Source organism: Scyliorhinus canicula, unplaced genomic scaffold, assembly GCF_902713615.1.
Source record: "Scyliorhinus canicula unplaced genomic scaffold, sScyCan1.1, whole genome shotgun sequence".
NCBI classification, from domain to species: Eukaryota; Metazoa; Chordata; class Chondrichthyes; order Carcharhiniformes; family Scyliorhinidae; genus Scyliorhinus; species Scyliorhinus canicula.
Window position 1 is genome coordinate 32696 of NW_024055450.1, and position 72089 is coordinate 104784.

The 72089-nt window shown below is 47.6% G+C and overlaps 3 protein-coding genes, 1 long non-coding RNA gene and 1 other non-coding gene across 5 annotated transcripts; 2 read left to right on the plus strand and 3 right to left on the minus strand.

Annotated features, from left to right (window-relative positions):
* Positions 1–6268: 6268 nt before the first annotated feature.
* Positions 6269–9917, minus strand: LOC119959510 (zinc finger protein 239-like). The gene is made up of 2 exons (XM_038787746.1): positions 8781–9917; positions 6269–6316 (listed from the first exon to the last, which is right to left on the minus strand). The coding sequence occupies exons 1-2, from the start codon at positions 9693–9695 to the stop codon at positions 6269–6271; spliced, it is 963 nt and encodes a 320-aa protein (XP_038643674.1). The 5' UTR covers positions 9696–9917.
* A 14-nt stretch (positions 9918–9931) lies between these two features.
* On the minus strand, positions 9932–13629 carry LOC119959508. The gene is made up of 3 exons (XR_005459219.1): positions 13554–13629; positions 11440–11610; positions 9932–10047 (listed from the first exon to the last, which is right to left on the minus strand). It is a non-coding gene; the product is annotated as an uncharacterized LOC119959508 (long non-coding RNA).
* A 23997-nt stretch (positions 13630–37626) lies between these two features.
* LOC119959506 (oocyte zinc finger protein XlCOF6-like) lies at positions 37627–38996 on the plus strand. Its single transcript, XM_038787744.1, has one exon. The coding sequence runs from the start codon at positions 37720–37722 to the stop codon at positions 38668–38670; it is 951 nt and encodes a 316-aa protein (XP_038643672.1). The 5' UTR covers positions 37627–37719; the 3' UTR covers positions 38671–38996.
* Positions 38997–60091: 21095 nt separating this feature from the next.
* Positions 60092–60931, minus strand: LOC119959509 (zinc finger protein 79-like; the record flags this gene model as incomplete). The annotated part of the gene is made up of 1 exon (XM_038787745.1): positions 60092–60931. A coding segment is annotated over one exon (729 nt), but the record flags the coding sequence as incomplete, so codon positions are not given.
* Positions 60932–63650: 2719 nt separating this feature from the next.
* On the plus strand, positions 63651–63723 carry trnak-cuu. The gene has a single exon. It is a non-coding gene; the product is annotated as a tRNA-Lys (tRNA).
* Positions 63724–72089: the final 8366 nt, after the last annotated feature.

A 72089-nucleotide genomic window follows, 5' to 3' on the forward strand; every position in this document is an offset into this window, starting at 1 on the left:
ACGTGGGAGAAAAAAGAATACTCCCTCATCCTTGGCCTGCCAAATCTCCAAGGGTCTACCCCCCCCATCTGCTCCATGAACCCCCTTAGCACCTCTGCCGCTGCCGGCCTCCTATTCGTCCTGGAACTCGATCTGTCCAGCCCAGGGTCGAGCACTGTATTGAAGTCCCCCCCCATGATCAGGCCCCCTGCCTCCAGACCCGGAATGAGGCCCAACAGGCGCCTCATAAAACCCGCGTCATCCCAATTCGGGGCATACACATTCACCAGCACCACATTCTCTCCCTGCAGCCTACCCTTCACCATCACGTACCTACCCTCCTTATCTGCTACCACCTGCGCCGCCACGAACGACACCCTCTTTCCCACCAAAATCGCCACCCCCCGGTTCTTTGCGTCCAAGCCTGAGTGGAACACCTGTCCCACCCACCCCCTTCTCAGGCGCACCTGGTCTACTACTCTCAAGTGAGTCTCCTGCAACATTGCCACATCCGCCTGCAGTCCCTTTAGGTGTGAAAAAAACCCTTGATCTCTTGACCGGCCCATTCAGCCCCCTCACGTTCCAAGTAATCAACCGGGTCGCGGAGCGACCCGTCCCTTTCCCCTGTCTATTAGCCATGTCCTGTCCCCTGTTCGCCCCGGGCCGACCCTCCCCTTCTGACCCGTTCCCCATGGCGATGGCCCCCCCCCCCCCTCTCCTCCCGTTCTTCCCTTCCCGTCCTCGGCCTTTCCAGCAGCAACCCGGTATCCCCCCCTAACCCCCCTTCCCCCCACCCCCCCCCTGGCTAGGACCCCTCCTAGCCGCGGTGTATCCACCATCGTACTCCCGAGAGTCAGCTGGTTTTCGCTGACCCGGCTGCCCCTGCCACACTCCGACTCCTCCCGATGTGGGGGGGGAGGGGCCTCCCCCCCCCCCTTGCCATCCCTCTCTGACCCCGCTTCAGCGCGGGAAAAGCCGCCATTGCTGGCCACACCCCACTCTTCTCTCCTCCCCCTTCCTCCGTCCCGCGCGCGGGAAACAGGGGAAAGCCCGCGCTTTCGCCCGGCCACACCCTACCCCGCCATCTTCAATTCCACCCCCGTCCCCATCCAAGCCCCTAAAAAAGCCCCCTTAAAACGAGAGGAAGAAAAAAGAGAAAAAGAAAACACGCATAACCAACTTGCACCCCCCCCCGTCCCGCCTCCCCAACTTAACAATATAACAATATAAATAACAAATCTCAAATAAATACATAAATACATAACTATGCCTGCATAACTAAATAACTACCCAATAATAACGTATTTAACCATCACCCTCCATCGAACAGAACAGTAACCATAACCCTTAAAGAACAGATCAAAAAACAGTAAAAAAGCCCCCCCTACAACAACAATAATTAAGGGAAGTTGGCAACGGGAAGAGACACACAAAAAGGAACAAAGAAACCCCCCATAACACAAGTTTCAAAGAAACCAAACGATCCATCAACTTTAACCAAGTTCCGACCTGGCCTAAGAAAGACATGGGCCACTTGATCAGTCAAGGGTACTCGGGCGGCCTCGACCGCCGGCGTTCCCAAGTTCTAGTTCAGGTCCAGCTTTTCCTCCCGAACAAAAGTCCATGCCTCCTCTGGGGTCTCAAAGTAATGGTGCTGGTCCTTGTAGGTGACCCACAAGCGCGCTGGCTGCAGCATTCCGAACTTGATCCTCTTTGCGTGCAGCACCGCCTTCGTCCGGTTAAACCGGGCCCGCCGCTTTGCCACCTCCGCACTCCAGTCCTGATATATCCGCACCGTCGAATTCTCCCATTTGCTGCTTTTCTCCCTCTTGGCCCACCTCAGCACTTTCTCCCGATCACAGAAACGCTGGAATCGCACCAGCACCGCCCTCGGGGGCTCGTTCGCCCTAGGCCGCCTAGCCATGACCCGATATGCTTCTTCCAGCTCCAGGGGCGATGGACCGGCCCCCTCTCCCATCAGGGAGCTCAGCATCTCCGCTACATATTTCGGGAGATCAGGCCCCTCCAGGCCTTCTGCTAGGCCCAGGATCCTCAAGTTCTTCCGCCTCATTCGAGTGTCCAGCTCCTCAAAGCGGCTCTGCCATTTCAGGTGGAGTGCCTCGTGCACCTCCACCTTTCCCACGAGGACCGTGGCCTCCTCCTCCCTTGCAGTCATCTCCTGCTGCAGCTCTCTTATCGACGCCTCTTGGGTCGCCTGGGCCCCCATCAGCCTTGTGGTCGTCGCGTTCATAGACTCTAAGAGTTCCACTTTCAGCTCCGTAAAACACCGGAGGAGAGCGGCCTGCTGCTCCTCCGCCCATTTTCTCCAATCTTCTAGTGCGCCACCAGCCGCCATTTTGGTCCTCTTCCCCCGCTTTTTCCGGGGAGCTGCTGCCGCTTTTTTTGTCGCCCCACTCCGAGTACCGACCATAAAGTTGGTCTCACTCTCCTCAGGGAGCCTTCCCCCACCGGGATTCGTCTTTTCAGTACCGTCGGGGCCCTCCAATCGGCCCTTAAACACCTTTGTCGCAGGAGCTGCCAAATGTGCGACTTAGCTGGTCATAGCCGCAACCGGAAGTCACAGACAAAACTTTTAACTGAGCCAAACGTTTCCTTTTTACGTAGCCATAGAAACTTTTGCAGTCCATTTTGATGTATTTTGCTCGTTCACATTCTATTCTATTCTCCCTTTGTCTCTCGGTGTCTTGGTCGAAGAACGGACATAAATCCTCAGGAATGAATCATCACCTTGGACAGGTTCTGAGACAATTAAGTTTCGACTTATAGGGCCGGGTAACTATAATCGTGGAGTGTGGTTTTAGATTGTGCAAACGGGCAACGTTCTAGTTTATAGTTTAATATGTAGGTTTCCGAGTTAAAGTAGCTTCTCGTTTGTTTGTTGCATTAAAATCATAAGACTTGAAGTCCCGCCGTGTGATCCTTTAATTTGTTGACTGGGAATTTGATTTTTTTGAAGACGTTGCTGACCTTTATGGAGATCCAAATCCACAAGTTTTGTTTTCCTATTTGAGCCTCGGGCACCTTTCTGTCTCTATTGCTCATGTCAATGACAGCCAGGTGATGGAGCTGAGGGCTGAATTTAGCTGAGAATAACGGGGCCTGTTCCCCAGTTGGGAAACTGCCATGGGCGTCGCTAATAGAGACAGGAAGGTGCTGGAGGACTGACTGGGAACTGGACATCCAACCGTTCGGGGTGAGGGGGGGGTGACCGGGGCGAGGGGGGGGGGTGACCGGGGCTGACGGTGATGTGACCCCCAGGGTTCAGTGCCCCCGTGTCCAAAGCGGGGAGTCACGGGGACAGGGTACAGAGGAGCTGAAGGGAAACCATTTGGGACCCAGAACATTGTGAACATCCTGTTACTCTGATTGTCTTTGATCCTCAAGTAATTTTCTGTTAGTTTTTTTTAACCATGTTCTGTTTTATCAATAAACTTTTAACAGTAAACTATTTGAATTTGTTGGACTTTTCCTGATTAAATTTGTTCACTTTCGGGAAAGTGGGTGACAGGGGTTGACAGGCTCTTTAACAGAAAGTGAGTCCGTCTGAGGTAATTGGCAAAGGAGCCAGAGGGGTAGAGGAAATCGGATTTTTCTTTTGACAGTGATTGAAAATGGGTTCATGAAATCAATCGTGATTGACTAATTTATCAAGGTTCTTTGAGGAGGTAACAAGGGATGTCAATAAAGGGGAACCTGTAGATGTGCTTTTATCATTTCCCAAGGTGTCACATCAAAAGTTATTACACAAAGTAAGAACTCATGGCGTGGGGTCAACATATCAGCAATGATAGAGGATTGGTGGGCGAACAGGAAGCAGCCAGTAGGTATAAATGGGTCATTTCTGGGTGGATAAAATTTGACAAGTGGAATGTCACCAGGTTCAGTGCTGGGCTCCCAACCATTTACAATCTGTATGAATGTGTTGGATGATGGGATTGAATGTCTGGCGGCTAAATTTTCTGATGCCTCAAAGACAGGTCGGACAGCAATTTGTGAAGTGGATTTAAGTACTCTGACTACAAATAGGTTATGAGGGTGGCAAAAACCTGGCAGATGGAGCATAACTTTGGAAAATGTGAATTGTCCACTTTGTCAGGAAGTATTAAATAAAACAATATTATTTAAATGGGGAGAGATTGCAGAACTCGGAGATACAGAGGGATCGGGTGTCCTGGAATCGCAAGTTAGTCTGCAGGTACACCAAGTGATTAGGAAGGTCAATGGAATATTGTAAATTGCAAAGGAAATGGAATATAAAAGTGGGGATGTTTTGCTGCAGTTGTACAGGGCCTTCGTGAGACCATATTTAGAGCACTGTGTACCGTTTGGGTCTCCTTATTTCAGAAATGAGATAAGTGCATTAGAAGCAGTAGAGAGAAGGTTGACTCTGGATTCCTGGAATGAGGGGGTTATCCTCTGAGGAAAGGTTTGACAGGTTGGGACTGTATCCATTGCAGTTTAGAAGAATGAGAGATGATCTTATTTAAACACAGGAGACGCTGAGTGGAATTGACAGAGAGAATGTTTCCCCTTGTGGCAGAGACTAGAACTAGGGGACACCATTTACAAATAAGGGGTCTCCCATTTAAGATGCTGATAATTGTGCCCCCTGATGACTGTGGGTCTATGAATCTTTCTTCCCGAGGGCTGGAGGTGGGGCCATTGAATCTGCTTTAAGGCTGAATTTGATCGATTCTTGATTGACAACAGAATGAAAGGATGGAGAAGGAAAGTGGAGTTGAGACCACAATCACATTAGCCCTGATTTCATTGAATGGAGGAGCAGGATCGAGGGGACGAATGGTCGACTCCTGCTCCTAATTTATATTGACCCCTAACACCCCCACTTCCCCAAACTCTGAAATGATTCACAGTGATAGCCCTTATTGGTGGCAGTGGTTAGATTTTATTCAGTATAAATAAGAGTTGACAGTCTAATGTCTGAGCAGTAATATCAAAGTGCAGCAGCATTACCATTACACTCTGGGGAGAAGCACCATTTCCATTGGTTGTTTTAAAGTCAGTTTCTCTCTGGAGTGTGTGTCAATGCTTTGATGCTGTCACAATATTGTCTCAATCCCTTGGTCACATTAACATAGAACATTACAGCGCAGTACAGGCCCTTCGGCCCTCGATGTTGCGCCGTCCTGTGAAACCCCTCTAAAGTCCCTCTACACTATTCCCTTATCGTCCATATGCCAATCCAATGACCATTTGAATGCGTTTAATGTTGGCGAGTCCACTACTGTTGCAGGCAGGGCATTCCACGCCCTTACTACTCTCTGAGTAAAGAACCTACCTCTGACATCTGTCCTATATCTATCTCCCCTCAATTTAAAGCTATGTCCCCTCGTGCTGGACATCACCATCCGAGGAAAAAGGCTCTCACTGTCCACCCTATCTAATCCTCTGATCATCTTGTATGCATCAATTAAGTCACCTCTTAACCTTCTTCTCTCTAACGAAAACAGCCTCAAGTCCTTCAGCCTTTCCTCATACGATCTTCCCTCCATACCAGGCAACATTCTTGTAAATCTCCTCTGTACCCTTTCCAATGCTTCTACATCCTTCCTATAATGTGGCGACCAGAACTGCACACAATACTCGAAATGCGGCCACACCAGAGTTTTGTGCAACTGCAACATGACCTCATGGTTCCGAAACACAATTCCTCTACCATTTCATCTCCTGCTGTGTCTCAAGTAGCTGTGTGTGTTTGGGACCCGCTCTTCAGCCCATTTCACCGTAAATTTACACTTGCTATTTTTCACATGTAACAAATGATATCTACACACTCACACCAGTGTACCAAAATCATGTCACACACTCTTAACTCAGATGTGTTGATGAAAAGACCAAAGTGAGTGTCCGTCTTTCTTATTTCCCTGTTACAGTGCTGATATTTAACATAGTGGCCGGGCTTTCAAATGTGGATTTCTTTAAAACAAAATTCATGGGCAAGGATGGAAATATTTCCAAGAGAAAGTGATCAACTCATTCATCCCATCGACGCATTCCAGACTTTCACTGGAAAGTAGGTGGATACCAGATTGAAACATTCCATTCAGACACACCCGTGGTAAAGTATTCCAATTCATTTATTGTCCAGGACAATATATTCACAATATCTTTAAAACAGAAAATAAACGTTCCTATGTGATTTCAGACATTAACATATTCGGTTTGTTCTTTATGGTCGATGTCAGGCTGGGGTTGTTCACCTTTTCGCAAAGGAGGTTGAGGGGAGAGTTGATAGAGGTGGACAAGATTATGACAGGTTTCGATAAGGTGGATAAAGAAAAGTTGTTCCCATTAGCTGAAGGGACAAGGACAAGGGGGTTCTAGATTTCAGGTTTTGGGTAAAAGATGCAGAGGGAATGTGAGGGAGAATATTTTGATGCAGGGAATGGTAATGACCTGGAACTCGCTGCCCGTGAGGAGGGTGGGAATGAAGACAATGGAAGATTTCAAATGGAAACCGAATGGGCATCTCGGGATCTAAACTTGCAGGGCTACAGGGATAGATGGGACTGACTAGTTTGCTCCAGGGAGCCAACAGGGAATCAATAGGCTGAATGGCCTCCTCGGATCTCATGACTGATCTGAAAACAATTGCAGCTGCTCCAGTCTCTCCCCCCTCATTGAAGTCCCTCATCCCTGGTACTATTCTCATAAATCTCCTCCGCACTCTCTCTGAGAACATCACATCTTTCCTAGTGTGGGGCCCATATATAGGGTTCCATTCCAGAGGGATCGAATTGAAGCAGGGAGTTATGTTCAACTTGTTTAGATCCAGGGCTAGACGACACTGGGAGCACCGTCAACATTGGTGATCTCCATTTAGAAAAAGGAAATAGAGACTCTGGAAAAGGAGCAACAAAGATTCCAAGAATATACGAGAACAGAGCATTTAATCTTAGGAAAGACTGGGACTGCTTTCCTCTAGAAAAGAGAAAACTGAAAAGTGACCTAATGGAAGATTATGAGGAGGTTCAATAATTCAATAGGAATTTCAGCAGAAACCTCTTTACCCAGTGAGTGGTGAGAATGTGGAACTCACCACCACAGAGTGTGGTTGAGGTGAACAGCATGAATACATTGAAGGGGAATCTGGATACAGACATGAGGGAGAAAGGAATAGAAGGAGATGCTGATGGGGGGGGGGGATGAAGAGGGGTGGGTGGAGGATCATGTGGAGCATAAATACTGACACAGACCAATGGAGCCAACTGGCTGCAAACTCAATGGAACATAGATAAATGTATTGATTTTAGATCCACCTGTACTGGTAGGGAACATCTCCATTCCTCCCACTGTGAAGGCCAACATACCATTCTATTGACATAGAAACATAGAAAATAGAAGCAGCAGGAGGCCCTATACAATTGCAGTAAAACAGGCCCTTTGAGCCTGCTCCACCATTCATTCTGTTCATAGCTGATCACCAAGTTCAATACCCTGGTCCCGCTTCCCACCCCCCCCCCCCCCCCCCCCCCCCCCCCCCAGATCCCTTTGTCCCTCAAGCCCCAAGAGCAATATCTAATTCCTTCTTGAAATTACACTATATTTTGGCCTCAACAATTTTTGTGGTAGCGAATTCCAGATTCCCCACTCTCTGGATGAAGAATTTTCTCTTCACCTCAGTCTGTAAATGTTTCCCCCTTATCCTCAAACTATGACCCCTAGTTCTGGACTCCCCACCATCGGGAACATTCTTTCTGAATCTCCCCTGTCTAATCCTTTTAGAATTTTGGAAGTTTCGATGAGATCCCCTCTCACTCTTCTAAACTCCAATAAATATAATCCTAACCGATTTAGTCTCTCCTCATGTGACAGTCCCACCATCCCAGGAATCAGCCTGGTAAACATTCACTGCACTCCCTCCATTGCAAGAACATCCTTCCTCAGATAAGGACACCAAACTGAACAAAATACTCCAGGTGTGGCCTCACCAATGCCCTATAAAATTGCAATAAAACATCTCTATTCCTCCCGTTATGAAGGCCATCATACCATTTGCCTTCTTTCCTGCCTGCTGTACCTGTGTGCTTACTTTCAGCGACTGATGCACGAGGACACAGGCCGCGCTGAGTATCCACCTCTCTCAAATTACACCCATTCAAATAATAATCTGCCTTCCTATTTTTGCTACTGAAGTGGACATCCACATTATACTGAATCTGCCATGCATGTGCCACTCACTCAGCCTGTCCAAATCCTGCTGAAGCATCTCTGCATCCTCCTCACAGCCATCTGGCCCATCGAGTCTGCATCGACCCTCTGAAAGAGCACTCCACCCAAGTCAACTCACCCATCCTATCCCAATAACCAAACCTACACATAGGCACAAATGGGCAATTTAGAATGGCCAATCACCTAACCTGCACATCCTTGGACACTTAAGAGGCAATTTGGCATGGTTGGTGGACCTCAAAAGAGTGGCCAATCCACCTAACCTGCACATCTGTGGACTGTGGGAAGAATCTGGATCACCGGGAGAAAACCCACGCTGACACGGGGAGAAGGTGCAAACTCCACACAGTCACCCAGAACTGAACCCTACACAGGATGAAATAAGTGCCTTCATCAGCTTTTGTGGATCATTTCAGTGGTAATGTGCTCTTAAGACTCAACATCAGCCCACTGGGAGCTACGTCGGGAGACCGGCCAGCCCAGCAGAAAGAAACCCTCCCACTTCACCAAATGTCAGAATGTCAAACCTGGATGTGATTAACAGCAGCGATAACAGCAGAATCCAGCCCCTATAATCGCTTGTGAACTCGCTGATGTGTTTGCAGGTTGGCTGACTGTGTGAATCCCTTCCTACAGACAGAACAGATGAATGGTCTCTCCCCAGTGTGAACTCTCTGATGTGTCAGCAGGCTAGATGACTGAGTGAATCCCTTCCCACATTGAGAGCAGAGGAATGGCCTCTCCCCAGTGTGAACACGCTGGTGTTTCAACAGGGTGGATGAATCTCGGAATCCCTTTCCACAGGCAGGGCAGGTGAATGGTCTCTCCCCGGTGTGAGTTCGCTGGTGAGAGAGCAGGGTGGAGGACTGAGTGAATCCCTTCCCACAGTCAGAACAAGTGAACGGCCTCTCCCCATTGTGAACTCGCTGGTGTATCAGCAGCTTGGATAACTGAACAAATCCCTTACCACATTCAGAGCAGGTGAACGGCCTCTCTCCAGTGTGAACCGGCTTGTGTGTCAGTAAGTGGGTTAACTGAGTGAATCCCTTCCCACACTGAGAGCAGGTGAATGGCCTCTCCCCCGTGTGAACCCGCTGGTGTTTCTGTAGATTGGATGAATTAGTAAATCCTTTGTCACACTGGGAGCAGGTGAAAGGCTTCTCCCCAGTGTGAACTCTCTGGTGTGACTGCAAATGGGATAACAGAGTGAACGCCTTCCCACATTCAGAGCAGGTGAATGGCCTCTCACCAGTGTGAACCCGCTGGTGTGACTGAAGGTTGGATGATCGACTGAATCCCTTCCCACAATCACAGCAGGTGTATGGCCTCACCCCGCTGTGAACTCGCTCGTGCATCAGCAGGTTGGATGAATCACTGAACCCCTTCCCACAGTCAGAGCAGGTGAACGGCCTCTCTCCAGTGTGACTGCGTCGATGTATTTCCAGCTCAGACGGAGCTTTGAATCCCTTCCCACAGTCCCCACATTTCCACGGTTTCTCCATAGTGCAAGTCAACTTGTAACTCTCCAGGTTCGATGATCAGTTGAAGCCTCGTCCACACACAAAACACGGGTACGGTCTTTACCCGCTGTAAATGGTATGATGTTTCTTCAGGCTGTGTAACAGGTTAAAACTCTTTCCACAGTCAGGAACACTCTCACTCGGGTGTGTGTTGTGGGTCTCGCTGCTTTTCCAGTCACACTGATGTTTGAAACCTTTAGAAGCTGACAATTCGGACAAACATTTCTTCTAGATTCAAAGGCCGATGATATTCAGGTTCCAGGGAATCGAGTGACTGTCAGATCGAGAGGTGACGTTTGAGACTTCTGTCTGTAATTCTTCCTCATCTAATATCCTGTAAAAACAATTTAGAAAATTCCTCGCTGTCAGTACAGAATAGAAACTCAGAACAGATAATTCTAGTTCGTATGGAACAACTTTTCCTCTCTCTTATTTTCCGAAAGCTGCAAATCTCCATCCCACACACTCCCTCCATTCTCACTCTGCTGGATCCCTGTGGTGTGCCGCTGGTCACTGGCTTCCAGTCACTAAAGCAGCCGTCTGTCATCACCCTCTGTCTCCCACAGCTAAGCCAATTCTGAATCTACCCCATCATGTTACCTCTATCCCATGTGCTTTTGCCTTCTTTATAATGTCTCTCGTTTGGGATCTTGTCAAAGGCTTTGCTGAAATCCAGCAAACTGCATCAACTGCACTACCCTCATCTGCACAGCCAGTCACATAAAAAAATCAATTCAAAATTTGTTAGGCATAACCTCCCTCTAACAAGCCACGCTGACTATTCCTGATCAAATCTTGCCCTCCAAGTGAAGATAAGTCTCTGTCCTTCTGAATTTTCTCCAATGTTTTCCCTACCACTGACGTGAGATTAACTAGTCTGTAGTTTCCTGGCTTATCTCGACAACCTTTCTTAAGGTAAGACCACATTAGCTGATCTCCAGTCCTCTGGCACCTCTCCGTGGCCAGAAAGGATCAAAAAATTTGGGGCAGAGCTCCTGCAGTCTCTTCCCTCATCTCTCAGAGCATCCAGGGACACAGTTCATCCACACTTGGAGATTTGTCCACTTTTAAGCCTGCCAACACCATGTCACTCCCCACGTCAATTTGCTCAGAAACCTCAGTCTCCTTGTCCGAGTTCCATATCTATCTCCTCATTCTCTTGTGTGAAGACAGATGTGAAGTTTTCCTTCAACAGCTGACCAATATCCTCTGGTTGCCCCTTTGTCCCTAATGGGAACACACTGTTCTTGATCTGATGAAAGATCATGCTGACCTGAAACATTAACTCTGTTTTCCTCCACAGACCAGCCTCCCGTACCAGCCTCGCCGGACAGGTGCCGGAATGTGGTGACTAGGGGCTTTTCACAGTAACTTCATTTGAAGCCTACTCGTGACAATAAGCGATTTTCATTTCATTTTCAGATGCTGCCCGTTATGCTGAAGATTTCCAGCATTTAAAAAAAAATGTCTAACCAGGATTTTATATATCTCAGTGCTTCTCCAGTCACACAGATTCTGGAAATCTTTACCGACAAACAGAACAGACCAGAAGCAATAGGGACAGGAGTCAGCCATTCAGCCTTTGAACTGCTCCACCATTTAATGAGATCACAGCTGATCTCACACTCACTAAGTCCACTTTCCTACCTTCTCTCTATTCCCCAACCGATTAAAAACGTATCAATCTCAGCCTTGCAACTGATGAAGGACTCGGCCTCCACGTTACCTGGGGTAAATAATTCCAAGATTCACCAGTTTGAGAGAATTCTTTCCTCATTTGGCAGACCCTCATCGTTCCTTGAAGAAGGTGATCAAGACTGTACAGTGTTCGAAATGTGACCTCACTGGCTGCTTGTGAAGCTGCAGCAACACCACTTTGCTATTAGACTCCACCCTCCTTGAAATAAACATAATAATCTTTATTAGTGGCACAAGTAGGCTTAACACTGCAATGAAGTTACTGTGAAAATCCCCTAATCGCCACGCTCCGGCATCTGTTCGGTTACACCGAGGGAGAATTCAGGATGTTCAATTCACTTAACAAGCACGTCTTTCGGGACTTGTGGGAGAAAACCGGAGCACTTTAAAGAAACACACGCAGACACGGGGAGAACATGCAGACTCCGCACAGACAGTGACCCAAGCTGGGAATCGAACCCAGGTCCCTGGCGCCGTGAAGCAACAGTGCTAACCATTGTGTTACTGTGCCACCCGATAACGCGGGTGATTATTTGATTATTCTGCCCGCTGTCCCAAGGCAGCAGGAGGTGTTATCAGAGTCAATGGATGGAAGGGGGTTGGGAAGTGGGTGAGAAGAATGGATGGGAGGACACCAAGATCCCACTGCACAAAAGCATTTATGAAGTTTCTCTTCATTTAGATAATAAGTTGCCTTTTTATTCAATTTTGGCCCACTCACCCAACCTATGCAAATCCATTAGTTTATTTCATATTTCCCCACTGCAACTTGTTTTCCCACCCATTTCAGTGTTATCTACAAATTTAGATATTGTATATTCTGACTGTCCCATAATCATTAATACAGGTTGTAAATAGATGGGGCCCGAGGGCCAAACCCTGAGGCACATCACTGGTTACAGCTTGCCGACCAGAAAAAGACAGATTAATCCTCACTCTACTGTCGGTTGGTTAGCCAATCCTTTATCCAAGCGATAGAATTTGGGAGAATTTGGTTCAAGCGCCTGACTAGTTAACAGGAGATCCTGGCTTCGAAATCCAGTGGTGCCTACTCTTTATTTTAAGGACGGCACAGTGGTTAGCACTGTTGCTTCTCAGTGCTGCGGACCCGGGTTCCATTCTCGGCTTGGGTCACTGTGCGGAGTCCGAACGTTCTCACCGTGTCTGTATGGGTTTCCTCCGGGCCCTCTGGCATTCTCCTACAAGTCCCAAAAGACGTGCTGTCGCCTTCATCGGACGGGGTATTGAATATAACAGTCGGCAGGTCATGTTACAGTTGTATCGGATTTTGGTTAGGCCACATTTGGAATACTGCATGCAGTTCTGGTCGTCACATTACCAGAAGGATGTGGATGCTTTAGAGAGGGTGTAGAGGAGGTTCACCAGGATGTTGCCTGGTATGGAGGGTGCTAGCTATGAAGAAAGGTTGAGTAGATAGGACTGTTTTCATTGGAAAGACGGAGGTTGAGGGGAGAACTAATTGAGGTCTACAAAATTATGAGAGGTATGGACAGGGTGGATAGCAACAAGCTTTTTCCAAGAGTGGGGGTGTCAATTACAAGGGGTCACGATTTTCAAGGTGAGAGGGAAAAAGTTTAAAGGAGATGTGCGGGGAAAGTTTTTTACACAGAGGGTGGTGGGTGCCTGGAATGCTTTGCCAGTGGAGCTGGTAGAGGCGGGTACGACAGCATCATTTAAGATGCATCTGGACAGATATATGATGGGGTGGGGAACAGAGAAAAGTAGACCGTGGAAAATAGGCAACAGGTTTAGATAAAGGATCTGGATCGGTGCAGGCTGGGAGAGCCGAAGGGCCTGTTCCGGTGCTGTAATTTTCTTTGTTTTTGAAACCTCACAATGCCCGGGGAATGATTGACGGCATCTCCGGACCAATGGAAGCAGAGGGGCGGGACCGGAGGCCTGTTCGGAAGCAGCTGGTCCTCCAACCAATCACAGTGAATGGGTGGGCGGGACTGGGCTGAGTGAAGCATGCGCAGTGTGATTAATGGCGACGTGAAGAAGGTTCTTTCTCCGATTCACAATCCGTAAATGTCGGAATGGCAGGTCAGTGGGATCAGCCCGGTCGTGAGGCACACTTCCTAAACATATGATAGAAACAGGAAACCGGGAAAAATAACCTACCGGTACCCGGTGACCTGAGCGGAGGCTGCAGCTTTCTCACAGACGGGACGAAGCAGCTGCCATCTTTGTTTCGCACTAGCAGGAATGCGCATGCGCACACATTTTTAATTGCGTACTCGCAGCAGTGCGCACGCGCACCCAGCATATCTTCATTGTAGCAGAGCGCATGCTCAGTCGCCATCATTGTTGGGGGCAACATTTTAAAAAATGTTTATGGTGCAGAACAATGATACATATCCAGAGCTGTGACAATAATTCGTATTTATATTGTGCCTTGAACAGAATAAAACATTAAGACTTTTCAGAGAAACGTTACAAAATAGGTGATATTGATGATGATGTGGATATATGTTTGGGAGCTCATCTGGGGGTGAAATATTTCACCATTGTTGCGAACAGTTTGCTTCAGCCTCAGACATTTTGCAGGGACAGGGATCGTGTTTGTCGAGGGAACGGAAGAGAATGGGTTTAATCTTCTCAATATTTAAATAGAGTAAATTTCTGCTCCTTCAGCACTTGATGTCACACAAGATCGGACATTGTGTGTCTTGGAAGGGAACTTACAGGTAGTGATGTTAACATACAGCTGCTGTCCTGGTCCATCCAGGTGGTGGAGGTGAAGGGTTGAGGAGATTCTGTCAAATTGTGATTCTGATGTAGGTATATATTCTCATTTCATTTTTTTCAAATGCCTCTCCATTGTTCCTATCACTCACACTCCCTTATAATTTCTGTCTTTCCTCTCTGTCTCTCCACCATGACTCACTCTCTTTTTCTCTCTGTCTGTCTTTCTTGTCACGTGGAATTCCCTAGCCCAGAGGGTTGTGGATGCTCCATTGTTGAATATATTTAAGGTTAAGATGGTGTGATTTTTGGTCTCTCAGGAAGTCAAGGAAATGGGGAGCTGGCAGGAAAGGAGACTGGAAGACCAAGATCAGCCACAATCGTGTTCAGTGGCAGACCAGGTTTGACAGGCCAAATGATCTACTTCTGCTTCTGTTTCTTGTATTCTTGCAGAGGCCCGAGTCTTGTGTGGGTTCCGGCCGGTTGGCAGGTTCCCTTCCCTGAAGGACATTAGTGAACCAGTTGGGTTTTTATGACAATCCAACAGTTTTAATGGTCACTTTATCCCAGTGTTGGCCCCACAAATGACCAGATTCATTCAGCTCAATTTCACAACCTGTCTTTGTGTTTTTGTGGGTTCTCTCTCATTCCCTTTTTTTTGTTTTAAATCAATTTAACAGAGTGTTACAAGGGGAAGATTTGCAGTCAGGAAACTCAAACCAAACATTACATCAGAATCTGAGGATCGCCCAATTTGTTGCAACCTGAATATCAGTGAATTTTGAACATGGAAGGAAAAAGCACCGTTCATAGTGAGGAGAAACCATGGGAATGTGAGGAGGGATTCAGATCCACATCGCAACTGGAAATTCATCATCCCAGACACTCTGGGGAGAGATCATTCACTTGCTCCGATTGTGGGAAGGGATTCTCTCGATCATCCAGCCTGCTGCAACACCAGCGAGTGCACACTGGGGAGAAACCATTCAACTGCTCCGTGTGTGGGAAGGGATTCGCTCAGTCGTCCAGCCTGCTGAGACACCAGCGAGTTCACACTGGGAAGAGACCATTCATCTGCTCAGAGTGTGGGAAAGGATTCATTCGGTCATCTGACTTAATGACGCACCAGCGGGTTCACACGGACGACAGACCATTTAAATGTCCAGATTGCGGGAAGTGCTATAAAGGTTCTCGGGCTCTGATACTCCATCAACGTGTTCACACTGATGAGAGACCTTTTCAATGCCCAGACTGTGGGAAATGCTTTAAAAGTTCCGGGGAACTTATGCGGCATCAACGTATTCATACTGATGAGAAACCGTTCAGGTGCTCTTACTGTGGGACTGGGTTCAAGACATCATCTGACCTCACTGTACACCAGCGAATTCACACTGGGGAGAGGCCATTCACCTGCTCCCAGTGTGGGAAGACATTCACTCAGTCATCCAGCCTGCTGACACACAAGCGGGTTCACACTGCGGAGAGGCCTTACATCTGTCCCAAGTGTGAGAAGGGATTCACACAGTCATCCAACCTGATGAGACACCAGCGAATTCACAAGTAATTACAGTGAGTGGATTTTGCTGTTAATCACATCCAGGTCTGATCCATCTTCATTGGGGTCTGTTTCTGCTGATGTTAATACATTTCAAACCAGTTACACAGGCTAATAGTCAAGATAACATTTAAATAAATCAGCTTAGGGTTAACATGCTATATTTAATCTTTTTTTAAAATTTAGAATGCCCGATTCATTTTTTTCCAATTAAGGGGCAATTTAGTGTGGCCAATCTACCTAACCGGCACATCTTTTTTGTTGTGGGGGCGAAACCCACGCAAACACGGGGAGAATGTGCAAACTCCACACGGACAGTGACCCAGAACTGGGATACCTGGGACCTCGGCGCCATGAGGCAGCAGTGCTATCCACTGCACCACCGTGCTGCCCCTATTTAATCTTTTTAACACCTCAAACATAAGTTAGTTCCTTTTGAAGGATCCTCCTTCTCCCCTGTCTTCTCCATTCTCATCTCCAAAAACAACTGCGAGGTGCTCGTGGAGATTCTTTGTCATGAAGATTGAGACAATCCGATCAGCTGCCTCTGCTGTTTTTCTCCCTTCCTCTAACCCACCAGACAAAACTGTCTCAAAAAAAATGTCCCTTGTCTGAGTCATGAACTCACATCTATCTCCAGTTTCTGTCCGGTCTCCTGTCATGTCCTGTTCAATCTCATCTTGTTTACAAAACCTGCCTTCTGCTCCATTGACCCTATTCTCACTAAACCGCTGACCATCCAACTTCCCCACATTAACTGATATTGTTAACAGTTCTCTCTCTCTTCTGGTGCTGCCCCTCAATTTAAATACACCATCCTCACCCATCCTGTGAAAACAACCCTTGACCCCCAACTCCTTTGCAAATGACCACCCCATCTCCAACCTCCCTTTCCTCTCCAATTTGGTGTCTCCCAAGAATCTATCCTTGGCCCCTCCTGTTTCTCATTTACATGATGGCACGAGAATCCATAGAATCACCACAGTGCAGAAGGAGGCCACTCGGCACTTCAAGTTTGCACTGACTGCCTGAAAGTGGACCCTAGCTAGGCCCACTCCCCCTTCCTCTCCCAATAACACCGCCTAACCTGCACATCTTTGGACTGTAAGAGGAAATCAGAGCACCTGGAGGAAACTCACAGATTTGAGGAGTATGCACAAACTACACACACTGTGTGATATTTGCACGTTCTCCCCGTGTCAGCGTGGGTTTCCTCCAGATGCTCTGGTTTCCTCCCACAGTCCAAAGATGTGCAGGTTAGGTGGATTGGCCATGCTAAGTTGCCCTTTAGTGTCCAATATTCGAGTGGGGTTACGGGGATAGATCGGGGGAGTGGGCCTAGGTGGGATGATCATTTAGAGGGTCAGTGCAGAATCAATGGGCTGAATGGCCTCCATCTGCACATTGGGGATTCTATTAAAGACAAATGTGGGTTCATTAGAGGACGAGACAGGATTTATTTATAATGGGGAAGAGGGAAATGGCAGAGAAGCTAAATAATTACTTTGTGTCTGTCTCCACGGAGGAACGTAGAAAAACCTCCCAGAAATAAGAGAGAAACTACAGTCTAATGGGAATGAGGAACTGAATGAGATGAGTGAAAAAGTAGCACTGGAGAAATTAATGGGATTGAAAGTTGATAAATACCTGGGACCCGATGATTTACATTGCAGAGTGTCAGAGGAGGTGGCTGTCGACACAGTGGATACGCTGCCGGTCATCTTTCAACATTCTATAGACTCTGCAGATTAGAGGTTGAAAATGTAATCCCACTTTTTCAGAAATGGGGAAATAAAAGGGGAATGACAGACTTGTTATCCTGACATCAGTAATGGGAAAAATACTAGAATCTTTTGCAAAGGATGTATTAACAGCAACATTTAGAAAATAATTAACTGATCTGGGAAATTCAGCATGAATTTCTGAAAGAGAAATGATATGTTCCATGGGGCAGCATGGTAGCACAGTGGGTAGCACAGTTGCTTCAAAGCTCCAGGGTCCCAGGTTCGATTATCGACATGGGTCACTGTCTATGTGGAGTCTGCATGTTTTCCCCGTGTCTGCGTGGGTTTCCTCCGGGGCTCCGGTTTCCTCCCACAGTCCAAAGATGTGCAAGTTAGGTCGATTGGCCATGATAAATTGCCCTTTGTGTCCAAAAAAGGTTCGGTGGGGTTACTGGGTTATGAGGAGAGGGGAGAAGTGTGGGCTTAAGTTGGGTGCTATTTCCAAGGGCCAGCACAGACTTGATGGGCCGAATGCCCTCCTTCTGCACTGTAAATTCTATGATTCCAAAGCTGTTGAAAGTTTTCTTTAAGAATATTACCACTGTGTCTGCGTGGGTTTCACCCCACAACCCAAAAATGTGCGGGTTAAGTGGATTGGCCATGCTAAATTGCCCCTTATTTGAAACAAAACATAACTGGGTACTCTACATTAATAAAAAAAAAGAATAATGCTGCAAAAGAGATAAGGGAACCAGTGGATGTGGTGCATTTGGATTTTCAGAAGACTTTTGATAAAGTCCAACAGAGGAGGTTCGGAAACATATGAATGGTGGGTGGGGATATACTGGCACAGATTGAGGAGTCACAGACAACAGCGAGCAGGAATAAATGGATCATTTTCAGCTGGGCAGACTATGACCAGTGAGGTATTACAAGGATCAGTATTTGGGCTCCAGTTATTCACAATCTGTGTCAATGATGTGGGTGTGGGGACCAAATGCAATATTTCCATGTTTGCTGATGACTCAAAACTAGGTGAGAATTTGCGTTCTGAGGAGGATGCAAAGAGGATTCAAGAGTATTTGGACAGGATAATGAATGGGCAAGAACATGGCAGATGGATGATAATATAGACAAAATATTGTCTATTATATTGTCTAAATATTGGAACGGTGATGTAGTATATTTCTTAAATGGTGAGAGATTGGGAAGTGCCGATATCCAGAGGGATCTGGGTGTCCTTGTTCATGAGTCACCAAAAGCAGGTGTAGCAAGTGATCAGGAAGGCAAATGGTGTGTTGAACATCATTGCAAGAGGATCTGAGTATCTGTTGGAATTTATTATCAAGTTAGCAATACTTTTTTCAAAGCGCTGGACAAACTCATCATGGCGTTCGTATGGGGGGGTAAAAATGCTAGGATCCCAAAGAAGGTCTTACAAAAAACAAAAACCAGGGGAGGGCTAGCCCTCCCGAATCTACAATTCTACAACTGGGCAGCAACAGCCGAGCGAGTAAGGGGATGGATCCAGGAGCCAGAGGCTGAGTGGGTGCGTGCGGAGGAGGCCTCCTGCATGGGAACCTCCCTCCGGGCCCTCGCCACGGCAGCACTCCCATCCCCACCCAAAAAACACTCCAGCAGCCCAGTGGTGACAGCCACCCTCCAATCCTGGAACCAACTGCGGCAGCAACTTGGCCTGACCAAAATGTCGAACAGGGCTCCCATCTGCAACAACCATAGGTTCACACCAGCACTGACTGACGCCACCTTCAAAAGGTGGAGGCAGGACGGGGGGACACTGACAGTCAGGGACCTATACACGGACGACAGGATCGCAACACTGGACGAACTGACAGAGAAATTTCAGCTAGCTGGGGGGAACGAGCTACGGTACCTGCAGCTCAAAAACTTCCTACGAAAGGAGACAAGGACGTACCCACAACCGCCACGACAGACACTACTGGAAGACCTACTGGACGCAAGTATCCTAGAGAAAGGGAACTGTAGTGACATGTATGACCGACTGGTAGATAGGGACGACACCGTACTGGACGCAACAAGAAGGAAATGGGAGGACGACCTGGGGATGGAGATAGGGTGGGGACTCTGGAGCGAAGCACTGCATAGGGTCAACTCCACCTCCACGTGCGCAAGGCTCAGCCTGACGCAACTAAAAGTGGTACATAGAGCCCACTTAACAAGAACCCGTATGAGTAGGTTCTTCCCGGAGGTGGAAGACAGATGTGAACGGTGCCAAAGAGGCCCGGCCAACCACGCCCACATGTTCTGGTCTTGCCCCAGACTCGTGGAGTACTGGACAGCCTTCTTCGAGGTTATGTCCAAAGTGGTGGGAGTGAGGGTGGAGCCATGCCCGATAGTGGCGGTCTTCGGGGTTTCAGAACAGCCAGATCTATTCCTGGGGAGGAGGGCGGACGCCCTTGCCTTTGCCTCCCTGATCGCCCGCCGTAGAATCCTGTTTGGCTGGCGGTCAGCAGCACCGCCCAGAGCTGCGGACTGGCTGTCCGACCTCTCGGAATCTCTCCAAATGGAGAAAATCAAATTTGCCATCCGAGGGTCGGACGACGGCTTCCACAGAACGTGGGAGCCATTCATGCAACTGTTCCGGGACCTATTTGTGGCCAATGTACAAGAGGAAGAATAGTCGGGGGAAGGTAGCGGGAGGGGGGGGGGGGCTACAGGTTCGGTACGGGGGTTCGATGGCTAGCTAAGGCCCAAAACCAAACTAAATAAACATGTTGGGGGGGGGGGGGGGGGGGCGGGCGCAGTTACTACTACGAAGATGCCTACCTGTAAATATGTATGTTAATTTTTGCGTGTTTGTTTGTTTTTTTTTGTTCTTTTTCTCTCCTAACAATTTGTAATTTGTTCAATATAAAATATGAAAACTGAATAAAAACATTTATAAAAAAAAAAAAGTTAGCAATACTTTACTAAAACCAAAACGGTTCAATATCTAAAATCCTGGGCCTTCTGACCTGATCTGGCTTCGAGCAGAGGAACCAGATTAGAACAATGTGCTGATTACACTCACAGCTCTTTTTAATGTGTCCTCCTTTGAGTATCCAATAATCTCATGGTCTCAATGTGCAGTCACTTATGTAATAGAAATAAACATTAAATCAACACGCCATTGGTTCCTACTTTCTGAGTGTGTTTAATGGAGTCTGGATGCAGAGAATTCTGTAAAAACCACAATGTATATTGAACCTGTTGGGAGGAAACAATCTGTTACAATTTGAAATGAAGTCCAGGATTTCTGTAAAGCTGTGGCTCCATTATCAGCAAAGCTCTTTTCATCCACGAAGCAGATAAATTACTGAGTGAATCTCTTCCCACACAACCACGACACCTAGAAGGACAAGAGCAGCAGATGTAGGGAACAACACCTCGTGGTAGTTTCCCTCCAAGCCACACGCCATTCTGACTTGGAAACATACCGCCGTTCCTTCACTGTTGCTGTATCGATATCCTGGAACTCTCTTCCTAACAGCGCTGTGGGTGTACCTACACCACATGGACTGAAGAGGTTCAAGAAGGTGGCCCACCTCTGCCTTCTGAGTAAATTTAATGCACCAGTTCTGAAGTGGGAGCCACTCGGGGCAGGTACAACACTTGTCAGGAACAGTGTAAGTCTCTCTCTACACTTTCCCAACAAACACTCCCAAGGTATGTACAGTCCATCTAAGGTACAGAACAAAGTTCTCTCCAAATCATCCCATCACAAACTCACGGGGCAAGTACAGCCCAGGATAGGTACAAAGGAAAACTCCCACTACACGTTACATCAAACAGTGCCAGAGAGTAGGTACAGCACAGCTTTGATAAGGGTAAAATTCCCGCTGCCCTGCCCCATCAAACACTCCCAGCCCCTAATGAACTGGATTCTGGGAGGGCATTTACCAGGTAATGGAATGATGTCATAAAGCATCACCATTCAATGGAGCTGGTTCTCTCCTTGTCCCTTTAAAGTGGAAAACGGGAACATCCTGTCTCCAAACACATCCCACCCTGTTCACACTGAGAACCCCAGGGTGGGGAACTGAGACATCCTGTCGCCAAACACATCCCACCCTGTTCACACTGAGAACCCCAAGGTGGGGAACTGGGACATCCTGTCTCCAAACACATCCCGACGTGTTCACACTGAGAATCCCAGGGTGGGGAACTGAGACATCCTGGGCGCGATTCTCCGCTGCCCACGACGGATCGGAGAATAGCGGGAGGGCGTACCCGACATTTTTCACGCCCACCCGCTATTCTCCCCCCCCCCCCCCCCCCACGGCCGCCCCACGACATGAATCGCTGCTCGCCGTTTTTTACGGCGCACAGCGATTCTCCCCAGGCCGATGGGCCAAGTGCCCAGGCCTTTACGACCGTTTTTACGGCAGCAAACACACCTGCTTGCTGCCGTCGTAAAAACGGGCGCAACATGCCCGTCCTGGGCATCCATGGACCCGCGATCGGTGCCCACCGATCGCAGGCAGTGCGTCCGTAACGGACGCACTCTTTCTCCCTCCGCCACCCTTCAGGATCAGTCCGCGGGGCGGCCGAGGGAGATGACGGCCCTGCGCATGCGCGGGTTGGAGCCGTCCAATCCGCGCATGCGCGGCTGACGTCATTGTGCGCGTCAGCCGGCGTGACACTTGGTGCGCAGACTTAGCGACGGTCGCTAAGCCCACAATGTCGTGCTTCACGGGGCCCGCTGCTAGCCCCGCCCGGGGGGGAGAATCGGGTCCCGGGAGGGGGCGCGGACGCTGCCGTGAAACACGGCCAGTTTCATGGCAGCCTTTATGACTCGCCGCATTTGCGGAGAATTGTGCCCCCTGTCTCCAAACACATCCCACCCTGTTCACACTGAGAACCCCAGGATGGGGAACTGGGACATCCTGTTTCCAAACACATCCCACCCTGTTCACACTGAGAACCACAGGGTGGGAACTGAGACATGCTGTCTCCAAATAAATCCCACCCTGTTGACACTGAGAATCCCAGGATGGAGAACTGGAACATCCTGTCTCCGAACACATCCCACCGTGTTCACATTGTTTGTTTAACTATCTTTCCCAAATAATTTACACAGCCTCTTATTATTTTTGATTTTGAGTCCCTGAACTCTGACAGTGATTGGTAAGTGGACCAGGTCTTTATTGGACATTCATTTCCCTCTTTCCGTGTTTATTGAAGCTACAGAGCTTCATATCCTCTTATTTTGTACCTATTGTGGACAATATTTCACTTTATTGCTCTTTGGGTAAATAACGTAAAATTTTGATGTCTTCAGGGTTTTTACAGTAAGAAGTCTTACAACACCAGGTTAAAGTCCAACATGTTTGTTTCAAACACGAGCTTTTGGATCACTGCTCCTTCCTCAGGTGTTGTAAGACTTCTTACTGTGTTCACCCCAGTCCAAAGCCGGCATCTCCACATCGTAAGAAATAGGAGTCAGCTACGACACCACTACCACTACCTCCTGTGAGATAGCAGTGATGTAGTGGTATTGTCACTGGACTACTAAACCAGAAATCCAGGGTAATGTTCTATCACCTGGGTTCAAATCCCGCCACTGCAGATGGTGACATTTTAATTAAATAAAAATCTGGAATTAAAAGTCTAATGATGACCATGAAATCATTGTCGATTGTCATTAAAACTCAACTGGTTCACTCATGTCCTTTAGGGAAGGAAATCTGCTGTCCTTACCTGATCTGGCCTCCATGTGACTCCAGACCCACAGCAATGTGGATGACTCTTAACTCCCTCCAGGGCAATTAGAGATGTTCAATAAATATGAACAAATTTTTTTTTAAAATCAGTCTATCGAGCCTGCTCCACCATTGAATAAGGTCACTTTACTGCCGACCCCCAAAAGAAGCCTCTCCAGTCCAGTCAGCATCCAGGGATAACTGAGTGAATCCCCTCCTACACTCGGAGCAGGTGAACGGCTTCTCTCCTGTGTGAACTCACAGCTGTAGTGAGGCAAGAAGATTGTCTGAACCCAGTTCTACAGCGTGAACATGTTAAGGGGGCATCAGTTATCCAGAATTGTTTTAAAACTCCTCACAGTCTGGATATTTAAATGGTCTCTCCCCAGTGTGAACTCACTGATGTCTCAGCAGATTGGAGGAATGAGCAAATCCCTTCTCACAGTGGAAGTAGGTGAACAGCCTCTCTCCAGTGAGAAATGTTGGTGCAGCTGCAAGTGGTGTGAGTGTGTCAGCCCTTTCCCACACTGGGAGCAGGTGAATAGTCTCTCCCCAGTGTGAGTGCACTGATGGATTTTCAACTTGGATGGGTAATCAAATCCCTTCTCACAGTCTCGACATTCCCATGGTTTCTCCCCGGTGTGACTGCATTTATATACTGGCAGGCCAGATGATTGGCTGAAGCCTCGTCCACACACAGGACACATGTGCAGTTTCTCTCCACTGTGAACGGTGTTTTTTCCTGCTATGTTCAAAATCTGATGATATTCAGTTTCGATAAATTCAGTGAGTGTTAGATGCTGATATGATGTTTGGTTTGTGTTTCCTAACTGCAAATCCTCTCTTTCAAAGACCAACTATATTAACACCTATAACTGAGCTGGAGGTATTTTTCAATTAAGCAGAAACAGACTCGGATGGACATGGTTCAGTCCTGAATATGATCACCAGCAAATTCCAATCACAACAGTTACTTATGAGTTCGCTGGTGTTTCAGCAGGTTGGATGACTGACTGAATCCCTTCCCACATACTGAGCAGGTGAATGGCCTCTCCCCAGTGTGAATATACCGATGTGCAAGTAGGTGGGATGATTGAGTGAATCCCTTCCCACACTGGGAGCGGGTGAACGGTCTCTCCCCAGTATGAACTCGTTGGTGTCTCAGCAGATTGGCTGACTGAGTGAATCCCTTCCCACACTGGGAGCAGGTGAATGGCCTCTCCAGAGTGTGAACTCGCTTGTGTGTCCGCAGGGTGTATGAGTGAGCAAATCTCTTCCCACACTGGGAGCAGATGAACGGCTTCTCCCCAGTGTGAACCCGTTGGTGTAATGCTAGGTTGGATGACCGATTGAATTCCAACCCACACTGAGAGCAGGTGAATGGCCTCTCCTGAGTGTGAAGTCGCTGGTGTCTCAGCAGAGTGGATATGTGAGTAAATCCCTTCCCACACTGAGAGCAGGTGAATGGCCTCTCCCCAGTGTGGCTGCGTCGATGAGTTTCTAGCTGGGATGGGTAATTGAATCCCTTCTCACAGTCCCCACATTTCCATGTCATCTCCCTGTCCTGACTGCAATTATGTTCCGAAAGGCCAGATGATTGGCTGAAATCTTGTCCACACACACAACACGTGAACGGTTTCCCCCAGCAGCGATTGGTGCTTTTTTCTTCCATGTTCAAATTACGATGATGTTTAGGTTACAATAAATTGGCCGACTCCATCAGATTCTGATATCATTTTCAGTTTCAGTTTCCTGACTGCAAATCCTCCTCTTCTAACACCCTGTGAAATTCATTTGAGAGCAGAAAAAAGGGAGTGAGAGAGAAACCACAAAAACACAAAGGCAGGTTGTGAAATTGAGCTGAATGAATCTGGTCATTTGTGAGGCCAGCACTAGGAAAAAGTGACCATGAAAACTGGTTCACGAATGTCCTTCAGGGAAGGGAATCTGCCAAAGTTGAGTCCCACTCACTTACCCATCACTCCTGTGCTCATTGACCTACATTGGGTACTGGTTAAGCAACATCTCAATGGAACATTCACATCCTTGTTTGCAAATCTTGCTCTATCCTATCTCAGCTGCACAGATGTTTAAATCTTCAACCACAGATCAAACAGAAACACTTACATTCAGATCCTGATGAACTGAATGACTGTCAGATTTTGAAGTGAATCTTGGTTGATTTTTCTGAGGGAGGGAGAGAGCGAGAGAGAGAGCGAGCGAGCGAGCGAGAGAAAGAATGAATTTTATATGTCGAAAGCTGGTAGCCCTCACCCTCCACGGGTGTTTTGCATTGTTTTTTGAGAGTCACACCAGCTCCAGAGACATGGAACCCCTCACAGGTAACAGAGCAGAGCACTAAAAGCTCAAAATTGTTGAGAAATGCTTAGAAATACTCAGCTGTGAAGCAATTTCATTGTTTTCAATATTAAAATGTCCCACTGTAGCCTAAAGCTGGAAAGATATCAGCAACTCTGGAGTCGGAGGAAAAGTTTCCTAGTTGAGGAAATATCCGGGGAACGGGGGGTGATGTCACCGTGCAAGTGTCGGTGCGTGATGACATCACAGACAGGAAGTCAGAACATCTGGATCTGTGCAAACCATATATTATGGAGGATGTGACGGTCCTTGAGAGAGTGCAGGGGAAACTTAACAGAATAGTTCCAGGAATGAGGGATTTTAGTTGCAATGTTAGGTTGGAGAAATTGCGGTTGTTCTCCTTGGAGGAACGGAGATTGATAGAGGTACAAGTTTCTGATTGGTCTCGGTAAAGTAGTTAAAGAAACGTTGCTCCTTCCAGCTAATTGCAAAAGGATTTCAGGACACAGATTTAAGATTTGGAGCAAGATCTACAGGCTGATATGAGGCAGAAATTTTACACTGAGTGGTAATGACTTGGAACTCAATGCTTACACTGAAAGTGCAATAATATCCTGGTCCTGATGAATTGAGTGATGCTGTAGGAGTTTGATGTCAGGGTTCGCTTGTGTTTCCTGCCTGTAAATCCTTTTCTAATACCCTGAAAATGAAAGTTGCAAAAGCCATCTTTGTCAGTCCAAACAAGAAATTCAGGAAAGAAAAGGGGCCTCACGGTAGCATGGTGGTTAGCATCAATGCTTCACAGCTCCAGGGTCCCAGGTTCGATTCCCGGCTGGGTCACTGTCTGTGTGGAGTCTGCACGTCCTCCCCGTGTGTGCATGGGTTTCCTCCGGGTGCTCCGGTTTCCTCCCACAGTCCAAAGATGTGCGGGTTAGGTGGATTGGCCATGCTAAATTGCCCGTAGTGTAAGGTTAATGGGGGGATTGTTGGGTTACGGGTATAGGGTGGATACGTGGGTTTAAGTAGGGTGATCATTGCTCGGCACAACATCGAGGGCCGAAGGGCCTGTTCTGTGCTGTACTGTTCTATGTTCTAAGTAAACCTATTCTTGGTTTGAGTTTGCTTTGCGTAAATCCTCGCTTTCTAACCCCCTGTAAAAGGATTTTCCAAAGTTAATCACCGTCAGTCCAGGATAGAAATTCACAGCATCGCTCCTCCTGCTCCAGGATGAATGCTCATACTCCCTGCTACACTTTGCCCCTCCATGTCATCAGCAGTCCCTCTATTCGAGGATGATGTTTACTCGGGGTAGGTTGAGAGATTTGACAGGTTCTTCATGTGACTGGACACAATCATAGATCTCTAGACACATGGAGGAGAATAGCCCAGGAGGTAGTGAGAACTGAAAAGCAGAACGTCTTTCTCTTCTCTTCCTGCTCTGCTTCAACAATAAGACGTTGGGACTCAAAGGCTAATGTAGATTGATGGTTGGCTTCATTCTGAACGTAGGGTAACAAATACCTCCTAAAACAATCACCTCCTTCAACACATCCCAAACGACATGCTGTTAGGAGAGTTGGACATTCTGAATTCTCCCTCTGTGTACCCGAACAGTGCAGAAGGAGGGCATTCGGCCCATTGAGTCTGCACCAACCCTTCGAATGAGCGCTCTACCCATTTACATTCCCTCGTCCACCCGCCTTATCCCCATGACCAAGAACCTAACCTGCACATCCCTGGATATTAAGGAGTAATTAAGCGTGGCCAATCTACGGTAGCACAGTGGTTAGCACTGTTGCTTCACAGCGTCAGGGTCCTAGCTTCGATTCTTGCCTAAGGTCACTGTCTGTGCAGAGTGTGAAGATGTGATGTTAGGTAATTTGGACATTCTGAATTCTCCCTCAGTGACCCGAACAGGCGCCGGAATGTGGCGATAGGGGATTTTCACAGTAACTTCATTGTGACGTTAAGGATTATTCTTTTTTTTAAAAACATTGCCTCCAACAAAGATGGCGGCTCCACATTCGCCCTGGTGAGCTTTCCCCCAATAAAGATGGTGGCCGTTCACCTGGGTCTAACATGAGAATCTGCAGCCCCGCTCGGTACAAATTGGATCCGGTAAGCTCTTTTCCCAGGTTTGCGGCTCACACAACATGTTTACGCCTGCCCACCACGTGCTTCTTCGCTCCCTCCTGACCGATTTTAGATCTCAACAAGGAGCCGCTGTCCATCGCCATGACCCATACTGTGCATGCTTCAATCAAGCCCAGTCCAACCCCTCATTCACTCCGATTGGTTGGAGGACCAGCCGCTCCCTGTCGGGCCTCCAGTCCCGCCCCTCCTCTTCCAATTGGTCGAAAGCTGCCGTCAATCACCCGGGCATTGTGACGGTGACAGATGGTGAGAGCGGCCACAGGCTGAGACAATCGTTGATTGTCCAATAATAACAGTGAGAGTCTCACTGGGACAATCAGACAATAATAGTGGAGATGGGGCCCAGAGGAGAAACAGCAAAGGATTCACTCACTTTGAGAGTAAGAAACACAGTTCATAACATTTATAAGCAGAATTAGGCCATTTGGCCCATTATTATTATAAGTGAGTCTGATCCGCCATTCTGGCTGATATATTCCTCATAAGAACATAAGAACATAAGAACATAAGAACTAGGAGCAGGAGTAGGCCATCTGGCCCCTCGAGCCTGCTCCGCCATTCAATGAGATCATGGCTGATCTTTTGTGGACTCAGCTCCACTTTCCGGCCCGAACACCATAACCCTTAATCCCTTTATTCTTCAAAAAACTATCTATCTTTACCTTAAAAACATGTAATGAAGGAGCCTCAACTGCTTCACTGGGCAAGGAATTCCATAGATTCACAACCCTTTGGGTGAAGAAGTTCCTCCTAAACTCAGTTCTAAATCTACTTCCCCTTATTTTGAGGCTATGCCCCCTAGTTCTGCTGTCACCCGCCAGTGGAAACAACCTGCCCGCATCTATCCTATCTATTCCCTTCATAATTTTAAATGTTTATATTAGATCCCCCCTCATCCTTCTAAATTCCAACGAGTACAGTCCCAGTCTACTCAACCTCTCCTCATAATCCAACCCCTTCAGCTCTGGGATTAACCTAGTGAATCTCCTCTGCACACCCTCCAGCGCCAGTACGTCCTTTCTCAAGTAAGGAGACCAAAACTGAACACAATACTCCAGGTGTGGCCGCACTAACACCTTATACAATTGCAACATAACCTCCCTAGTCTTAAACTCCATCCCTCTAGCAATGAAGGACAAAATTCCATTTGCCTTCTTAATCACCTGTTGCACTTGTAAACCAACCTTCTGTGACTCATGCACTAGCACACCCAAGTCTCTCTGAACAGCGGCATGCTTTAATATTTTATCGTTTAAATAATAATCCCGTTTGCTGTTATTCCTACCAAAATGGATAACCTCACATTTGTCAACATTGTATTCCATCTGCCAGACCCGAGCCCATTCACTTAACCTATCCAAATCCCTCTGCAGACTTCCAGTATCCTCTGCACTTTTCGCTTTACCACTCATCTTAGTGTCATCTGCAAACTTGGACACATTGCCCTTGGTCCCCAACTCCAAATCATCAATGTAAATTGTGAACAATTGTGGGCCCAACACGGATCCCTGAGGGACACCACTAGCTACTGATTGCCAACCAGAGAAACACCCATTTATCCCAACTCTTTGCTTTCTATTAATTAACCAATCCTCTATCCATGCTACTACTTTACCCTTAATGCCATGCATCTTTATCTTATGCAGCAACCTTTTGTGTGGCACCTTGTCAAAGGCTTTCTGGAAATCCAGATATACCTCATCTGTCACCTTTAATGCTACAGACTAAGAGTTGGATTGCAAAATCAGCTAGAGCATCTCCTCCATGGAACACATGACCCAGGAGATTGAATAGGCAATTCAGCCTCCCGAGCCTAAACACATCAATGTGATCATGGCTGATCCCATCATGACCTCAACTCCACTGTCCTGCCTTTTCTCCATAAACCTTCAAACCATTACCACTTAAAAAGCTGTCTAACTCCTCCTTAAATTTACTCACTGTCCCTGCAACTGGGATAGCAAATTCCACAGATTCACAACCCTTGGGAGAAGTAGTTTCTCCTCAAATCTGTTTTAAATTTTCCACTTCTTATTATATGGCCTTCTGAAAGCAAAAAGGGAGCATAAGAGAGAGGCCACAAAAACAAGGAGACAGGTTGTGAAATTGGGCAGAATCCATGGGACCAGCTGGAGAAAAGGAGACCATGAAACTGCTGGATTATTGTAAAAACCCAACTGTGTGTTAATATCCTTCCGGGAAAGGTACCTGCCATCAGCTCTGAACCTACACAAGAGTTTGCCAGGACATGAACAGAACCTGTCACTCCACCAGCAACAAAGACGAAGGCACCAGTGTGGACAGACACAATCACTTCCAGTCACATATCATTCTGAGTTGGACATATATACCTGTTCCTCCATTGTCAGTGAATGACAATCCTGTAATTCTACCAAAAAATATTCTGGAACACCTTGGTCGCTTGAAATACTCAACGGATATACTTGTTAATCAAACAATGCTGTATTCTATTGCAATGCTGGACCAACATCTGCTTAACAACTAATTTCTCCTGGAACATACCTCCCTGTTCTGTGCTGTACTGTTCTAATTCTAATTCTAATTTAGTGTCCCGCAATGGAAATGTCCGTACCCAAAAAGTCCACTGTAGTTTGGATCCATGGGAAAGACGAGAACGAGGTGACACACTTTAAGAATGAAACATGGGGGGGGGGGGGGGGGGGGCAGCATGGTGGCACAGTGGTTAGCATTGCTGCTTACAGCACTGAGGACCTGGGTTCGAATCCCGACCCTGGGTCACTGTCCGTGTGGAATTCGCATATTCTCCCCTTGTTTGCGTGGGTTTCACCCCCACAACCCAAAGATGTGCAAGTTAGGTGGATTGGCCATGCTGAATTGCCCCTTAATTGGAAGAAATAATTGGGTACTCGAAATTTATTTTAAAAAGAGAATGAGAGATGGGGAGAACATGAAGGCTAAAATGAGGATAATTTTTTCCCCCCGAAGTTAGTGGAATTCACTTCCCAGAGAACAGTGGAGGCTGGGGCATTGAATTTATTTAAGGCAGAGTTAGACAGATTTTTGATAGACAAGGGAGACAAGGGTTCTGGGTGCAGGGGTTGGTGGTGCAGACAGGCAAGGGGAACCGAGACCACAACCAATTCAGCCCTGATTTTATTGAATGGTGGAACAGTCTTGGAGGGCTGAATGGCCTGTTTCTGCTCCTAAATCATAGTCAAATGGGTTAAACCCAACAGTATCTCCTCCATCTCCACTTCAGCCCAAATTGCTTTGCATCCAATGCCCATTCTAACTGAACCCTGCTCTTATTTGGTCTGCCCAGCTTTTCTGTACCTGTGCATTCAGTCTTTTAGATTAAGAGAAGATGTATTCACACACACAACTGTTTTTTAGGTTGAACTGTGCTCCTTGGGAGAGGTGTACTTTCTCTCTCGCTCTCTTCCGCCGTGCCCCATATCGGTGTGTGCTTTACCAGTGGTCTGTGCTGCCCGTTTGGGAGCATTTCTGCTGATGTGGTGGTGGTGGTGGCTTGAAATCTGGTGGTATTGGTTTCTTGTTGATTATTCATTGGTTTCTATTTTATAACAATAACTTTTATTGTCACAAGTCGGCTTACATTAACTGCAATGAAGTTACTCTGAAAATCCCCAAGTCGCCATATTCCGGCGCCCGTTTGGTTTCACTGAGGGAGAATTCAGAATGTCCAGTTTTGGTATATTGTGGATATTTTTACTGTATTGCTGATTGTTTTGTATTCAGCTCTGTTCTTTTGTAATATGGAGTTGTTCATAAACTAAAATATCTGTATTCGCCCATGCTGGGAATTCTGGGTAGCATGGTCCACCATTTAAATGGAAGAAAGGAGAAAGATGATGTGTCAAAATCATAGAAAAGAAGAACGATATAAAACAACTAACATAATTCGCTTCCATTCCCCATCAGTATCAGCCAAAATTAATATATTCATTGCAATCAAGTACTTTGACTTAAATCCTTAAGTTTATCAATTGAATCATGATTCTTTAACTGTATTTCTGAATTCAGATTCATGTCCTCATTTCTTTCCTCCTCTGAGCCTCTGAACTCTATCAGACAGAGTAATGTGGGAGAGTGGACACTGATTGTCTTGGGAACAGCAGCAAGAGGAACTCACAGGCCAGAAGGGCAAGGGAGCAGTGAGGTCTGTCACCAGACTTGAGGGCTGGAATCTGAGTGAATGTAATTTTTTTAATAGTGTCACAAGTAGGCTTACACTGCAATAAAGTTACTGTTCGGGTACACTGAGGGAGAATTCAAAATGTCCAATTCACCTAACCTGTGGACTGTGGGAGGAAACCTGAGCACCTGGAGAAAACCCACACAGACACGTGGAGAACATGCAGATTCAGCACAGACAGTAACCCAAATGGGAATCAAACCGGGGTCCAACAATTTATATTTTAAAAATGTCTTCCAACAACTGAGCAGTTTGCTATTGGTTAGTATTTGATTTCCTGAAGCTCCTGTTTTGAGTTTTTGACAGTTCTATGCCAAGTGAGGTGTTTAAATGCCTTTCATCTGCCTCTCTGCATATCGATGTTCATTAAAGAACAAAGAAAATTACAGCACAGGAACAGGCCCTTCGGCCCTCCCAGCCTGCGCCGATCCAGATCCTTTATCTAAACCTGTCTCCTATTTTCCAAGGTCTACTTCCCTCTGTTCCCGCCCATTCATATACCTGTCTAGACGCTTCTTAAATTATGCTATCGTGCCCGCCTCTACCACCTCCGTTGGTAAAGTGTTCCAGGCACCCACCACCCTCTGCGTAGAAAACTTTCCACGCACATCTCCCTTAAACTTTCCCCCTCTCACCTTGAAATCGTGACCCCTTGTAACTGACACCCCGACTCTTGGGAAAAGCTTGTTGCTGTCCACCCTGTCCATACCTCTCATAATTTTGTAGACCTCAATCAGGTCCCCCCTCAACCTCCGTCTTTCCAACGAAAACAATCCTAATCTACTCAACCTTTCTTCATAGCTAGCACCCTCCATACCAAGCAACATCCTGGTGAACCTCCTCTGCAACCTCTCCAAGGCATCCACATCCTTCTGGTAATGTGGCGACCAGAACTGCACGCAGTATTCCAAATGTGGCCGAACTTAAGTCCTATACAACTGTAACATGAGCTGCCAACTCTTGTACTCAATATCCCGTCCGATGAAGGCAAGCATGCTGTATGCCTTCTTGACCACTCTATCAACCTGCGTTGCCACCTTCAGGGGACAATGGACCTGAACTCCCAGATCTCTCTGCACATCAATTTTCCCCAAGATCGTTCCATTGACCATATAGTCCGCTCTTGAATTTGATCTTCCAAAATGCATCACCTCGCATTTGCCTGGATTGAACTCCATCTGCCATTTCTCTGCCCAACTCTCCAATCTATCTATATTTTAGGATACATAAATTATTCTCCCCGTGTCTGTGGGTCTGATGCCACAACCCAAAGATGTGCAGGGTAGGTGGATTGGCTACACTTAAAAGTATACACAAATTGATTTCCCTCTCATTAGATATCTATTTTCCAATATTAGATGGATATGGTTTCCTACATCGATGCTACGACCAAGAAAGCATAACAGCGCCTATACTTTCTCAGGAAACTCTGGAAATTCAGCATGTCCATGTTGACTCTTACCGGTTTTTACAGATGCTGCATAGAAAACATCCTCCTGGCTGCGTCACAGCCTGCTGTGACAACTGCTCAGCACAAGACCATCAGAAACTACAGAGAGCCATGAACACAACCCAGTCAATCACGCAAACCCGCCTCCCATCCATTGATTCTGTCTACATCCCCCACTGTCTTGGGAAAGTGGGCAGCATAATCAAAGACTGCTCCCATCGGACAGGAGACACAAAGGTCTGAGATCACGCATTAACAGATCCAAAACAGCTTCTTGAACGCTGTTATCACACTCCTGAATGACCCTCTTATGGACTGATCTGATCTCTCCACGAACTTCTCGACTGAATAATGCTGCACTCCGTATGCTTCATCCGATGTTTGTGTCTATGTATTTACATTGTGTATCTGTTGTATATCCTCTGTTTTTCATCTAAGGAATGATCTGGCTGGATTGTACGCAGAACAAGGCGCTGGATTCTCCGATCCCCGACACGGAAATCGTGTTCGGTGACGGGGCGGAGAATCTGTTTTGACGCCGAAATCGGGATTGGCACCGGTATTCGGAAGCTCTGCCCCCTGAAAATCGGTGTATTCTAGGAGTACGCCGCACACGGCATGGCCTGAAGCCATTGCCGGAGGACCGCCCCGCAATGCTCCATCTCCGACCGGTCGAGTTCGCGACGACGTTGGATTCTCATGGTCCCAGCCGTTCAGCAACCTTGCATCATATTCAGTCGGGGAAGGGCCGATCCGCGAGCAGGGGGGGGGCTTCAATTGGGAGTACTGTAGTGGGGAGGTCGGGGGCATGCGAGCTGCCTAAGGGGATACTACTTTTGCGGTCCGGGTCCGTGGGCATAGTCTGCCTTGAAGCACAGCGAGGCCGCTGCTGGTCTCACCCTGTGCATGCGTGGCCACGGATCCGGCAATCCTCCAGGCTGTATCAGAAGCTAGAGATGGGAGCTATACGCTGCCTCCCTGCTAGTCCCCGACCCCCTCCCCCGGAGCAGGGAATCGGTGGCTGTTTTGTGCCAATTTTCCTCGCGTTAAACACCACCGCTTACATGCTGGCGTGGGAACTTGGTCCAGCCCAACACATTTCATTGTACCTCAATGAAAATTAATTTATATTCCCCTTCGTTCTGGTTTATAATTGAGGGCCTGCACACTTGGATTTATGTATAATTTTCATCCCATCCATCCAATCTTCAAATCATAGCAAACAAAAATCACTAATCACTAATTGGGATGATGTATGGCGTATTCATTACCCGGCATTCCGCGCGGTGGTGAATGTCCCCTATCGACACCGCAGGACAGCAGTGCGCAGGCGCATTGCCTGGGAGTAGTTAGAGCATGCTCGGTGTGTGATGGCGCCTGGGAAAGAGACGCTTCTTTCTCTCCTGGGCAGCGGGTAAGGATGTGGAAATCCGAACGAAGCAATCGAACCAGCTCTGGAGGGAGAGTTTTTAAACACCGCGTGAAGGCCCTAAACCAGGAACACGTACCTGTGGGTCCTGCGTTTGCAGCTTCGGGTCTTTTCCCCGATAACAGGCCTAGTTTTACGGCCGCCATCTTGATTCAGATGGAGCGGTGCGCATGCGGGGTTGCGGTGACGTCAATAATGGGCGGCGCTTCATAGTCTGTTCCAGGCCAGGTTCTAGTGCCCGAAAATGAAAAAGACCGATGCTGCAGTGTCCCTCATCTTGATTCATTTATTTGTCAAGTTAAAAGGGTGATCTCTTTCCCAATGTTCCCAATTAAAGGCCTGATTTCCCCAGGAGATGGTTGACATTTCAGGGAAAGTAAATTAACATTGGGCAGAGATATACCTAATGTAGCGGCATGGTTGCACAGTGGTTAGCACTGTTGCTTCACATCGCCAGGGATCTGGGTTCGATTCCCACTAGGGTCACTGTCTGTGCGGAGTCTGCACGTTCTCCCCGTGTCTGCATGGTTTCCTCCCGGTGCTCCGGTTCCTCACACAAGCCCTGAAAGACGTGCTGTTTGGTAATCTGGAGATTCAGAATTCTCCCTGTGTACCCAAATAGGCGCCGGAATGTGGCGACTAGGGGCTTTTCACGAACTTCATTGCAGTATTAATGTAAGCCTACTTGTGACAGTAAAAAAGAATATGATGTTCTGAAGGTTAGTCTTTGGCTTTCTCTACACAGGGAGCAGCAAGTAGAACAAAGAACATAGAACGATACAGCGCAGTACAGGCCCTTCGGCCCACGATGTTGCACCGACATGGGAAGTCAAAAACTAAAGGCCATCTAACCTACACTAAGCCATTATCATCCATATGCTTATCCAATAAACTTTTAAATGCCCTCAATGTTGGCGAGTTCACTACTGTTGCAGGTAGGGCATTCCACGGCCTCACCACTCTTTGCGTAAAAAACCTACCTCTGACCTCTGTCCTATATCTATTACCCCTCAATTTAAGGCTATGTCTCCTCGTGCTAGCCACCTCCATCCGCGAGAGAAGGCTTTCACTGTCCACCCTATCTAACCCTCTGATCATTTTGTATGCCTCTATTAAGTCACCTCTTAACCTCCTTCTCTCTAACGAAAACAACCTCAAGTCCATCAGTCTTTCCTCATAAGATTTTCCCTCCATACCAGGCAACATCCTGGTAAATCTCCTCTGCACCCGTTCCAAAGCTTCCACGTCCTTCCTATAATGAGGCAACCAGAACTGTACGCAATACTCCAAATGCGGCCGTACCAGAGTTTTGTACAGCTGCAACGTGACCTCATGGCTCCGGAACTCAATCCCTCCACCAATAAAGGCCAACACACCATAGGCCTTCTTCACAACCCTATCAACCTGGGTGGCAACTTTCAGGGATCTATGTACATGGACACCGAGATCCCTCTGCTCATCCACACTACCAAGAATCTTACCATTAGCGAAATATTCCGCATTCCTGTTATTCTTTCCAAAGTGAATCACCTCACACTTCTCTACATTAAACTCCATTTGCCCCCTCTCAGCCCAGCTCTGCAGCTTATCTATGTCCCTCTGTAACCTGCAACATCCTTCCACACTGTCTACAACTCCACCGACTTTAGTGTCGTCTGCAAATTTACTCACCCAACCTTCTGTGCCCTCCTCTAGGTCATTTATAAAAATGACAAACAGCAACGGCCCAGAACAGATCCTTGTGGTACGCCACTCGTAACCAAACTCTATTCTGAACATTTGCCATCAACTACCACCCTCTGTCTTCTTTCAACTAGCCAATTTCTGATCCACATCTCTAAATCACCCTCAATCCCCAGCCTCCGTATTTTCTGCAATAGCCGACCATGGGGTACCTTATCAAATGCTTTACTGAAATCCATATACACCACATTAACTGCTCTACCCTCGTCTACTTGTTCAGTCACCTTCTCAAAGAACTCGATAAGGTTTGTGAGGCATGACCTACCCTTCACAAAACCATGCTGACTATCCCTAATCATATTATTCCTATCTAGATGATTATAAATCGTATCTCTTATAATCCTCTCCAAGTCTGGGGGTCATTGATTATATTCAAACACGGGTTCGGCAGATATTTGATGGACAATGGAGTTAAGGGTAATGGGGTTCAGGCAGGAAAATAGAGAGAAAGCTGAGATGAGGAGGGATTTCTTCACTCAGGAAGTGGTGAAGCTTTGGAATTCTCTGTCCCAGAAGAATGTGGAGCCTCAGTCATCAAGTATGTTCAAGACAAATATTGATAGGTTTCTAGATGTTGAAGATATTGAGGGATATGGGGATTGTGTGGGAAAATAGTGTTGAGGTAGATCGGCCAAGGATCTCATTGAATGGTTGAGCAGAATCGGTGGGCTGAATGGCCTACTCCTGCTCCTATTCTAATCTCTGTGTCCTGGTCAGGAAGCAGTGAGCTGAGCTTGGATCTGTCAATCAACATGAATCAGCACCTTTAGGAGAATTGGGAAGGTGAATATTAAATACAGCAGAGTGAGAATGGAGGGAGATTGTGTGGGATGGATATTTACAGCTTTTGGAGAACGAGAGAGGAAATAATATTCCATAGGAACTAGAATTGTCTGTTCTGAATTTCTATCCTGTACGAACAATGATAACTTTTGTTAATTGTTTCTAAAGGATATTGGAAGAGCTGGAATTATAGACATAATCTCAAACATCATGTCGCGATGTGACAAACTAATTCGATTCCTTCTGATCTGAATATCATCGGCGAGAAGGAGAAATGTTTGTCCGATCTATCGGCTTCAGAAGATTTTAAATATGAGTGTGACTGGAAAAGCACCAAGACCCACACAACACTCACCCGAGTGAGAGAGTTCCAGTGAATTGATTGTGGAAAGAGCTTCAACCAGATACACAGTCTGAAAAAACATCACACCATTCACAGCGAGGAGAGACAGTGCACATGCTCTGTGTGTAGACAAGGCTTCCACTGATTGTCCAATCTGGAGAGACACGAGGAGACCTAAAACATGGAGAAACCGTGGAAATGTGGGGACTGTGGGAAGGGATTCAGAGTCCCGTCTAAGCTAGAGATTCATCAACGCATTCACACTGGGGAGAGGCCGTTCACATGCTTGAAATGTGGGAAAGGATTCACTCAGTTATCTAACCTTCAGGCACACCAGCGAGTTCACACTGGGGAGAAACCATTTACCTGCTCTCAGTGTGGGAAGGGATTCACACAGTTATCCAGTCTGCAGTCACACCAGCGAGTTCACACTGGGGAGAGGCCATTCACCTGTTCTCAGTGTGGGAAGGGATTCACACAATTATTCAATCTCCAGACACACCAGCGAATTCACACTGGGGAGAAGCCATTCACCTGCTCTCAGTGTGGGAAGGGATTCATTGATTCATCCAACCTGCGGACACACCAGCGAATTCACACTGGAGAGAGGCCATTCACCTGCTCTCAGTGTGGGAAGGGATTCAGTGACTTATCCAGTCTGCGGAGACATCAGCGAGTTCACACTGAGGAGAGGCCATTCACCTGCTCTCAGTGTGGGAAGGGATTCAATGATTTATCCAATCTGCTGAGACACCAGCGAGTTCACACTGGGGAGAGGCCATTCATCTGCTCTCAGTGTGGGCAGGGATTCACTTGGTTATCCAGTCTGCAGACACACCAGCGAGTCCACAGTGGAGAGAGGCCATTCACCTGCTCTCAGTGTGGGAAGGGGTTCAGTGATTTATCCAGTCTGCGGAGACATCAGCGAGTTCACACTGGCGAGAGGCCATTCACCTGCTCTCAGTGTGGGAAGGGGTTCACACAATTATTCAATCTGCAGACACACCAGCGAGTTCACACTGGGGAGAAGCCATTCACCTGCTCTCAGTGTGGACAGAGATTCCGTGCTTTATCCAGTTTGCAGAAACATCAGCGAGTTCACACTGGGGAGAGACCGTTCACCTGCTCTTAGGTGAGTGAAGGGATTACATAGAAAATAGGAGCAGGAAGAGACCATTTGGCCCTTCGCACCTGCTCTGACATTCATTATGATCATGGCTTATCATCCAACTCCATAGCCTAATCCCGCTTTCCCCTCCATATCCTTTGATCCCTTTCGCCCTCAGTGTTATATCTAACTGCTTCTTGAAAGCAAAGAACGTATTGGCCTCAACTATATCCTGTGATAAGAATTTCCACAGACTAACCACTATCTGGTTGAAGAAATTTCTCCTCATCTCATTTCATACCCAGAACAAAGAGGGTCAAATATAATAAACTTATCATTCTTTAATCTCCTACCTGTGAAGATATTTGATTGTGTTTAAAAACTGACATGGGCAATCTCAAATGAACTCAACAGAACTTATATTACCCAGTGACTCGATTTAATTTGTCAGTCATGTTTGCAATTAAATGTTGTATATTTCAGAGAGTCACATTTTAGGATGAGGACATAAATATCAAATAATATCACGTTTGGAGTAATGAGCAAAATTGTTTGATGTTTTTCAAAGGAACATAAGAATGATATTATTTCTGAATGAGAGGAAATCATTTTGCCCTTAGATATTTGCTGGGCGGTCATGTCTACATTTCATAGTTAATTTGAAATCTAATAAAGTAAACTACTTCAGCAAAGTCATCTCTAGAAGGCTTTGTTACACTTTACAAATCCCTCTCTAATAGACAGACTCTGTAAACAGGATGTAGATCAAATGTATTAAATTCTGTTATCAACTCAGAAATAATGACAAGATGCTTCAGCAGAAAAATACACTTTTGTAAATTCAATAGGAAACCAATTGCATGATTACATAATGTTTATATCATAAACTACACCATCTTCATGTCCAAATCTTCTGGTCATTGTACATGGGGAACATTGTCATTAAATCAAACTGAGCAAGGATTCTGCAGAAACTCCTTTTTCAAAAGCAAATTGGAAGAATAATTGGAATAGAGAATCCTCACGATCACAGAAAGAGAGAAAGACATTGAGACTAATCGATTTGCTCTTTTTCAATCTATATTTTGATTCGACTTTTATCACTTTTACAGATAACACAACATATTTTCCAAACACCAGTCCAATGGGCTCATTGCCAATCAGCTGTTTTTTCAGTGTACTGGTTATCACGTTCCCCTCACACACCAAATGTCCCATATTATTATTCGAAACATTATTGACGTTACACATTAAAATTTGCAGATAAGTTGTATCATTGTTATTTATTGTTCAATAGTTAAACAAATGCATTACCTTGCAAAATACTCTGTGATGGAGAATGGCAGGAATCGCTTTCAGAGTTCACAGGTATTAGTTGTGAATGGTTTTCTAATGTGCTGTGGCATTTTATGATTCTAATGTCAGATCAATTTCTCCGCCAGTTGCCTAATTTTCAGACAAATTGTACTCCCACAACAGCAGGTTCTTCAGGGCAATAAGGACGCATAGTTTACTATTCTCATTCAGTGCACTAAGCGATGTTTCCTGTTTCTGTAGTGTAGTGATTATCAAGTTTGCTCAAAGGCCCTTGGTTTAAACCCGCACAGAAACATTATCAAAGCCCATTCATTTCTGTGTGTGGAAAAGTTACATGATTGACATTTTCATTATTCATTTACACCCATCTCGAATTGCCCTTGAATTGGGTTGCTCAGTTGATCTGCCGTGTGGAACCCCGATCCCCAGAGCTTCAGCCTGGTTCTCTGCTTTACTGGTCTAGATGTGGAGATGCCGGCATTGGCCTGGGGTGGGCACAGAAGAAGTCTTATAACACCAGGTTCAAGTCCAATAGGTTTGTGTCACATCACTAGCTCTTGGAGCGCAACTCCTTCCTCAGGTGAATGAAGAGGGCAGCACGGTAGCATTGTGGATAGCACAATGGCTTCACAGCTCCAGGGTCCCAGGTTCGATTCCGGCTCGGGTCACTGTCTGTGGGAGTCTGCACATCCTCCCCGTGTCTGCGTGGATTTTCTCCGGGTGCTCCGGTTTCCTCCCACAGTCCAAAGATGTGCAGGTTAGGTGGATTGGCCATGATAAATTGCCCTTCGTGTCCAAAATTGCCCTTAGTGTTGGGTGGGGTTATTGGGATAGGAGGAGGTGTTGACCTTGGGTAGGGTGCTCTTTCCAAGAGCCGGTGCAGACTCGATGGGCCGAATGGTCTCTTTCTGCACTGTAAATTCTATGAAAAAAACATATATAGACAAATTCAATGATGCAAGATGATACTTTGAATGCGAGTTTTTGCAGGTAATTAAATCTTTACAGGTCCAGATGGTGCAATTGGAGAGAGGGATAATCACAGGTTAAAGAGATGTGAATTGCCTCAAGCCAGCACAGTTGGTAGGACTTTGTAAGCCCAGGCCAGATGTTGAGGGCATGAATGTAATGCAACATTAATCTAAGGTCCCGGTTGAGGCCATACCCATGCGTGTGGAACTTGGCCAATCCACCTAACCTGAACATCTTTGGACTTCTGTCTGTGCTATCACTAAGACTGCCTGTTTCCACTTACGTTACATTAGTAAGTCTCCTGGCCCTGATGGAATGCATCCCAGAGTGCTAAAAGGGATGGCTAGGGAAATTGCAAATGCACTAGTGATAATATACCAAAATTCACTAGACGCTGGGATAGTCCCTATGGATTGGAAATTAGCAAACGTGACACCACTGTTTAAAAAAGGAGGTAGGCAGAGAGCAGGAAATTATAGGCCAGTGAGCTTAACTTCAGTAGTAGGGAAAATGCTGGAATCTATCATCAAGGAAGAAATAGCGAGGCATCTGGATAGCAATTGTCCCATTGGGCAGACACAGCATGGGTTCATAAAGGGCAGGTCGTGCCTAACTAGTTTAGTGGAATTTTTTGAGGACATTACCAGTGCAGTAGATAACAGGGAGCCAATGGATGTGGTATATCTGGATTTCCAGAAAGCCTTTGACAAGGTGCCACACAGGGGCTGGTTTAGCTCACTGGAGGGGCTGGTTTAGCTCACTGCGTTAAATCGCTGGCCTTTAAAGCAGGCCAGCAGCACGGTTTGATTCCTGTACCAGCCTCCCCAGACAGGCGCCGGAATGTGGTGACTAGGGGCTTTTCACAGTAACTTCATTAAAGCCTACTCGTGACAATAAGCGATTTACATTTTCAAAAGGTTGCTGCACAAGATGAAGATGCAATTCATTAAGGGCAAAGTAGTAGCATGGATAGAGGATTGGTTAATTAATAGAAAGCAAAGAGTGGGGATTAATGGGTGTTTCTCTGGTTGGCAATCAGTAGCTTGTGGTGTCCCTCAGGGATCCTTGTTGGGCCCACAATTGTTCACAATTTACATAAATGATTTGGAGTTGGGGACCAAGGGCAATGTGTCCAAGTTTGCAGATGACACTAAGATGAGTGGTAAAGTGAAAAGTGCAGAGGATACTGGAAGGCTGCAGAGGGATTTGGATAGGTTAAGTGAATGGGCTCGGGTCTGGCAGATGGAATACAATGTTTTTTTAAAAATAAATTTAGAGTACCCAATTATTTTTTCCAATTAAGGGGCAATTTAGCATGGCCAATCCACCTACTCTGCACATTTTTGGGTTGTGGGAGCGAAACTCACGCAGACACGGGGAGAATGTGCAAACTCCACACAGACAGTGACCCAGAGCCGGGATCGAACCTGGGACCTCAGCGCCGTGAGGCGGTTATGCTAACCACTAGGCCACCGTGCTGCCCTAGATGGAATACAATGTTGACAAATGTGAGGTTATCCATTTTGGTAGGAACAACAGCAAACGGGATTATTATTTAAATGATAAAATATTAAAGCACGCTGCTGCGCAGAGAGACCTGGGTGTGCTAGTGCACGAGTCACAGAAAGTTGGTTTACAGGTGCAACAGGTGATTAAGAAGGCAAATGGAATTTTGTCCTTCATTGCTAGAGGGATGGAGTTTAAGACTAGGGAGGTTATGCTGCAATTGTATACGGTGTTAGTGAGGCCACACTGGAGAATTGTGTTCAGTTTTGGTCTCCTTACTTGAGAAATGACGTACTGGCACTGGAGGGTGTGCAGAGAAGATTCACTAGGTTAATCCCAGAGCTGAAGGGGTTGGATTACGAGGAGAGATTGAGTAGACTGGGACTGTACTCGTTGGAATTTAGAAGGATGAGGGGGGATCTTATAGAAACATATAGGGCAGCACGGTGGCCTAGTGGTTAGCACAACCGCCTCACGGCACTGAGGTCCCAGGTTCGATCCCGGCTCTGGGTCACTGTCCGTGTGGAGTTTGCATGTTCTCCCCATGTCTGCGTGGGTTTCGCCCCCACAACTCAAAAATGTGCAGAGTAGGTGGATTGGCCACGCTAAATTGCCCCTTAATTGGAAAAAATAATTGGCTAATCTAAATTTTAAAAAAATAGAAACATATAAAATTATGAAGGCAATAGATAGGATAGATGCGGGCAGGTTGTTTCCACCGGCGGGTGAAAGCAGAATTAGGGGGCAGAGCCTCAAAATAAGGGGCAGTAGAATTAGGACTGAGTTTAGGAGGAACTTCTTCACCCAAAGGGTTGTGAATCTATGGAATTTATTGCCCAGTGAAGCAGTTGAGGCTCCTTCATTAAATGTTTTTAAGGTAAAGATAGATAGTTTTTTTTAAGATTATAGGGATTAAGGTTTATGGTGTTCGGGCTGGAAAGTGGAGCTGAGTCCACAAAAGATCAGCCATGATCTCATTGAATGGTGGAGCAGGCTCGAGGGGCCAGATGGCCTACTCCTGCTCCCAGTTCTTATGCGGCCTCTCTCCTGTGTCTGTGTGCCTGGGGCTGAAACCTCAGTCATGGCTTTGTCACCTCCCGATTCGACAATTCCATTGCACACCTGGCTGCTCTCCCACAGACTACCTCTGTAAACTTAAGGCTATCCAAAAGTCTGCTACCCATGTCTTAATTCACAGCAAGTTCCTTTCCCCTACGATCCCTGTGCTCCGAGACTTACATCCGCTCCCAGTCAATTCTCACCCTTGTTTTCAAATCCCTCCATGGCCTCATCTCTCCCGATCTCTGCAATCTCCTTCAGCTCCATAACCCTCTTGAGAAATGTGCACAGCTCTGATCCTCGACTCGTGCACACTCCCGATTCTAATTACTCCGCCATGGTTTTAAGTTCCCTCGGCCCCACGCACTGAATTCCCTCCCTAAACCTCCCCGTCTCCACCTCACTTACCTCCTTTCAGACTCTTCAAAACTCACCTCTTTGACCAGGTTTTTGGTCACCTGCCCTAATATCTCCTTTTGTGTCTGAGTGTCTCACTTTGTTTTATAATGTTCCTGTGAAGTTGACTGGGATGATTTATGATGTTAAAGGTGTTATATAAATAGAAGTTGTTGTTGTTGACTGTAACCCTGACCTCCTGTTTTACAATATCCCATTGGTTTCACAACAAACTCTATCTCTGATGTTTTGCCCCCTGCGGGTTTGCAGCCTCTATAAAGACGGCGGCCGTTCACTCAGGCCTGTCACCGGGAGCAGACCGCAGCTCGATGCAAACCCGGGCCCGGAAACTTGTTATTGGAGTTTACCTCCCGGCCGAGCCCAGCATCGGCACTGCGCATGCTCCAGTTCACAATGCCTCCGGAGTGATTGATGGCAGGTCTGGACCAATAGGAAGAGAGGGTTGGACCAGGAGGACCGAGTTGTTCCAGCGGATCCTCCAACCAATCGGAGTGAACAAGGGGCGGGACTGAGCCCGGTCTCCCACGTGAGGTAGAGCATGCGCAGTGCTGATGATTGCTCAGGATTCCGGCGGCAGGGTGGAAACTACGCCGTCAGATGCCGCTCGGTGAGTCATGAGGGAGGGATGGAGCCGATGGATGGGTCGGGAGGCTTTATAAACATTCGGTGTAGGCTCCAAGCCCCGGATATGAAGCTCGGATACGAAGGTTGAACCGGCGAAAGCTGCTCGGGCTTTTCTCCTAGACAGGGCCGGGAGCAAGCGGAGGGAGCGAAGCCCCGGCTTTGCTCCGCCTCCCATTCACTCTGATTGGCTGGAGGACCAGCCGCTCTTGTTCGGTCCTCCAGCACCGCCCCCGCTTCCTATTGGTCCGAACCCGCCGTCAGTCAGTCCCCGGGCATTGTGAGCTGGAGCAAACCCTTCACCATCATTGTCAGCTCCCTGGTTTGCAGCTGCGGAGCTTCTCCCTCCCTCCCGGGAACAGGCCCAGGTTAACGGGCACCATCCTGCTTCACACACTGGAGGGTGGTTCACATCACAGGATGGGGGGATAATATATAAGAGCTGACACTTTGCACTCAAATCAATGAGGACTCTGATCTCTGCCAAGGAAGGAAACCCTGGCAGGTGGGCGGGGAGGATTCACAAACACCCGCTGGAAGTCCCAAACCCCCAATAAGACCCATTGATTTTATTGTCAGTCTGCAGACAGGAGCTGGAGAACTGAACCCAGGCAGAGGAGAGGGAGGGAGAAAACATGGAGGAAAGAGATGGTGAGATGGGTTTGGATTTCAGCCCAGGGAGGAGGGTGAGTGTGTGGGACGGGGATTTACAGATTTGGGGGAACAAGAGAGGAGAAAATGTTTCAGAGAAACTAGAATTGCCTATTCAGAATTTCTATCCTGGACTGACAGTGATGGCTTTTGTGAACTCCTTTTACAGGGGGTTAGAAGGAGAGAATTTACACTCAACAAACTCAATCCAACAGAAAGGTTTGTCCCGTTGCGATTTCTGTCCTCGAGTGACTGTGATAACCTTTGTAAAACGACAGATTACAGCTCTCAGGAAGGAATAAATGGGCATTTTTTCTATCGCAAACAAGGAATAAACATTGAGTCATAAATACAAGATAGTTACGAATAAATCAAAGGGGGCAATACTGACAAATGTATTCATCACAGATTTAGAATGTGTTATTCATTACATGGAAATGAGCTGAAGAAAGTGCTGAGATGTTTTCATAAGGAAACGGGACAAACGCGTGAGAGAAAATGGAATCGAAAATCAGCTGAAAGGCTGAGATAAGATCAGGGGACAGTTGGAGATGTGTGCTGAGTATTGACAGCAGCAGAATCTGTGACAGAATGGCCTGTTTATATATTCACAGTAATTCAATGTAACTCTTTTTACAGAATATTTGCAGATGCAAACATCATGTCAAGATCTGCCAGAGTCACTTGATTCATCAGGACCGGCCTTTCAACGTGGAAGGAGAAATATTTGTCTGTTTTGTCTTTGCGGAAAAGATTTCAAAAATCGCTGTGATTGGAAAAGCACCGAAACACAGACATCTAAGTAATTTTCCACAGTTAGCTGGAACTGAGCTTTAAGCAATCACACAGCATGAAATTAAATTGCAGCATTTACATCAGGGAGACACCGTACTCAGGCTTCAACTGATGATCCAAGTTGGAGAGACATAAGGACATTCGCACCATAAGAATCAAGAAGCAGCAATAGGACATTCAGCCCCGTGAGCCCGTTCCACCATTTAATAACATCACGGCTGACCTGACAGTGACGTCAAATCTGTATCCCACCTGTATCTGGTAACTTGTCGATAACTATGGAGAAACCGTGGAAATGTGGGGACTGTGAGATAAGATGTAATTACCCGTCTGAATTGGAAACTCATCGACGTATTCACACTGGGGAAAGGCCATTCACCTGCTTTGTGTGTGGGAAGGGATTTACTAAGCTATCCAATCTGATTACACACCAGCATGTTCATACTGATCAGAGACCGTTTAAATGTGCTGACTGTGAGAAGAGCTTTAAAAGCAGAAATGATTTACTGTTACATCAACGCACTCACACTGGGGAGAGGCCATTCACCTGCTCTGTATGTGGGAAAGGATTCACTCAGTCATCACACCTCCTGAAACACCAACTTGTTCATACTGATCAGAGACCTTTCAAATGTGCTGACTGTGAGAAGAGCTTTAAAAGCAGAATTAATTTACTGACACATCAGCGCACTCACACTGGGGAGAGGCCGTTCATCTGCTCCGTGTGTGGGAAGGGATTCACTCAGTCATCACAACTCCTGACACACCAACTTGTTCACACTGATCAGAGACCTTTTAAATGTGCTGACTGTGCGAAAGGCTTTAAAAGCAGAAAGGATTTACTGATACATCAACGCACTCACACTGGGGAGAGGCCGTACACCTGCTCCGTGTGTGGGAAGGGATTCACTTGTTCCTCCCACCTTCTGAAACACCAACTTGTTCACGCTGATCAGAGACCTTTTATATGTGCTGACTGTGAAAAGAGCTTTAAAAGCAGAATGGATTTACTGAGACATCAACGCACTCACACTGGGGAGAGGCCGTTCACCTGTCTGGAATGTGGGAAGGGATTTAATGCTTCATCAAATCTCCAGACTCACCATCAGGTCCACTCTGATCAGAGACCGTTTAAATGTGCTGACTGTGAGAAGAGCTTTAAAAGCAGAAATGATTTACTGACACATCAACGCACTCACACTGGGGAGAGGCCTTTTACCTGCTCCATGTGTGGGAAGGGATTCACTCAGTCATCTCATCTCATGACACACCAACTTGTTCACACTGATCAGAGACCTTTCAAATGTTCTGACTGTGAGAAGAGCTTTAAAAGTAAAAGCTGTTTGCTGTTACATCAACGCGCTCACACTGGGGAGAGGCCGTTCACCTGCTCTGTGTGTAGGAAGGGATTTACTCGGTCATCCCAGCTTCTGAAACACCAGCGAGTTCACACTGGGGAGAGACCGTACACTTGCCCCGTGTGTGATACGAAATTCACTCAGTCATCCCACCTGACTAGACACCAACTTGTTCACATTGATCAGAAACCTTTTAAATGTTCTGACTGTGAAAAGAGATTTAAAAGTAAACCAAATTTGCTGAAACACCAGCGAGTTCACACTGAAACAGTAACATAGAATTTACAGTTCAGAAGGAGGGCATTTGGCCCATCGAGTGCACCGGCCCTTGGACTTAAGCTCCCGACTTCAGCCCATACCTCCATCCTAACCCATAACCCCACCTCACCTTTTTGTACACTTAATTGCAATTTAGCATGGCCAATCCACCTAATCTACATATCTTTGGACTGTGGAAACCGGAGACCCGGAGTAAACCCACACAAACACTGGGACAACGTGCAGACTCCGCACAGACAGTGACCCAAACCGGGAATCAAACCTGGGCCCCTGGAGCTGTGAAGCAACAGTGCGAACCACTGTGCTACCGTGTGGCCCACACGTGGGAGTGGTACTGGGGAGAGGCTTTTTAACTGTTCCATGTGTGGGAGGAGATTCACTCAGTCAAACAACCTGCACAGACATCAGCAAGTTCACAGGCAACAGCAGGGTTTGGATTCAGCTGTTGTTGCTGCTGTTAGTCACATCCAGGACTGAATGATGCCTGGACGGCTGTTTCCAGTGGGGCTCCACAGATTTCCGGGATATATCCATGATTTAGAATGAAATGTATGCACCAGGATTATACAAAAGTTGCTGATGTGTTTTAGTGAATGAGGGAGAAAGCCATGGACTGGGTCAGATGGACAGAAAAATGGTGAATGGAATTCAGTCTGGGGCAGTGGAGATAATGAATTCAGGAGGGTAAAGAAGGCACGGGAATGACCAATAAATGGGATGATGCTGAGAAGTGTTGGGAAACAGAGAGACCTTGGAGAACATATCCACAGATCCCTGAAGGTGGCTGGACAGGTAGATCAGGTGGTCCAGAAGGCATTTGGGACACTTGCCTTTCTTGTCGCAGGACCAGAATATAAGAGCAGGGAGATAATGTTAAAACTTCATAAAATACTTGTTCGTGCACAGCTAGAGGACTGAGCACAGTTCTGGTTACTGCTGGAATCAACTATAAATGAAAACCAAATTTGTTAAATAGCTTAAAACTGAAATTAATCTTTTAATTACAGTCTGTGTTTAATAAATCAAATCTAGGGGTGAAGAGGAAGCTAAATAACAAGTGACTGAATAGTGACCTAGTCTGAATTTTTCAGTAAATAAAAATCTGAGGCATTTAGATAATGAGGTTTGGCAAACAGTTAACTTCCTATAAAAATACGGTGACTTCAGGATAATGGTTGGTGCGTATCTGCTGAATATTTGTTTTATTCTGAAGTTTATTTACTTCAGTCAGTTAATAATGAAATAAATAAAGACATGACAGCACATCCCAGCCCTGTGGAATACACATCCAGTTCCACGTGGGAAAACCAGGGCACTTCCATTATGCTGGAATGTCATCAGCTGGAGCAGCAGGAAGCAAAGGGGATTGGTCCAGAGGTATTTTTGTGATCAGAAGACTGTTTCAAACGGAGTTCTGGATTGTTCAGGACAAGGTTCCCTGCTTTGTGTGTTATATATGAATGATTTAGACTTTAACAAAGGGACATGGTTGAAACATTTGCAGTCTTGTGGTTGACAGTGAGGAATAAAGTTGTAGACTACAGGAAGATATCAGTAGACTGATCAGCTGGGCAGTAAAGAAGCAAATGGAGATCAATCTGGAGGAGTGTGAGGTAATAAATACACTTGTGGTCTGTGTACAAGGACACACAGAACTTTCTCTACTGTGGTATTCTGCAGTCTCTCGATTTAAATTATTATTCTTTCCAACACAGGGGACAACTTCACTTTTTCCCCAAATTATACTTTATCTGCCAAATATCTCCCGCTGACTTACCCTATGTATGATCTTTCTGCAGGCTGTTTCTGTAACTGGGTGAAGCTCTTTTCACAGTCAGTTCAGTGGAACACTCACTTGATTGTGTGTGTATCGGCACTTTTCCAGTCACAATAATACTTGAAATCTTTTCCCGTGGGCAGAATCGACTTTACATTCCTCCTTCCATATTCAACGTCTGTAACATTCTGATCCTAATGAATCGAATAACTGTTAGCCGTGAAGGTGGCATGGTAGCACAGTGGGTAGCACTGTTGCTTCACAGCGCCAGGATCCCGTGTTTGATTCCCGCTTGGGTCAACGTCTGTGCGGAGTCTGCATGTTCTCCCCGTGTCCGCGTAGGTTTCCTCTGGGCGCTCCAGTTTCCTCCCACAAGTCCCAAAAGACGTGCTTGTTAGGTTAATTGGCATTCTGAATTCTCCCTCTGTACCCGGAAAGGCACCGGAATGTGGTGAGGTGGAGCTTTTCACAGTAACTTCATTGCAGTGTTCATGTAAGCCTACTTGTAGCTCTAATAAAGATTATTATTGACTCATTGACCCATCTCCACCATTCTGTTCCTCCACTCCCAGTTTTCTCCCATCCTCTACTCTGGTTTGGTTCAATTCTAACCTTTGTACAGACAGAGTGAAGTTAACGACTCAATCATTTTCTCTCCTGGTCACTGAAGCCCCACCCACTTCCTGTTGCCTCACCATGATGGCCGTACATGAGCTCTGCTACTCCCTGAACCATGATGCGGAGATGCCGGCGTTGGACTGGGGTGAGCACAGTAAGAAGTCTGACTTTGAATGCGAGCCTTTGCAGATAATTACAGGATCTGTAAAGGCTTAATTACCTGCAAAGACTCACATTCAAAGTATCGCCTTGCATCTTTGACTTTGTATATATGTTTCAGGAACCTACCTCTTCATTCACCTGAGGAAGGAGCAGTGTTCCGAAAGTTAGTGATTCCAAACAAACCTGTTGGACTTTAACCTGGTGTAAGACTTCTCCCTGTACTCCTTGAATCAAGATGGCAGCCATTAGCCTGCGACTGTTCCCGGGAAAAGCCCCAGACCAGCAAATTTGGGATCCACCAACAAGCAGTAAACGGTAACAAATACAAAGTCAATCCCCTTAACATCAACAACGATCCCATCCTCCCACCACCCCAACCAACGGCCCACCTGTCAATATCTGCATCAAATAAAACAAACTCTCACGGTGGGAAAAAAAACAGGCGAGAAAGAGAAAGGAGTCCGGAATCTCCCATGGTCACCACTATAGAGCCCCCCCCCTCCCTCCAATGACACTCAATGCCATCCAACCTCCAAAAGAGTACCGTAAATGACACCCAAGAGTTGTAAACCCCCCCTCCCCCCACAACTCCGCCCCTCCACTTCCTCTTGTAAAAATCCTCCCCCCCACCTCGGTTCCTTCCCCCCCCCCAACTATCCACCCTGGCTAGACCACTCGGACCTTGTACTGCCAGGCTCCGATGGCCGCAGCCCCTCCCCCCACCTCACCCCCGTTCACTGGCCTGCTTAAACCGGCCAGCGTGGAGGCCCCCGCCCGGGTCTCTTTCCCCCTTGCCCAGCCCCAGGAAAAACCCAGAAATCCCCTTTAGCACACAAACCCCGCATACACACCCACACCCCAAAGAACCCACATTACGACTGGAAGTCCCATTTCTTCCCTTGTCCAAATATATACAACGTTGGCTCCTATAGCCCATACACCAGCACGCAGTGAAACAAAATAAAAGAAGAATACAGTCATGAGGCTACATCGGTACATGACCATTTCTCAATTCTGCCACAGTCCTTCTGCCTTCGCAAACTCCTCCGCTGCTTCCGCCGTCCCAAAATAAAAGTCCTTGAACTTGTAGGTCTCCCTCAGCTTCGCTGGATACACAAAGCCGCACTGCACCTTGCTAATGTACAGTGCCCTCTTCACCCGCTTGAAGGCAGCCCGTCTCCTCGCCAGCTCCGCTGTAAAGTCCTGGTATATGTGTATACCAGCTCCAGCCCACTGCACCATCTGCTTCTGCTTGGCCCAGCACAGGATCGTCTCCTTTACACTGTACCTACGGAAGCACAGAGTCAATACTCTTGGCGGCTCACTCGCCTTTGGTACAGGCCTGAATGACTGATGAGCCCGATCCAGCTCACATCGGGAGGGATCCTCCCCCTCACCAATAGCTTTGCCAACATCGTGGCAAAATACTCAGTCGGCCTCGGTCTTTCCACTCCTTCGGGCAGCCCCACAATCCTCAAATTCTGTCGCCTGGAACTGTTTTCCAGGTCTTCCATTTTGCCTCACAGATCCTTGTTGATTTCCGTCACCTTCCGCATCTCCTTCCCCATCGAGGTAAGTTGATCACCCTGCTGCAGTAATGTCTCTTACACTATCTTCAGCGCCTCGCCTTGCTCCCTCACCTCCGCCACTGCGCTCGCCACCGCCGTCCTCACCGGGGAAATCTACTCCACCAGCACTTTCAAAACCGCCCCCATCTCCTTCCTCGTTGCCTCCATGTGTTTTGTAAACTGCCTTTTGACTTCCACGGCCATCACCTTAGTTATTTCTTCAGCCGTAACCAATGCGGCCTCCCCTGGTACTCCAGCCTCCATTTTCTTTTATGACCCCGCGTTGACCTTTCCACTCCCTGACCGACTTTCAGCCGCTTTTTTCGCGGCTGTTATTTTGCTGACCTTTTGACATTTCCCCTTCCTGTGTTGTCTCCTGACTTTTGCTGCCTCCGCTTCCCTTAGGACCGGGCGTTACACCCCGACAATGCCGTACCCGAACGGGAGCCCTCCAACGTGCGGCTGCCTCCCGCCCGACGTCACCGGAAGTCCCTGTAGACATGCACTCTAATGCCGTTCTGTCCCTCTACACCTCACTGTCATACAATTCATATTCTTTCCCTTTGCCGTGTTTGCCCTCCCCAAATGTATTTATTATCCCGCGCTTCTCTGGATTGACCTCAGTTTGCTACTTTTCTGGCCCACTGATCAGTTTATTGATGTCTTCCTGCAGTCATTACAGCCTTGGTTCAAACATGGACAAAAGCGCTGAATGCCAGAGGTGAGGTGAGAGTGTCTGCCCTTGACATCAAGGCAGTACTTGACCGAGTATGGCATCAAGGAGCCCCAGCTAATCTGGACTCAATGGGAATCAGGGGGAACACTCTCCGCTGGTTGGAGTCGTACCTGGCACAAAGGACGATGGTTGTGGTGGTTGGAGGCCAACCATTTCAGCTCCAGGACATCACTGCAGGCATTCCTCAGGGTAGTGTCCTCAGCCCAACCATTTTCAGCTGCTTCATCAATGATCTGCCTTCATCAGAAGGTCAGAAGTGGGAATGTTTGTGGATGACTGCACAATGTTCAGCACCATTCGCAACTCCTCAAATAATGAAGCAGCCCTTGTCCATCTGTACTGAGTGGGTCTCAAACCAGTTTGTGTGTGGGTTCCACCTTTACCAAATGTTGCTGCTGCTGTGTCAGAAATTATTCAACTCAGCACCTTCCAAACTTCATCAATATCAATGTTGATAGTTGAAGCTTTTATTGATGTGTGTGAAAAATGTTACTGGTTTGTTTCCCATATCTCGATCATTTAATTTGATGACAGAAATGTGTGCAATGTGTAAGTCAGTGAGAACTGTCGGCATGAATTAATCAGCACTTTATAATTGGAGATGTTGGTCAGTGGAGCCTTTCAGATGTTGATTTGTAGATTTTACAAACATTTTGTAATCTGCTTTTCCTGGAGGTCAGTTAAGGTTGAAGTAAAAGTTTAGAATTTTATTATAAACAGGATCCTGTTGAGAGCTCTGATCGCTGATGGTGTTTTTAAAAAGAGACACTGCAAGGCTCGAAAACCAGTGACAACATCTCCAGTATATGAAACTCCAGCTTGTTTTAGGGTTGTTAACATCAGCAAAAACAAACACATTATTGTCAGACTATCAATCCTGGATGTGATTAACAGCAGAAATAACTGCAGAACCCAACCCCTGCAGTTGTTTATGAAGTTGCTGATGTGTCAGCAGGCTGGATAGCCAATGGAACCCTTTGCCACACACAGAGCAGGTGAACGGTCTCTCTCCAGTGTGAACCCGCTGGTGTGCTTTGAAGTTGCCCGAATGCCTGAACCTCTTTCCACAGGAAGACCAGGTGAACGGCCTCTCCTCAGTGTGAACTCGCTGGTGTGTCAGGCAGTGGGATGACTGAGCGAATCTCTTCCCGCACACAGAGCAAGTGAATGGTTTCTCCCCTGTGTGAACTCGCTGATGTTCAGTGAGTTCAGATGACGACCTTAACCTCTTTCCACAGGAAGTGCAGCTAAATGGCCTTTCCCCAGTATGAATTCGCTTGTGTACCACCAGGTTGGCTGACTGAGTGAATCCCTTCCCACATACTGAACAGGTGAACAGTCTCTCCCCTGTGTGAACACGTTGGTGTTTACTGAATGGGATGAATGCCTGAACCTCTTTCCACAGTCGGTGCAGCTGAAGGGCCTCTCCTCCGTGTGAAATCGCTGGTGTGACATGAGACAGGCTGACTGGGTAAATCCCTTCCCACACAGAGAACAGGTGAATGGCCTCTCCCCAGTATGACTGCGTTGATGGTTTGCCAGCTGGTATTGAGAATTGAATAGTTTACCACAATCCCCACAGTTCCACGGCTTCTCCCCAGTGTGAGAGCGTCGATGGTATTCCAGCCGGGATGGATAATTGTATCCCTTCCCATAGTCATCACATTTCCACAGTTTCTCCATGGTGCCTGTATCTTCCTGTCTTTGCAGGTTAGATGATCGATTGAAATCTTATCAACAGAGAACACATGTACAGTTTCTCCTCACTGTGAATGGTGTGATTTTTTAGAGACTGTGAACTGGTTAAAGCTCTTTCCACAGTCAGTTCACTGGAACACTGTCTCTCAGGTGTACGTGTGTCGGTTCTTTTCCAAACACACTGGTGTTTGAAATCTTCTCCCACGGACAGAACAACCAAACGTTTCTCCTTCCACATTCAAAGGCCAATGATATTCAGATCCTTCTTTCTTAAAAAAATATTCAGATCTGGATAAATCTTGTCAGATCTTGCAATGATGTTCCTTCCAGTCATCCTCCCCTTCCAATAGCCTGGAAATGCAGATTACAAAATTTTCCACAACAAGTGTGGAGCACAGAAACACAGAAAAGCCAAGTCTAGTTTCTATGGAATATTTTTCCTGTCTTTTTTCCCCAAAAGCTGTAAATCCCTATCCCGCACACATTCTCTCCTCCCTGGGCTGAATTCAAACCCATCTCACCCTTTATTTCATCAACTCCAAGATCCCCCACCCTACCCCCCACTTCCTCGCCTCTGCCTGGATGCAGTTCTGGGCAGAGCGAGAACAAAATCAGCGATACAATCATTTTCTCTCCTGGTCACTAGGACCCAGAAGCCCCGCCCACTCTCTGCGTCACCACCATGGCCCCTCAGACACCGTGTTCGCCACGGAATGAAGATGGTGGCCTTTAACCTGGGCCTATTTCCGGGGGAAAGTCTGGGAGCTGGAACCGCGGGACCTGCAGGTTGTTATTCGGGGTTTGTGGCCCACACTGAGTGTTAATGAACCCTCTCCACCCACCCGCCGCTTCCCCTCCGCCGCCTCTCACCGGCGGCCGAGCAACAAACCAACCTCTGTTCAGCGTCATCCCTCACTCTGTGCATGCTCCAAACTGTGTGAGACTGCGCACGCATCCCGGTCCCCTGTATTGTAGATAGGGGGCTTTCTCCACTGCCAGGAATGCTGGGTAAATGACCCACCATGGATATGTGCAATCAGTTAATATTTGCCCATTGGAACCCCGACAACCAATTGGAAAGCAATTGTGCATATGTACTTAACCCACATATGTACAACTATTCTTCAAGATTTTGTGGTCAGGGAGTTTAAATCTAACAAAAGCTCTGTGGTCTCACATACTGCATTGGAACGTGCATTTCCCTTGGGCGTTCCAATGCTAAAATGCAACATTTAACATGTCTGAATGTTGCCTGGAACACAGCAAGTGGTAATGTGATCGAAATTTCTCCGAAGCATTTCAGTGTGGCACTGTAACATACAGAAAGAAACATAATTCATCGACAGCGTGGGCTTAAGTGGGGTGCTCCTTACAAGGGCCAGTGAAGACTTGATGGGCCAAATGACCTCCTTCTGCACTGTAAATTCTGATTCTATGATTCTATGACAACAATTTTCCCAAATCCCAACTGTGATAGGGCTGAAATCTCAATGAGACTTTATTTGTGTCCAGCTCCTTAGGCTGGATATAGTGAGGTAAGCGTTTGTGGAGGGAGGTTTGTCACAGTCCATGGAGTTGAACGGGTAGATAATGAGGCTTTAATCTCAGGATCATCATTTTGAGTTGCGTGTTGGGTGATTAATTTGATGTTTCTGAAAAAAAAACCTTTTCGAAAACTTCCGGTGGCGGCTATGTGGGAGTAGGTCCCACATTTGGTGGCTCTCGCTCTGGCTAGACATTCGGACCTTCCCCCCCCCCAACTTTTTTTGCGTTTTTCAGTGCTGGACTTGAAGAAACAGCGAACAAGGGTCTGTTGTATCTATATTGGTTTCTGGAACAGAGAGCCCGAAGGGATTGAAAAGGAACAAACAAAAAGACAGGCTCGAGCTGGGTGTTGGCTGCAGCAGCGGACAAGATGGCCAGTTACGCATGAGGACCAACATCATTATAATCAGATTAGGGATGGGGTTAGGTTACAGAGTGTTGTTGCTGGGAGGGGGGTGGGGGTTGTTCGGCTGACAAGGGAGGGACTTGATTTCAGAAGCGGAGAAGAGGTCAGGGATGGGCGCTGCCAGGCGGCGGGGCTACAGAGGCACGGGACAGGGGCTGGGGGCAGGCCCAGGAAAGGGGATGGCTGACCGGCAAGGGGGGGGGGGGGGTGCCCCCCAAATAGGCTGGTCACGTGGGACGTTAGGGGGCTAAACGGGCCGGTGAAGAGGGCAAAGGTGTTTGCGCATCTTAGGGCTCTAAAGACGGATGTGATAATGTTGCAGGAGACGCACCTGAAGGCAGTGGACCAGCTTAGGTTGAGGAAGCGCTGGGTTAGTCAGGTATTCCACTCAGGGCTAGATACTAAGACCAGGGGGGGGGTCGCGATTCTGGTGAACAAGCGGGTGCAGTTTGAGGTGGGGAGTATTGTTTTCGGACGGGGGAGGTCGCTACATTATGGTTAGCGGTAAGCTGGAAGGGAGGAAGGTGGTCCTGGTCAACATATATGCGCCAAACTGGGATGATGTGGATTTCATAAAGAGGGTGCTGGGGAAGATACCCGACCTGGATTCCCACAAGCTGGTTATGGGAGGGAACTTCAATAAAGTTATGGACCCAGGCCTGGACCGGTCGTGCTCAAAAACAGGCAGAGTGTCAGCAATGGGAAAAGAGCTGAGGGAGTTCATGGAATAGATTGGGGGAGAGGGTGGGGGGGGGGGGGGGGGGGGGGGTGTGTGGGGTTCGGTCCGTGGAGGTTTGGAAGGCTGACAGGGAAGGAGTTCTCCTTTTCTCGCACGTCCATCGGGTATTCTCTCGGATCGATTTTTTAATACTGAGTAGGGATCTATTGACAGGGGTGGTGGATGCGCAGTATTCGGCAATCGCCATTTCCGACCATGCCCCACATTGGGTCGAGCTACAGGTGAGTGGAGAGAGGTTCCAGCGTCGCAGTGGAGGCTGGATGTGGGATTGCTGGCGAAGGGGTGTGCGAGAGGGTGAGGAAGTGTATACAAAACTACCTGCAGGTCAATGATACGGGGTAAGTCTCAGCAGCGGTGATGTGGGAGATGCTCAAGACAGTGGTGAGAGGGGAGCTGATTTCAATCCGGGCTCACAGGGACAAGATGGACAGGGCAGAGACGGACCGACTGTTAGCGGAGATCCTGCAGATTGACGGGAGGTATGCGGGGACCCCGAGTGCGGAGCTCTGGAGGGAACAGAGGAGGCTGCAGCCGGAGTTTGGGGTGGTGTCCACGGGTAAGGCAGGGGAGCAGCTCAGAAAGGCAAGGGGTGCAGTATATGAACATGGAGAGAAAGGCCAGCAGGATGCTGGCCCAGCAGCTCAGAAAGGTGAGGGGTACGGTATATGAACATGGAGAGAAAGCCAGCAGGATGCTGGCCTAGTAGCTCAGAAAGAGGGAGGCGGCTAGGGCAATAGGTAAAGTGGTGGATGGAGGCAGTAACTTGGTGGGGGATGCGGCGGGTGTGAACAGGGCTTTCAAGGACTTTTATAGCAAACTCTATAGCTCGGAGCCCCCCGCAGGGCCAAAGGGGATGAGACGCTTCTTAGATGGCCTGACATTCCCAAAAGTGGGTAAGGAGCTAGTAGAAGGGCTGGGCGCCCCGATCGGAGCTGAGGAGATATTTGAGGACTTAAAGGCCATACAGTCAGGTAAGGCCCCGGGGCCGGATGGGTACCCGGTAGAAATTTATAAAAGGTTCTCCAGGATATTGGGGCCGCTGCTGGTCAAGGTTTTTAATGAGGCAAGGGACAGAGGGGTGCTGCCCCAGACAATGTCGCAGGCCACCATCTCCTTGATTTTAAAACGGGACAAGAACCCAGAGTTGTGTGGGTCTTATAGGCCAATCTCCCTTCTTAACGTGGGCACTAAACTGCTGGCAAAGCTTTTGGCCACCAGGATTGAGGATTGTGTGCCAAGTGTTATTAGGGAGGATCAAACGGGTTTGTTAAAGGTAGGCAACTGGGGGCGAATATAAGAAGATTGCTCAATGTGATCGTGATGTCCCCAGTGGGAAAGGAGGTGGAGGTAGTGGTGGCAATGGATGCGGAGAAGGCATTTGACCGGTCAGAGTGGGACTATTTATGGGAGGTGCTGGGACGGTTTGGATTTGGGGTGGGTTTCATCGACTGGGTCAGGCTGCTATATCAGGCCCCAGAGGCGAGTGTGAGGACAAACAGGACGACTTGTGACTATTTAAAACTGCTGTTTGCGCTATAGAGCCGCTGGCAATTGCTCTGAGGGCTTCAGAGGGTTGGAAGGGGCTGGTTCGAGGGGGGGGGGGGGGGGGGAGGAGGAGCAGAGTTTCATTGTACGCGGATGACCTGCTCTTGTACGTTTCGGACCCGATGGTGGGGATGGACGGAATCAGGCGACCCTGGGGGAATTCAGCCGGTTTTCGGGGTACAAATTGAATATGACAAAAAGTGAAATATTTGTAGTTCAGCAGAGGGGCCAAGGGGACCGGCTGAGGGAGCTGCTGTTCCGGTTAGTTGGGAAAGTTTCAGGTACCTGGGAATACAAGTGGCGCGGGATTGGGGTCGACTGCACAAGCTGAACCTGTCCTGGCTGGTAGATCAAATGCGAGGGGAGTTCCGGAGGTGGGACGCGCTCCCGCTGTCGTTAGCTGGGAGAGTGCAGACAGTTAAAATGATGGTCCTCCCGAGGTTCTTATTCGTGTTCGTGTCTCCCCATTTTCATTCCACGTTCCTTTTTTAAGAGGGTAAGCAAGATCATTTTGGGCTTTGTGTGGGCGGGCAAGTCCCTGCGAGTGAAGAGGGTGATGCTCGAGCGGAACCAGAGGGAAGGGGGGCTTGCACTGCCGAATTTCAGCAACTATTATTGGGCGACTCACGTAGCCATGATAAGGAAGTGGGTGGTGGGAGGAGGGTCAGCTTGGGAGCGGGTGGAGGCAACCTCATGTAGGGCTAGGGGTACCAGTCTGGGGGCGCAGGCAGGTGCTATCTTTTCCACTTGTGCCACTGAGGGGGATCCAAGATAGAGTTGTGTCGAGAGGATGGTTGGGGGAGGGAAGTGTCTCGGATATTTACAAGAAGCTCATGGGGACAGAGGAGACGCAGACCGAGGAGCTGAGGCATAAATGGGAGGTGTTGGGAGGGGAAATTGAGGAAGGCCTGTGGGCCGACGCGCTGAGCAGGGTTAATTGGACTGCAACATGTGCCAGGCCTGGCCTGATTCAATTTAAGGTCATCCACCGGGCCCACATGATAGTGTCCCAGATGAGCAGATTCTTCGGCGTGGAGGACAGATATATAAAGTGTCTGAGAGGACCGGCAGACCATGTCCACATGTTTTGGGCATGTCCAAAACTGAGGAGATACTGGCAGGGATTCGAGGGCGTCATGTCCAGAGTATTGAACACGAGGGTGGCAATGAGTCCAGAGGTGGCGATTTTTGGGGTTTCAGTGGCCCTGGAAGTCCAGGGGGAGAAAGAGGCCCACGTTTTGGCCTTTGCTTCCCTGGTAGCCCGGAGACGGATACTTCTAGCTTGGAGGGACTCAAAGCCCCCGAAGTCGGAAGCCTGGCTGTCAGACATGGCGAGTTTCCTTGGCTTGGAGAAAGTCAAGTTCGCCTTGAGAGGGTCGTTGGTAGGGTTCACCCGGAGGTGGCAGCTGCTTATTGACTTCTTTGGGGTGATTTAATCGTCAGCGGGGGCGGGGGGGGCAGGGGAATGTGGTATCGGGGGTCATTTAGGCAGATCCGGGTGGGGTGGGCTACGGCAATTGCACTATGTACTTTGTTTACTGTACAGTCCTTTTGTTTTCATGTTCTGTAATTCTACTGTTTACAATGCCGGAAAATACCTCATTAAAATTGTTTGTTCAAAAACAAAGTTTCAACACACTGCGTATTTAACACAAATCTAATTTATTTGACTTTTAGCCAGAATATTAGTCCCTGTAAATGGGCTGGAATTGTTATCAGCAGAAAGAGACCTAAATGAACATGGTTCAGTCCTGAATGTGAGGAACAGCAAAACCCAATCATTATGGTTACTTGTGGCTTCGTTGGTGTCTCTGCAGGTGGGATGACTGAGTGAATCCCTTCCCACACTGAGAGCAGGCGAATGGCCTCTCTCCAGTGTGAATTCGCTGATGTACAATGAGCTGTGATGATTGTCTGAATCCAGTCCCACAGTGAGAGCACCTGAACGGTTTCTCATCAGTGTGAACACGTTGATGGTACATTAGATTCCCAGAACTTTTGTAGCACTTCCCACAGTCTGGACATTGAAACGGTCTCTCATCAGTGTGAACTCGCTGATGATTCAGCAGGTGGGATAACTGAGTGAATCTGTTTCCACACTTGGAGCAGGTGAATGGCCTCTCCCCAGTGTGAATTCGCTGATGTACAGTGAGGTGAGACGAGTGTCTGAACCCAGTCCCGCAGTGAGAGCACCTAAACGGTTTCACGTCAGTGTGAATACGTTGATGGTACATTAGATTCCCAGAACTTTTGTAGTACTTCCCGCAGTCTGGACATTGAAACGGTCTCTCCCCAGTGTGAACTCGCTGGTGTTTCAGCAGGCCAGATGACTTAGTAAATCCCTTACCACACTCGGAGCAGGTGAATGGTCTCTCCCCAGTGTGAACTCGCTGGTGATTCCGCAGGGCCGTTAACTGAGTAAATCCCTTCCCACACGTGGAGCAGGTGAACGGTCTCTCCCCAGTGTGACTGCGTCGATGAGTTTCCAGGCTGGATGGGTAAGTGAATCCTTTCCCACAGTCCGCACATTTCCACGGTTTCTCCTCAGTGCGGCTGCATTTCTGTCTCATGGGGCCTGATGACATGTACGGTTTCTCCCCACTGTGAACGATGCTTTTTCCTTCCATATTCAAAATCTGCTGATATTCAGGATATGATAAATTGAGGAATCTGTCAGATCCTGATGTGATGCTTGATTTGAGTTTTCGGACTTTGAAGCCTCCCCTTCGAACACCCTGTGAAACTGATTAAAAAGAAAAATTAGAGAGTGAGAGAGAACCCACAAAAACACAAAGGCAGGTTGTGAAATTGAGCTGAATGAATCTGGTCATTTGTGGGGCCGACACTGGGAAAAAGTGACCAAGAAAACTGCTGGATTGTCACAAAAACCCAACTGATCTCTTTGGGAGGAGAGAGAAAGAGGTGAAGAGGGATTTTGTATATCTACAAGACATATTAAGAGAGTAGTTCGCAAAGCAAATTCGATCTGAGCTTCATCAAGAGTAATATTGACAGGAAACTATGCCCCTGGTGGCACGGTGGTTAGCACTGCTGCTTCACAGTGCCAGGGACCGGGTTCAATTCCGGCCTTGGTGACTGTGTGGAGTTTGCATTTTCTCCCCGTGTCTGCGTGGGTTTACATCCGGTGCTCAGGTTTCCTCCAACATCCCAAAGAAGGGCAAGTTAGGTGGATTGGCCTTGATAAATTGCCCCTTAGTGTCCAGGGATGTGTAGGTTAGGTGGGGCTATGGGGTTACAGGGACAGGGTAGGGGTGTGGGCCTAGGCAGGGTGCCCTTTCAGAGAATCAGTGCAGACTCGATGGGCTGAATGGCCTCCTTCTGCACTATAGGAATTCTATGGTTCTAATTCTATCCTGTGAATCTTTATAAAGCTTGGGTGTAGAAGTCACCTATTTCCTAACACTCCTAATAGGTAAAAGATAGCTATTTAGGATAAATATTAAGCCCCAGTTTTACCCATTTTAAATGAAGGATTTCAACATTCTCATCACCTCAGGTCATCTCAAAACATACAGCTTACAAAACAGCATCCTTTTTACTGTCCTAATGATTTTCCAGAGACCTACAATTAATATTTTTACTGTCCTAATCATGTCCCAGAGTCACACAAATAATTTTTACTGTCCCAATGATTTTCTCGACACCCAGGTATGAATCTCACCAAGGCAGAAGGTAAAATTTGAATTCATTGAAAGTTTACTGATGACCATGAAACCATTGCTGATTGTTGCAAAGACCCATCTGGTTCACTCATGTCCTTCAGTGAAGGAAATATTTTATCCTTACCTGGTCTGGCCTACATGTGACTCCAGATCCACAGGGATGGGTAATAAATGTTGGCCCAGCCAGTGACACCCACAAATTATTCAAATAAAATCCTGGTTACTCCAGTCAGTCAATCCGGGAGAGTTGGCATCCGGTCCAGGCTCGCAATGCACAATAATAATAATAATCGCTTATTGTCACAAATAGGCTTTAATGAAGTTACTGTGAAAAGCCCCTAGTTGCCACATTCCGGCGCCTGTTCGAGGACCCCGCCCCTCATTCACTCCAATTGCTTGGAGGACCAGCAGCTCCAGGTCAGTCCTCCAGTCCCACCCCTCCTCTTCCTATTGGTCGTGAGCTGCCATCAATCACCTGGGCATTGTGACGGTACCAGATGGTGAGAGCGGTCACAGGCTCAGGCTGACTCGCTGATTGTCCAATAATAAGTGAGAGTCTCAGTGGGACAATCAGACAATAATAGTGGAGATGGGGCCCAGAGGGGAAACAGCAAAGGATTCACTCACTTTGAGAGTAACAAACAGTGTCTGTTCCCTTAATAAGAGTCAGGCTGCAGTGTGTGTGAGTGAACACATCATTGGATCAAATGTAGAATCATGGAATACCCTCAATGCAGAAGGAGGCCATTTAGCCCATCGAGTCTGCAACAACCCTCTGAAAGAGCATCCTACCTTGGCGAATTCCCCACCCTATCCCCACAACCCCTCCAGTGACAATTTAACACAGCCAATCCATCTAACCGGCACATCTGTGGACTGCAGGAGGAAACCAGTGCATCCGGAGGAAATCAATGTATAGACAGGAAGAATGTACAAACTCCAAAAGTGACCCTAGGTCGGAATTAGTCACAGAATCTGCAGTGCAGAAGGGGACCATTCAGCCCATCGAGTCGGCACCGGTATTACCTGATCTGGCCAACTCAACTGGTTAATTCTGAATTGCACTCTGAAATTGTCTAGCAAGCCACTCAATTTAAGGGCAATTAGGAATGGGCAACCAAGCTGGGCTGCCAGTGACACTCACATCCCATAAAGAAGAGAGAAAATCAAAGGGCTGTTTCCAGTGCCGGTTTCGAAGGAATCAGTACTGGGCCCTTCACTCCTGGTTACATCATTGATTTGAAAGTAAATGTAGGAACATGAATAACAAGTTTACATGTGACACAAAAATGATTAAACACTTGATAGTGAGGAAGAAAGCTGGAGGGGAAACAAGGCAAAGGATTACATGATAAATGGCAGGACAGGACTAGTTAGGCCAGAGCTAGATTCCTCTGCACAGGAAGACTGCACTAAAGAGAGTACAGAGGAGATTTAACAACATCAGCCAGAAATTGACAATGTTGCTCTGAGGAAAGTTTGGATAAACTGAGGCTGTTTTTTTTGGAACAGAAAAGACTGAGGGGAGACAAAAATGAAATTATGAAAAGCAGCCCGGCTAGCTCAGTCGGTAGAGCATGGGAGTCTTAATCCCAGGGCCGTGGGTGCAAGACCCACGTTGGGCGCTTCAGCTTATTTAATCTGAGAAGATTGAGCTGAACTGTTTTATGGGTGGCACAGTGGTTAGCACTGCTGCATCACAGCACCAGGGTCCCGGGTTCAATTCCTACTTGGGACACTATCTGCGCAGAGTCTTCACGTTCTCCCAGTGTCTGTATGGGTTTCCTCCCACAAGTCCCGAAAGACGTGCTTGTTAGGGGAATTGGACATTCTGAATTCTCCTTCTGTATACCTGAATAAGTGTTACTACCAGGGGATTTTCACAGTGACTCAATTGCAATGTTAAAGTAAGGTAAGCCTACTTGTGACAATAATGAAGATTATTCTAAATGTATAAAATTCTGGGGGATCATGGTGGTACAGTGGCTGTGTGCCTGTGTGATGGGGATCCGGGTTTCATCCTGGCCCCGGGTCACAGTCCACAAGGAGTTTGCACATTCTCCCATTGTCTGTGTGGGTTTCACCCCCTCACCCAAATACATGCAGGGTAGGTGGCTTGGCCAAATTAAATTGCCCCTTGATTGGAAAAAAAACATAAATTTATATATTTTTTAAATTCTGAGGAATTGAAATAGATTGGATAGGAAGGTCCTATTCTCTTTGATTGAGGGCTACATATAAAAGGGGGCAGAGATTAAGGGAAGGACTAGGATGTTTAGAGGGTGGTGAGGATCTGTGATATGCTGCCTGAAATTATGGCAGAAAGCCTCGTAATATTTAAAAAGTAATTTGGTAAGACATTTGAATTGATGTAACTTAAAAAGCTACAGACCATAATCTGGAATTTTATTTTTTTTAATATACATTCAGAGTACCCAATTTTTTTTCCAATTAAGTGTCAATTTAGTATGGCCAATCCACCCAGCCTGCACATCTTTGGGTGGTGGGGGAAAAGCCCACGCAAACATGGGTAGAATGTGCAAACTCCATACGAACAGTGAGCCAGAGCCAGGATCAAACCTGCGACTTCGGCACCGTGAGGCAGCAGGGCTAACCACTGTGCCATCATGCTGCCCTCACAATCTGGAAATTGAGATTAGGCTGAATACCTACTTTGTAGCCACAATGAGCGGAATGAAATGCAACAGGAACAATAAATTTTGATAAAATCCGGGATAGTAACTCTCACTACTAACAAGGTCAGCAGTTTGCCCAGTTTAGCTGCCAAGTCTGCTAATGTGGCAATTTTAAAATGTAGCTTCACACATAAGAGTACAACAGCAGATTATTTAACTTTCCCAATGTGATCGCTGTAATTAGTCTCAAATTTAACCTGGAATGGTCATTAAAAGTTTTCCAGTCACTCTGATATCTGAAATCTTTGTCCTCAGACAGAACAGACAAACCATTTTACCTCCCAATGATATTCAGGTCCTGATGAATCGAGTAACTCAATCAGATGATGATGATGTGATGTTTGGTTTGAAGTTCCCGTTGGCAAATCCTCCTGTTTCTAAAGGAATTTCACTCTCAGTCCAGGAGAGAAATTAACAAGATTCTCTCCTCCGGCTTCCGGTTTATGGATGCCCGCGCATGCGCCTTGCTGCACATTTCCGCTGAGAAAGATGGCGGCCGCGCAGGCGCCCTGCGGCATATCGCCCACGTTAACAGGGGCCGATCAGAGATAAAAACACCGATGCGGCTGGCACATGCGGTACAAACAACGAACGTAATCAAAAGTGCTGGAACCAATTTATCACCCTGAGGAACAAATTGGAATAATGGCGGATAATGCTACCCGGAATGCCGGCGTGATCGAATACACCCTATCTCCATCTCAGGAGTCAGAACGCGCAGGCGCCAGTTGCCCCGCCCCCGGAAGTCTCCTCTCTGTGCGGAGCATGCGCGGTGCAGCTCCGGCCTGAGCGCAGCCGCAGTGAGAGTGACTGCGGCTCCCAAAAGCTGAATGAGAGCCGCCGCGAGCGGGGACAATGGTGAGAACCCAAACCCCCCAATAAGACCCATTGGTTTTATTGTCAGTCTGCAGACAGGAGCTGGAGAACTGAACCCAGGCAGAGGAGAGGGAGGGAGAAAACTGGGAGTGGAGGAAAGAAATGATGCAGATAGTGAGATGGGTTTGGATTTCAGCCCAGGGAGGAGGGAGAGTGTGTGGGACGGGGATTTACAGCTTTGGAGGAACAAGAGAGGAAAAGATGTTCCAGAGAAAACTAGAATTGTCTGTTCAGAATTTCTATCCTGGACTGACAGTGATGACTTTTGTAAAGTCCTTTTACAGGATATTGGAAGTGGAGGATTGGCCGACAGAACCAAATATCACATCGATATCTGACAGCCACTCGATTAATCAGGAGCTGAATATCATCAGTCTTTGAAACTGGAAGGAAAAATATTTGTCTCTTCCGTTTAAGGAAAAAAATGTCAAAGATCAGTGTGACTGGAAAAGCACCGAGACACACACACACTCGAATGAGAGTGTTTCATTGCACTGACTGTGGAAAGAGCTTGAACTAGTTACACAGCCTAAAAGAAAATCACACCATTCACAGCAGGGAGAAACTATACTCCTGCTGCGTGTGTCGACAAGGCTTTAAGTGGGAGAGACATAAGGACACGCTCACCATGGAGAAACCTTGGAAATGTGCGGATTGTGGGAAGGGATTCAGTTACCCATCACAACTGGAAGTTCATCATCGCAGTCACACTGGTGAGAGACAGTTCATCTGCTCCATTTGTGGGAAGGGATTCACCCATTCATACAACCTTCTGACACACCAGCGAGTTCACACTGAGGAGAGACCATTCACCTGCCCTGTGTGTGGGAAGGGATTTACTCGGTCATCCCACAGTGTGACTCATCAGCTTGTTCACACTGATAAGAGACCATTTACATGTCCTGACTGTGAGAAGAGTTTTAAATGTAAAAAGGATCTGCTGACACATCAACGTATTCACACTGGAGAGAGGACCGTTCTCCTGCTTCGTGTGTGGGAAAGGATTCATTCAGTCATCCCACCTGCAGACACATCAACTTGTTCATTCTGATAATAAATTTTTTAACTGTCCTGACTGTGAGAAGAGCTTTAAAAACAAAAAGGATTTACTAACACACCAATATGCTCACACTGGGGAGAGGCCATTCACCTGCTCGGTGTGTGGGAAAGGATTCAGCCATCCATCTGCCCTACTGAACCACCAGAGAATTCACACTGGGGAGAGGCCATTCAGCTGCTCTGACTGTGGGAAAGGATTCATTAATTCATCCACCTTCTGATACACCAGCAACTTCATACAGGGGATAGACCGTTCACCTGTCCTGAATGTGGGAAGGGATTCACACGTTCATACAATCTTCTGACACATCAGCAGGTTCACAATGAGGGGAGGCCGTTCACTTGCTCAGTGTGTGGAAGGGATTCAGTCAGTCATCCAACCTGCTGACACACCAGTGAGTTCACAGTGGGGAGAGGCCGTTCACTTGCTCCAAATGTGGGAAGGAATTTTCTCATTTATCTTATCTTCTGAAACACCATCTCATTCACACTGGGGAGCGGCTATTCAACTGTAATGTCTGTGGGAAGGGATTTACTCAGTCATCCCACCTGCTAACACACCAGCGAGTTCACAAGAAACCACAAGGTTTAGATTATACCCTTATTGATGCTGTTACTCATGTACAGGACTGAGTAATGTTCACTCTGACAGTCTTAATCTGCTGATGAGGTTTATTATTCTGAATAAATGTGTTTGAAACGTTGTTGCAGATTTTTGTCTTTCCGAACTGAACATCACCTGTCTGGAGCTCAGAAAGGACAATCTGGGGGAGGATCACACGGCAGGAACAGAACTTCAGCCTGGACACAGTCCTTCAGGGTCACACTGAGAGGGACAAACAACACTTGGGTCTTTCTCATCTCTCTTCACTGACAGCAAAGTCCCCGTGTGGGTTAATCCTGAGGTGTGTAAGAAATGTGGTCCAGCCGCTCTCTTCCATATCTCAGAACCCCTAGACACGGAACAGAAGCTCCTTTACAACAAGTCTGCGTTAAAATAGCAGCTGTTAACTGCTGGGACAATTAGACAACAGTTTCATTCCTGGATAAAGAAGGAGCTGCAATCTGTGTCCAAGAATGCCCAGTTTTATTGATGTGTGCTTCCCACATTCTGTCCTTTTAAATAAACCTAACCCCTACGGGCCTTTAACAATCAGAAAAATAACAGAGAAAAGGGCGGAGCTGTGTCTGCCCCTTTAACTGGGAGCTGAGCAGTGTCAGAGCCCCGACTATTCCTTTAAGAATGAGTGATGTGCTCAGCTGAAGATTCCCATTGGCCGTTTTCTGGGTGATCTCCTTATTCTGATCATTCTCAGTGATCCTCGGGTATGTGAACCTGCTCTCCTGTCTCTCATTCACTAGGCATCTCCCTTCTCTCTCAGTTTCTCACTTCTCTCCACTCTCAACACTCACTCATTCCACATACCTCCCACCTCTCTCTATCTTTCTCTCTGACACTCTCTCCTTTAACCTTTCTATTTCACAGAGCGCCTAAATTCACTAAACTTTTCTCTCTCTCATTATCTCTCTCTGAAGAACACACTGAACCTCTGCGCTTTCTTTTTTTTCTTTTTTAAATTTTAGAGTACCCAATTAATTTTTTCCAATTAAGGGGCAATTTAGCGTGTTTCAATCCACCCACCTTGCACATCTTTTGGGTTGTGGGGGCAAACACCTATGCAAACACGGGGAGAATGTGCAAACTCCACACGAACAGTGACCCAGAGCCGGGATCGAACCTGGGACCTCAGCGCCGTGAGACTGCAGTGCTAACCCACTGAGCCACCGTGCTGCCCTCCTCTCTGCTTTCTGAGTGAACATCTCATTTCTGGAGACTCAATCCTTTCTCTCACTTTCTCTCTCTCCCTGATTGGCCCTGACTCACTTTTAATCTCCTATTTTCTAATAACCCTCTTTGAGGAAAATTTAAGTTTCTGTGATGTCCCCTCATTTCTCCCAGTGATATCCTCAGTCCATCTTCCAGTTCAGTGAAAGTGTTAAAAATCTAAATAACCTCATATTTTGATGTTTAAAATTGGAATGGAGGTGAATGTAATGCTGAGGCCGGCAGCAATCTGTGTGGGTGTTCTTGATGCTGTCAGAGTGAGTTCACCCTCACAGGCAGGAAGACTGTTCACGGTGATAACATGAAACTGACGCCTGCTGTTTCATTCTCAGGTAACACAACTTCCTGTTTCTCTGCTGCCGGTTCCAAACCGCACATCTCACTTCTGAGCAGAAAATAAATCCAGGGACCACAATCTGGTGAGAACATCTGTCAGTGCGGCCTATATCTGTCCACAGAGTCAGGGCAGAGTCACACAGATCACTTTGCGGTGACATTTACAAATGAACCGGTTATTTCTGTTCAGAGTCTCCATTCCCGGACAGAACCGGCTGTGTCTGACTTATTATTGTAACAGACACTGTGTTGGTTACTCTCAAAGTGAGTGAATCCTTTGCTGGTTATCCTCTGGGCCCCATCTCCACTGTTATTGTCTGCAGACCCTGTGGTTTTATAAGGTTTAACGACTGTCATATGATAAAGGCAGATAATTATAACTTTTTTATTTTGTGTTTTGAGTTTTGTGAGTGATGACCTGCGATGTTTATCTCCCCACAGCAGGAGTATATTCTGCATCCGCCACTTAGTCTGGCGTGATACACGGTGTGAAAACTAAGTAAAGGAACAAACATTAACAGATGGACAAAACAAAGGGGGCTGTTCCCAAACAACAATGGAGCACAGCCCAAAAGGAACTGGAAAGGAAACAGAAACTTAACAAAACCCACCAAATCAAAGTGTGAAATCAGGGTCTATAAGGCAAGCCCAACCCCTGCGGGCTACCACCGAGCACGGAAGGCCTTGAATGTGCCCAGTGACCACCGCATGCTCCAGGGACACCCTGCGGCTCACACCAAGCACGGAAGGCCTCGAGTGAGTGATGCCCGGGACACCGCACGCTCCAGGGTCACCCGGCCGCGAACAAGGCTGCGGAAGAGGGGCAAACAGTCAGGTCGGCCGACCCCCTTAGTCGCCCGCTGCTTGGACCTATTAATGGCAATGTTTGGCCAGGCCAGGAGCAGGTTCACAAGGAGGTTCTCCGCCTTCCCCGCCCCCCTCCTCACCAGGTATCCGTACATCAGGAGCGTGGGGCTAAATTGCAAACAAAATTCCAACAAGAACATTGTCAGGAAAGCAAAAAGGAAGTGCAGCCCAGGACAGGCAACATACACATGCTCCACGGTCTCCACCAGGCCGCAAAAGTGGCAGGTCTCTGGGGAGGCAGTGTGGTGGCTTAACTTTACTTAGTTTTCACACCGTGTATCTCGCCAGATTAAGTGGAGATACTCCGGTTGAACGGCACTGCCCTGTGCAACAGCCTCCACCCCAAGTCCCCAAGTTTTATGGGGAGGACGTGTCTGAAGAGGGTCCTCCACCGCCCGACGGCAACACGGCACACAAAGACGTGTCCGGACGGCGGGCGAGGGCAAGGAGGTGGAAAGTATCTCCCCGTGTTTGCGCGGGTTTCGCCCCCACAACCCAAAGATGAGAAAGTTAGGTGGATTGAACACACTAAATTTCCCTTTAATTGGAAAAAAAAAAATGAATTGGGTATTCTACATTTATTTTTTTTAAAAAGAGGTGGAAAGTGTGCAATTGCAGGCCGTACAGGAAACCCCTTCCCGCGGTGCGAAAAGGAGGGTATTTTCACAAGGCGGCTGAGGTGGTGGGGCACCGGCGCCCGGGAGGGGGGGATGGGGGGTCCAAGCTGGCATCCACCCAGATGGATGCCCCTGGACAACTGCACCGTCTCGTGTTTAAGTGTGCCCACGGGGCTGAGCAGTGACTGATTTGAGGCCTCGGATAGCTTTTGGCCGTGCGCTGGACGGACACAGCTCCGCACTCCGCAAGCTCGTAGGGCATTATCCAGCCCACTCCTCCACCACCCAGCACGTCACCGATCCTGGTCACCCTGGCATCCACAGCCCTCCCCTCTGCCAGCCACTGGAATGGATATTGGCGGAGCTGCGGATTCCTGAGCAGCGGCTCCCTTACGATAACCACTACTCCTAACGGGGGAGAGCTGTGGGGCATCGCGACCATGTTCCAGACTTTGAGAAGGTCCTGGTACAGACGGGCAGTGCCAACAATGAACTCCGAAGACCTTGCTGGTCAATGAACAGGAGCTGCACATCGTAGTTCAGGTCAAACACCTGGCAGAAGAAATACGTCACAAGGGCACACCATCGTGGAGAAGGCTCAACGTACAGGCTAACGCTGCAGACTCTGAAGGCGGAAAGTCGCTACCAATGGTGCGAAAGTACACCAGCACCTGACCGCCCTCAGCAATCGGGAGATTCAAGACCTCTGCAGCGACCCAGTGCACTCCATTGTCCTAGAAGAACCGAATCAGAGTTCTCTGGATCCGACAAAGTCAGGGGGAGGAGTCAAAGTGACCAGCGGGTACCACAGCATGGAGGCAACCAGCTGGTTTATGAAGAGAACTCGATACCTGTAGGACAGCACTCGGAGCAGTCCTGTCCAGCGTCCCTTGTGAGCAGTGACCTCAGTCTCTAACTCCTGCCAGTTCGCCGTCCAGGCTTCCTCTGCCGGGTAAAGATGGACTCCCAAGTAGAGGATGTTGGTCCGGGGTCCAGCTGAAGGGTCTGCATTCCTCTGGGAGAGGGGTCCATTGGCCATGGACCAACCAGGGGTCCGAAACATTTAGTCCAGTTGATCCTAGCAGAAGACGCGGCGGAGTACACAGCCTGGCACTCTCGCATCCTCCGCAGGCCACCAGGGTCAGTGAACATGAGGAGCACGTCATCAGCGTAAGCCGAAAGGACCACCGACATGGCAGGTTCGTGCAGAACCAGCCCCGACAACCTCCTCAGCGGGGAGGCACAGGAAAGGCTCCAAGCATAGTGAATAAAGTTGGGCGGACAGGGGGCAGCCCTGACGCGCTCTGCTCCCCAAGCGAAGGGGCGCCGTCAGGGACCCGTTAACCTTAATCAGACACTCCGAGGCGGGTATACAGTAATCGGATCCGGGTGACAAGTGCGGTCTCAAACTGAAAGCTTGCAGAGTCCCGAGCAAATACTCGAACCCACCCCTGTTGACGCCTTCTCCTGGTCAAGAGACAGGAAGGCGCTCGACATATCAGATTCTCTGCTTTGGACTCGAGGAGCAGCCCCAGATTTCTCCAAGATGTCCAGGTCCAGCCGCACACAGTCCCGGTGACCCATGATGCTTTTCAAAAATGCCCTGAGGGGATGAGGGGAGACTCGGTGCCGGGCATGAGGCTGCCCTCTGCCTCGCTGCAGAGAGCGTCTAAATCCTCCTCCTGGCCCGCCAC

Excerpts from the sequence above, each read along its gene's own strand:
- LOC119959506 (XM_038787744.1), top strand. The coding sequence starts at position 37,720 with ATGGAGAAACCGTGGAAATGTGGGGACTGTGGGAAGGGATTCAGAGTC.
- LOC119959510 (XM_038787746.1), bottom strand. The coding sequence starts at position 9,695 with ATGGAGAAACCGTGGAAATGTGGGGACTGTGGGAAGGGATTCAAAGCT. Across the intron at positions 6,317-8,780 it reads ACCTGCAAACACATCAGCGA|CTAATGGGAACAACTTTTCT; the intron begins GTTCACAAGCGA and ends TTGTCCCTTCAG.